Genomic DNA, 72,089 nt, shown 5'->3' on the forward strand with positions numbered 1-72,089 from the left:
TAGTAGCTACACATCTCTACGTTACTATATTCTGTATTTCAAACAGCAACATAACTACCTACCCCACACCCACCCCTGCCCTTGGTTAACAATGGGAAATCCAACAGAAACCTCCACCATTCCTAGTAGTGCCACTATACCCATACACAGGCATCATTTTAACTGGTGTCTACTGGAACAATTATCAGTAAAAACGTTTCAAACATGCAAATTGGCGGGTAAAACATAAACCATCCCCCAGCACCGATTAAAAATTGGCCCATTGAAACTACATTACCTTACTAACTACACATGCCCACGTTACAAATATCCGTCTTATAATCAGCAACATACCCCCACCCATACCCTTCCTTAACCTCATGAAATCAAACAACGCGCCCCAGCACTCCTGTTACCGCCACTATAGCCATACATAGACTTAATGTCAAAAGGTGTCTTCCGGAACGCTCATCAGCAAAAGCTATTCAAACTTGCAATTTTGCAACTCACGCATACACCATACCATAAGACGGTTTGTAAATAGTGTCTGCACTAAGGTGGCGAAAGTTCCTCTGAAGAAAAGAAAGAGGTAAACCAAGAACTCTTGGTCCGAGATGAAGAGAGGTAGTAAAGAAAGAGAACTTGCTTGTTAGTCACACTCTTAGATGGTTGGTGTGAGGTGTAATGGGGAAATTCCTCCTTTGGACTCTAGTGCCCTCAGACACCCTTGCGAGAGTCATATATCATCATAGGGCGTTGCTCCTTGTGTGGGTGGCGCTGCAGTCCCTCCCGGCCCCGCAAGAGGGCTCTTTGGTGGAGATCTTTTTAGGAAATGCCACAATTGTGCTTGTGGGTGTGAGGGCCTAAGGAAATGAAGTGAGTTAAAATGACCATACGGTACCCAGAACCTATTTATTCAAGGGTCCAGATGATCAATTAAAAGGGTGTGGGTCCTGGAGATTCCCTATGAAAACAATTAAAAGGGGCAGTTGTGAAACTAGCCGCTACTCACAGGACGGCTGCTCTAGTGAACATAAGTGTAAATAGTACTAGATCAACATGTTTTGCGCTCTGTAGTGATTCCTACCGGATCTGTAGGCACTTTGTCAGGACCAGAATAAACGTGAGTATCACTAAAATAGTGAAGGATTAAAAAGTGGCAGGTGCCAGGCCTGGAGCCTGTGAACCTGTGGTACCTTATTCTTCAAGGTGTAGAGCGTCTTAGCGCTGATGGGAAGCCAATAGCCAATATTCTTGGTACTCATCCCCAACCTAGTAATACAAAACACATAATGAGGGAAAAACAAGCATATAAAAACATTCATCATCTGTATAGATTCTTCCTCTTATCAAAGTTATCTATGGTAATGTGCCCTTTTAATAATATGTGAACAATCAGGTATCTTGTAGTGAACACATGTACAAGGGCGTAGTAAATCACAGGAAGGTCTTGTGAGGTAAAGGGTGGTGCTCTGTTTATATACATAACAGAGCAACAGGAGTCGAGTGCCTCCAGGCATTCAAATGCAAGTTCACTGTCTGTGGTGAGAGCAGTCACAGTCTGTATCGCCAAAGGATGACCTGGTTTAAGTGCTTAGAAAAACTCACTGGGCAGTACCAACCCACCAGGAGAGGGGCACCTACACATGAGTCAGGAGCCACATCACAAGCGGTGATCGCAGCCCGAGCTTACCCTACGCAAAATGACAGGTAGCCCTGCTGGTATACAGTGGGAGGTGTGCCCTTGTAAAGCAGCCGCGTCGCAAATATGCAAACCAACGAACACCCCCTAGAAATAATAAAGATGACAACAGTTGTGGAGCCTACCCCTTGAATGGGAAGACGGGGCTCCTTCGACACCTGCTCGGTCAGAGGCTGGAAACTGAAATGGCAACGTAGTAAGTATAAATGCTTGTATTGTCAACCCAGGGCGAAACAAGGAAATGGGGCAAAAACAAGAATCAGGAGCCCGACAAGTGTCGCCTCCTGGTGCCGCAAATGTACTCACAAGTGTCCACCTCTCTGGTGCAGTACGACCTACCCTTCCGTGTCAGTGTCGGGATGGTGAAGGAAAGCTCTCTCATGTCTCCATTTAACCGGTCTTGCTTGGTGGTACAAAGCGGAGCAGCCGGGTGAATCCCCGCGGGATGACGCATCACTCTGGTGTCAGAAGGAAAAGCGCCGTGAGGGTGGTATGAAAGACTAGGCAGGAACGGTGGCCATCTTAGAATGACTGAGGTAACAAGTGATAGTGATCGGTCTGCTGGGTAGTCTGATGGTGTACGCTCATTATACAGGGCGAAACAATGTACAAATGATAGAAGTCCACCAAAGTAGTGAGTCCGGTGTGTATCCGTTGTATGCACTTGCACACAAAGGCGGTTCATGGCCGGATTAATATGATATTAGTAAGTGGGTGATGGTGTGCATGGCTGTGGCTATGGGAACAGAGCGACACTTGTAACAAGGGTGTGAAATGCCACACAAACAAACGGTGCCCTCTAAGGTGGGGGGTCCGGCGTGTAGGCAATTAAAAGGCAATGCATGTCCTGTAAAACCTGAAGGAGATGCTCATAGCGGAAACAACAGTACATCAGAGGGCCTATCAAGTGAGCCCGGGCAGCGCGGGCCAAGGACACCACAGGTATGGCCGTGACCCTGTCTGGAACTCCGGGACTCTAGGTGGGTCCTGGTCAGTGAGTTTAGCTGGTGTAGTATGTTCGAGGCCACAGCCCAGTGTAAATGGACCTGGCATGTACACTTAATACTTATTACCACTTAATTCAGACGATATCCTTTATGTGGTGAAAGGTGGATGGCGGTGGGAAAAGGGGGTAATAAAAACCTAACTCAGTAGGATCCTCATGTCCCTAGGTCGGATCTGTGATATTGAGATAGTATGGTGAGAGCATTGTTAAGTGTTCTATGCATAGAGGTTGGATCTGTGGTGTTGGGATAGTATAATGATAGCATTGTAAAATGTTCTTTGCATAGAGGTCAGGACAATGAAAGGAGAGTCTCTCAGGAGCTCAGTTCACCCCAAGGTATCTCATCATTCAGTCCTACAACGTCATAACTGAGTCTATGGACCCATCTCTGTTCATGTCTGAACAGGGTCTTTATGGTCCAGCTCTGGTTGGAGTCAATTACTGTCCATCTCATGCTGGTAGCGGGGTGTTTCTCTTCTGAGAAATGGGCAAGCATTTTGATGTGGGTTTTGCCTCTCCAAATTGCGCTTTTATGCTCGCCAATCCTGATTTTAACCTGTCGTGTCGTCATACTGATGTACCTCTTGCCACACGGACAGAGAATGGTGTATACGCAGTTCTTAGTGTTACAGTTTGTGTGTCTTGTCTGGTGCCATGGTGTTTTGAGGCCAAGATCAATTTCTTTTTAGGCTGTTGTTTCGGCACAGGAGGTACATGACTCACAGGGGTAGTGCCCCACGATGGTTGGTAAGGCCCACAAGGTAGGTTGTTTCTCCTGAGTGGGTTTTGGTCGTGTGTGGACAAGGTGATCCCTTCGATTCTGCATCCTGCGTGGCCTGCAGGGACATGTAGTACTTGGATATTCCTACAGTGAGTCGCCTAGTTTCGCCTCCATATTTCATCAAATATTTCCCAAGTGGGTTGGCAAGAGCAGTTCTGTACCCCGGAATGCCGCTTACTTCTTTCAATCGCACTCAACCGCCCCAGCGCTAGCACATCATGTGCCGTCCCAGCAGGGCTGCGCTAAGCACAGCGGGGTTCCTCTCGCAGCTCAGGCGGGCCGCAAACAATTCCAACATCAAGTTGCCTGTCAAAGAGAGGACCACTCACGGGTTAGTTTCCTTGTTGCATCTCTTTAATGGAAAGAAGGCACTCGCAGCGTCATTTTACTTTTGCTCAAATTCATGTCCATTTCTCCCGATGCGTTTCGTGGCAAAGCACTTCTTCTAGGGGCTTTGAAATGACAGACGATGGATCCATGGTCCCCGCTTCACAAGTTGGCCCGGTCCCCACTGGCAGCTGCATCGGCAGGTCTTTGTTGTCTTCCAAAGGATTGTATCAGTCTGGGCCCATCCTCGAGTTTGGGGCTACATACGGTGGTTGCAGTGAAGTTACTAACTTCAAGCTGGGCGGGGTGCACTGTCATACCTGCCCCCGCCTTACTGAATCCTGAGCTTGGAGGCTGAAGTTGTCCTGGGGACCAGAGGAGGCTTTTACATTTCATTCTACGGGATAATGGCTGCACGAACATAATGGAAAAATCCTTGCATTGCGCATATTCACTGTGAATACATTGGATTATCGCCATGCACCACCTACCTTGGAATGAGATATATCCTGGGAATTGCAGTCCACTACAAATTCGTCAACTGAGATTGGTGAGAAAGCACATGAGGGGCGAAGCGGACGTTCACCAATTGTGACGTGGCAGGATGTACTTAATGTAGAGTGTGAAGCCTCCTGAACATTTAGGCGCTGAAGACGGCCGGACTGGCCGAAATGCATTCGCCATTTAACAAATAAAAGATGCCTCCAAGTTTTCCCCTACGTGGCCTCTGCTCGTTCTTTTGAAGGAGCTTTGTGGTTATATATATATATATACATATATATATATATATATATATATATATATATATATATATATATATATATATATATATATATATATATATATATTACCTACTGGCGGTCGCCAGTAGGTATATATAGTTAGGATTTTTTCTCTATGGGATTTTTGAAAATTCTATGTCGAATAACTTTGGCGTTTGAGGACGGAATTGGCTGAACTTTTCAGGAAAATGGAACATTTTGTTTCTGAGCAGCCCCATAAAATTTGGGGGGGTTTCGTCAAGGGGGGGCCGAGAAAAAAGGGGGGTCCAAAAACACGTTTTTCCCATGCAATTTTCCATAGGGCGGTTGGCCTCACTTTTAGCTCGAACGGCTGAATGGATTTCCACGAAACTTGGCAAAATTGTAGGGACTGGTAGCCCGATGTGCCTTTGCTAGGTCTCAATATATGTGTTCCAGTGGATTTTGAGAAATTAACGTTCAAAAAAATATATAATCTGTAAGCGCGCTCCGGGCAGCGCCCCGGTTCGCGTACCTGACGCGTAACGGAACTTCACGAAGCGAAGCTGATTGGCTCTCCTATGTCTGTCAACATTCTAAACAGTCCGGAGCGGCCGCCATCTTGTCTCTCGGTAGGATCGAGAGACAAGAGGAGGCCAAAACAAAGGGGTAAATGACCATAAGGGGGCATAGCAGATCCTCCCTGACCCCCTAGGTTTGATGTGGAGGCTTTAAAAGGGCCCCGCGGGGGGGAAAAAAAAATGTTTTTTTTTTTTTTGCGTGGGGAGCGCCCGGTACGCGCACCGGGAAGCGGTCCGGGGAGCGTACTATAAGGAAAAAAGAATGATAGACTTTTTAAATATTATATGTTTATTGATTGTTCATTTTGTTGTTGTTTTTTTTTTTTTTTTTTTTATTAAATATAAATTTATTTTTGTGATTCTTTTTCCAAATTTAACAGAACATTTAACAACACATTGTCGGAAATGTCCTCATTTTCAATCAGCGAATCTACTGCATCTACACATTGAACTAATTCATGGTCCCGTGATTCATCCATGAAATCTGAGTCATCATTGTCCTCAATATCTTTTTCTGTGTTGTTCTTCTATCAGTAGAGATAGGGCACTGTTGGGTTTAAGTTCAGACAGGTACTTGTGAGTTTATAACAGAGAAGTAATCTATGGGCACTGTATGGTTTCAGGCGTGAAGTAGTACTATTAAAAAGTGCCTGTGAAGAAGTCTAAGTAAATTCATAATTATATCACAGAAACCTAAATCAATCCATAATTTTTATAACAAGCCTTTGTCAATGTCTAACTCTTACAGAGGGACAGTATATAACTATCTAAAGATGTGTTCCCAAATTAATTTAAAGTGGATGACATAGTTCTCCTTTCAAATTTACAAAATAACATCTTACCTTTTAAAAACAAGTTTAAGTTGTCAGTGAAAATGCTCTTGCAATGTACTTCAGGAAGTAGTAGTCAAAATGGCTGTGTTTCTCTCTCTTTCTTTATATATATACAGGTACATAACCAATCAAATGTCAGGTAAAAAAAGTAGAAAATGAAAGTAACATTTTAATTGGTTGTCAATTCCAACACTTCAGATGTGTTTTGTGAAGTAATTTACCTCAGGGTATTTAGAGAGGTCTACAGGCTAAATGGCTAAATGGAATTCCAATCAAATTTGTGAAAATGGTAGGGATTGGTATGTAGTATGAGCTAATCTATATTTGGTGAAAGTGTCTCCAGTGGTTTTTCTGTGAATTACTTTCCCACCTTTTTTAAGCGAGCGCTTCCCAGTGCGCGCCCCGGTACGCGAACCGGCAGCGTTACGGGAGTCCTCCATTTTGTGTTTCGGTAGAATTGAGATACAAGATGGAGGGCAAATAATGTTCAGAATGGGTAGAAGGGGGCACGGTAGACGTATCCTGACCCCCTAGGTTTTCTGAGGGTGGCTGAGGAGGCCCATATGTGCGAAAACCCCCCCATTTTTTTGAAATTTTTGCACGGTTAGAGTCCGGTGCGCGTACCGGGTAGCGCTCCGGTGAGCGTACTTGGTGAAAATTAGTGAAAAAAGTTAGAGTAAAATAATAATTGTGAGTGATCAGATGTAGGGTAGCTCTGAAAAGAGCTTTTGGGTCCTGTGGGTGATTTAGGTACCTACAAGTAGGTACCAATGCACAGTCTTAAATTCAGGATGAAAATTCTGTTCCCCTCATCTGAGAAGTGAACTCCATCTCTTCTGTAGATATCTTGCATGTAGTAACGCAAGTTATTGTTGTAGATGGAGCCCATTCCATAGTCTCTCATGTAAGCTGAAACAGACTTATTTACATGCTTCCTCGATTTCTCAATTTGTGAGCAAAATTGGTTCGACCACCTCCATTTCTGTCTTTGGCATATATTTGAATATACCAAGGCAGTTTGAGGAAAAAGTGCCATCAATTGCTCAAAGGTGTCTTTTAAAAGCATTTCCAGACCTACCCCAGTCAAAGTGCCCAAGTCATTTCCTCCACAGTGCACAATTAACAGGTCAGGTTTTGGCAAATGCAAAAAGGTTTTCACCAATGGTATCAATTGGTGACATCTTAATCCTCTGTGGCCAATCCAGTTGATTTCCACATTTTGTAAATTGAGGTTGTGTAAATTTCTGTTATCAGCATACCTTTGAGCCCAGTGGATATAACTATGTCCAACAATCCAGACAGAAAACATGATGAGAGGAGGTTCTGCTGCAGTCAGATGAAGCGTGGGAATGAAATGGCAGTTGGAACAGTAGGAGTATGTAATGAAAGAAAATGTGGAGTTTCTGTGGTAATTAATCAGTAGCAGTGATTGGTGGATTTTGATTGCTGAAAACAGAAAGTTAGGGTGCATGGATGAGTTCTTTGAAAGATGTAATTTGAATGGTCAAGAAAAAAATATTTTATGAAAGATTGCACTGGATACGCAGGTGTACTGAGAGTTCAGAGTTCAATTGAAACATTGTTGTGTGAACTTGCAAACATGAGAGGTCTTTCAGGAGGTGGTTGCTATGGAAAAAAGGCAGAAAGGGCAGAAGGGGGAAGGGTGTTGATTTGAAAAAAGTGAGGGAAGAGTTTTGATTGGGTGACATGAGAGATATGTGTGATGAATTACAGCATTTCTGTGCCATTGTTGGTTGCAGCCTCTGGAGTGCATACCTTTTGCTCTGCTGAAGACAAATTGGTGTGTGTCTGAGACTGTTTTGAAACTCAAAAAGTATTTGCTAAGGTGGGAAAAGATTCATTTAATTTAGATAGAGAATAGTATGCTTTAGGGAGAAAATTATGAAGAAAGTTGTGTATTTAAAATGTTGCTTTGTTTCATAGGTTGCTTGGGGCAGATTTACAAGGCCTTTGAGTCCCTTTTTTTATATTATTTTTCCCATTTTAATTTAAGAAATTTCCCCGTGGTGCAAGGTCCTTGTAAATACGCCCCCATGTGTGCTTGGCAAAATTAGATTTTGTTTCTTTGAGTTACATAGCCATGTTAAAAGTGATGCAAAAATGGTTTAAGGGCCTTCAAAATACGCTTTCATGTGTGTTAGGGCATTTTAAGTCACTTCCCCATGAATGTAGTTGAATAACTGCTTTACTTGATGTGTTTAAAAACGTTTATTGAAGTCATTTAAGTTTCTTGATATGTACTGCTAGAGTTTCATAAGCTGCTTGGGGCATATTTACAAGGCCTTTGAGTCCCTTTGATGTTATTTTCCCCATTTTAATTTAAGTCATTTCCCCGTGGTGCAAGGTCCTTGTAAATACGCCCCCATGTGTGCTTGGCAAATTTAGATTTTGTTTCTTTGAGTTACATAGCCATGTTAAAAGTGATGCAAAAATGATTTAAGGGCCTTCAAAATACGCTTTCATGTGTGTTAGGGCATTTTAAGTCACTTCCCCATGAATGTAGTTGAATAACTGCTTTACTTGATGTGTTTAAAAACGTTTATTGAAGTCATTTAAGTTTCTTGCTATGTACTGCTAGAGTTTCATAGGCTGCTTGGGGCATATTTAAAAGGCCTTTGAGTCCCTTTGATATTATTTTTCCCATTTTAATTTAAGACAATTCCCCGTGGTGCAAGGTCCTTGTAAATACGCCCCCATGTGTGCTTGGCAACATTTGATTTTGTTTCTTTGAGTTACATAGCCATGTTAAAAGTGATGGAAAAATGGTGCAAGGGCCTTCAAAATACGCTTTCATGTGTGTTAGGGCATTTTAAGTCACTTCCCCTTGAATGCAGTTGAATAACTGCTTTACTTTATGTGTTTAAAAACGTTTATTGAAGTCATTTAAGTTTCTTGATATGTACTGCTAGAGTTTCATAGGCTGCTTTGGGCATATTTACAAGGCCTTTGAGTCCCTTTGTTATTTTCCCCATTTTAATTTAAGTCATTTCCCCGTGGTGCAAGGTCCTTGTAAATACGCCCCCATATGTGCTTGGCAAATTTAGATTTTGTTTCTTTGAGTTACATAGCATTGTTAAAAGTGATGGAAAAATGGTGCAAGGGCCTTCAAAATACGCTTTCATGTGTGTTAGGGCATTTTAAGTCACTTCCCCTTGAATGTAGTTGAATAACCGCTTTACTTGATGTGTTTAAAAACGTTTATTGAAGTCATTTAAGTTTCTTGATATGTACTGCTAGAGTTTCATAGGCTGCTTGGGGCATATTTAAAAGGCCTTTGAGTCCCTTTGATGTTATTTTCCCCACTTTAATTTAAGTTATTTCCCCATGGTGTAAGGTCCTTGTAAATACGCCCCCATGTATGCTTGGCTAATTTAAGTACTGATAGGATGTGCTTCTACATAGGACCTGTGTTGTGTTTTCAAATTATGACCAGAAAATCGTTTTTGTTTTTTTTTTAAAACGCTTTTCACATTTATGAGAAGGTCATATTGGTGTCTGCTTCTTTAAATAAATATTGAACTGAGAAATATTAAACTGAGGCTTCTGTAAGTGTCAAAGGAGGTGAGTAATGTACATTACTCTGTTGGATACAGTCCTCATCCTGTGCGTACTCTTGGATATGCTAGACTAAATCTGCTCAATGAGATAACTAAGCTGAGGAAACACAGGTTATGTGATTCTGAAATGAGGAAAATAAATTCCACATTTTTCAATTACATCACCTGTGTTTCCTAACATTATGAATCACATTGTGCAGTTGAGGTTTAGGCCTGTCCAGGGACACAGAAGAGGTCTGGCCTTTGTTCAAGAGTGAAGTGGACATGACTCACTTCATTTGTAGGCCTACACATGTATTATCTCCTCTGTACTCTTCAACAAGCCTAAATTTCATCTGCAACCCTGAGTAGGCCTCACCTCAAACAAACCTCTGGATAGGCCACACCTTATCGTCATCCTGAATCAATCATTTAAAATGTCAGGGGAAGATTTATGATGGCCGTGCGCCTCTTTTGTGCCGCTGTTGCGTCACTTTTGTGATGCAGCAGTGATGCAAAAGATGCACCATGTTGCAAGACAGGCCTCACTTCATCTCCAACAAGATACCGTCAGTTTAAACTGTAAACATTTAGGACTGTGTAGGGGGCATGGAGAAGCTGAATCTTCTGTAAATGTCAAAATTGTTGCATACAGTGCTCAACTTCTGCGTAGTCTTTGATATGTTAGTTTCCATCTGCACAATGAGATACCTAAGCAAAGGAAACACTGGTTATGAGATTCTGAAATGAGGAAAATAAATTCAACATTTTTCAATTACATCACCTGTGTTTCCTAACATTATGAATCACATTGTGCAGTTGAGGTTTAGGCCTGTCCAGGGACACAGAAGAGGTCTGGCCTTTGTTCAAGAGTGAAGTGGACATGACTCACTTCATTGGTAGGCCTGCACATGTATTATCTCCTCTGTACTCTTCAACAAGCCTACATTTCATGTGCAACCCTGAGTAGGCCTCACCTCAAACAAACCTCTGGATAGGCCACACCTTATCGTCATCCTGAATCAATCATTTAAAATGTTAGGGGCAGATTTATGATGGCCGTGTGCCTCTTTTGAGCCGCTGTTGCGTCACTTTTGTGATGCAGCAGTGATGCAAAAGATGCACCATGTTGCAAGATAGGCCTCACTTCATCTCCAACAAGATACCGTCAGTTTAAACTGTAAACATTTAGAACTGTGTAGGGGCATGGAGAAGCTGAATCTTCTGTAAATGTAAAAATTGTTGAATACAGTGCTCAACTTCTGCGTACTCTTTCATATGCTAGACTCCATCTGCACAATGAGATACCTAAGCAAAGGAAACACAGGTGATGTGATTGTGAAATGAGGAAAAGAAATTCCACATTTTTCAATTACATCACCTGTGTTTCCTAACATTACGAATCACATTGTGCAGATGAGGTTTAGGCCTGTTCACGGACACAGAAGAGGTCTGACCTTTGTTCAAGAGTGCAGTGGACATGATTCACTTCATTGGTAGGCCTGCACATGTATTATCTCCTCTGTACTCTTCAACAAGCCTACATTTCATCTGCAACCCTGAGTAGGCCTCACCTCAAACAAACCTCTGGATAGGCCACACCTTATTGTCATCCTGAATCAATCATTTAGATTTGTTAGGGACAGATTTATGATAGCCGTGTGCCTCTTTTGCGCCGCTGTGCGTCACTTTTGTGACACAGCAGCGGTGCAAAAGATTTGCTATGTTGCGACATATTTACAACTTGATGCATCTAGGCAGATGTGTCATGCTGTAAAGTCCTGTGCCACATGAAACCGATGCAGCAGTGATGCAAAAGATGCACCATGTTGCAAGACAGGCCTCACTTCATCTCCAACAAGATACCGTCAGTTTAAACTGTAAAAATTTAGGACTGTGTAGGGGGCATGGAGAAGCTGAATCTTCTGTAAATGTCAAAATTGTTGAATACAGTGCTCAACTTCTGCGTACTCTTTCATATGCTAGACTCCATCTGCACAATGAGATACCTAAGCAAAGGAAACACAGGTGATGTGATTGTGAAATGAGGAAAAGAAATTCCACATTTTTCAATTACATCACCTGTGTTTCCTAACATTACGAATCACATTGTGCAGATGAGGTTTAGGCCTGTTCACGGACACAGAAGAGGTCTGACCTTTGTTCAAGGGTGAAGTGGACATGACTCACTTCATTGGTAGGCCTGCACATGTATTATCTCCTCTGTACTCTTCAACAAGCCTAAATTTCATCTGCAACCCTGAGTAGGCCTCACCTCAAACAAACCTCTGGATAGGCCACACCTTATCGTCATCCTGAATCAATCATTTAAAATGTTAGGGACAGATTTATGATAGCCGTGTGCCTCTTTTGCGCCGTTGTGCGTCACTTTTGTGATGCAGCGGCGGTGCAAAAGATTTGCTATGTTGCGACATATTTACAACTTGATGCATCTAGGCAGATGTGTCATGCTGTAAAGTCCTGTGCCACATGAAACCTGTGTCCGATTTCATGTGAGCGTTTTGTTGTAGGATGGCCAGTCATTTGCATGAAAGCCCTGTAAAACTAACACAGTAAAATTAAGAAGATTTCACTGAGTCACATTTATGGCATTGCTGAATCAAATCCTTACGCCTGTTTGAAACAGGCATAAGGAGTGATGCACCATGCAATGTGTGGCTTGCCCCTGTGCATTGCAGTAGACATGTCGCGCTTATGACGTGATTCGTGCAATGCGCCGTTTTTGTGGAACAGATGCGTGACGCATCTGTGCTGTTTTTGCTCAATGGTGCTCTGCATTGTAAATGTGGCACATCATGGGTGGCAGAGCAGTGGCGCACGTTAACTGGTGCATCCCTGGGGATGCGCCAGTTAACATAAATCTGCTCCTTTAAATTTAAGTATTGGCAGGGGACACAGTGTTGGTGAGGCTTATCCAAGGTTAAGAAGAGATGAGTCCTGTTTACTGAAAAATTGGACATAGGCCTCACCTCCTCAGCATCGCTGGACATGGTTAAATAATATCTGCAAAATGTTACTCTTGTTAAACAATTTTACAATTATAGTCTCTGAGATTTGTCTCTTACTCTGCAACATCTCATTGTTGTTCTCTTTCTTTAAAGATAACGACAACATCAAGCATGAGTGATAATGAGCAATCTGTTGATCTCGATATTATCATTGAAATTGTGATTGAAACATCAGTGGAAGTAGATCCCTTGGATGATTTAAATCCTGAGGATGATGAAGAACATGATGAGGATGCCGATTTGTCAGAATTGTATGACATAGGGTGGGAATCTGACCTGCTTGAGCCTATGGAACTATAAACATTTATTTTTAAAAGTTACTGGAAATGAAAAGTAAACATGTTAACCGTTTCATTTAAAATTAAACACATCTTCAAAAAGAGCTTGTGTTAAGTGTCTTTAATAAAATAGGGAAATATGCTGATAAAAATTAGTTCAGATTCACATATAAAAGAGCAAAGGTCAAATGTAGAAGCATTCTATTTCTTTGCTACTATTTGTGAGTACTAAATTTGCCAATGCACTAAAAAGTATTGTATGTAAAATTGACAAGTAGTGTGTTAATTTTTTGACAACTGTTATTGATTTACTGTTTGGTAATAGTGGTTATTAAAATTTTTTATTATATTTTACCACAGATTCAACTGCAGATCATTTCAAAACTACATTATGCCATCTAAAGAAAGAACCCGAAAGGCTACAAAACGTCAAAGACAGCAGATTACTAAATGCTTGCAGCAGTCCTCTACAATAAAAACTCGTCAAGTCACCAAGAAAGCTCCGGGTAAGACAACGAAATCATTCCTAAGAAACATTTGTAGAAATAAAAGTAGTACTGCAGAACATGTTTTAGTCCAGAAAAAGAGAGCCAATTTAAACGGAAAGGAAAGGCCAATCAAAAATTTTACTGCTAGAGCAGGAGATAACTCTGTGCATGGTAGTAGAAGGAAAAATCAGTTTAGGGACATTCGTAGACGAATGTTCCGCAACAGGATAATTGGCAATTTGTTAAAAAATATTAAGAAAGGTCAACAGAAAGTGGTTTTTTATAAGAGAAAAAAAAAGTTGAGAAAATTATTGATCAGGCATTTGAAATTAAGCGAAAGTTATTTATTTTGATAATCAATAGAATTAGGAAACTAAACAAGGCAATTTATGATTTCAAAAGAAATAGTAGATGGAAGAGAACAGTTAATCGTAGTAATTTTTGTGAAGTTTTTTCAGGAGAATGGATGCATAGTTCAAGTTGTGAGGTATTTTTTAATGAGGAGAGTTATTTCCAGGATAATGATTTGGTGCATGCAGTTGACACCAGTGGTCGAGCTTATGAGGTGAAAGATGGTTGTCCAGTTGAAAAAGAAAAACTTGTGACAACAGAGGCAGAAGAGGTGTTAGGTAATGAGGTTTTAGGAAGACGTCATAAGGGACCAGTGTATACCTGGAAGTGTAGTAGTATTTGCAGTGTGCGACAGGATTCCATCAATTTGCTTTGTGATTTTGTACGGACATTTAATAAGAAAACTTTAAAACAGAAAATGAAATTGTTGCAAGAATTATATCCTTGCAGAGTGAGAGAAGTGACAGGTTTGCATGGTCATTCACTGGCTTGTCTTTCCAGGAGAGTATGCCAGAGTGTTTTTCATCATTTCAGGATGCTAGCAGTGCATCATAATAAAGTGAGGAAATTAGTTAGAATGTTGTATTATGCTAAGAGTCCAGCAACTATGCTTAAACAATTATGCACTGCTCTTTTGCATGGTTCTGAAGTAGATGTGAAGAATATTTGTGAAGAAATTGAGTTTTGTTACTTTGCAAGTAAACAGGAGAATGTTGAAATTGACCCAGAAGAAGAAGGTAATGTGGAAGATAGTGTACAGGTTTCCAGCACAGATAATTTTCAGAAAGAAATTGCCACGTTTCAGGTGAAATCAAGTGAGAGGCCTAATTTCACTTGTGTGTGTTGTCGACGCACTTATTATAAGAATCAGACTACGTTAGTGGATTTATATGCGAAAAGTGAAAGGGAAAATAATAGTGAATGTAAGGATTTTGCATCATACTTGATGGTAGAAAATTGTTTTGATTTGGGATCGGATCAACGTGTGTGTACTTATTGTTGTAACAAATTAAATCAAAACCGGATGCCTGCTAGAGCGGTTCATAATAATCTGGAATTGGTTGAGATTCCTTCTGAATTTAAGGATTTAAATACTTATGAATCTATTTTGATTCAAAGTATCCATCCCTTTCAGGCTATTGTACGAATGGAGCCAAAGACAGGGAAATTGCTTCCATCAGATTTACAGAGAGGATTAAAGGGAAGAGTTGTTTATTTGCCTCTAGATTTGAAGAAAAACATTAATACAATTGGAGTACAGAAAGTGGAAGAGGAACCTCTGGTTATCTTAGTTAACGGGGTTCCGACAAAGAGTAAGAAAATCTGGCAAGATTTAGTGGATGTTAGGAAAGTCAAAAAGGCAACATTGTATTTGAAGAAAAACAATAAGTACTACAAGAATGTATATGTTGCAGAAGAGGAAGTAAGTGAAGAAGAGGATAGCGATTTGTGTGCTGGTCAAATTGAGAAAGTAGAAGCCTCTAAAAATGAAGAAATATATGAACATTATAGTGTTCATCCTTTGCATTCCAAGGAAGTCATGGGGAATGCTATTGAGTTGTTTCAAATGAAACAAGCCAAAGGAGGTCCCATTAGTGTTTGGGAGGAAAGTTTGGAAGCTCGGTTTTTCCCACAGCTATTTCCAACAGGTCAAGGAGGAAGATATGATGAGCGACCTGATCAAATTCCTGCTTCTGAATACCGGACTTTACGATTGTATGCAGAAGATCCTAGGTTTCGTCAATGCATTCCCTATTTGTTTCATCTACTGTTTGAAAGCGATCTGTCTGGACTGTCATATGCAGTGAACCACATCTTGAAAAGTGGTGTACACATGCAAAATATCTCGGCAAGGGACTTTATGGATAAAGTCAATGTGCAAGACAGTATTTTGGATTCTCACCTGATTAATCTCATGGTGTGTCAGCGTGGTACTAATGAGTACTGGTACCGTCGTCATGGTGATTTAAAATGTATGCTGAGGAACTTAGGAACTCCCACATGGTTCCTCACTCTCAGCTGTGCCGAGTATGGCTGGGAAGACTTACTTGAATTTCTACGAGAGGCAAATGGAAACATTGAAAATATCGAATTCAAGACACCCGGAGAACTGTGCTCCTTGGATCTAGTGAATGTATGCAGGTACTTCAATCATAGATTTGAAGCTATGATGTCTTTCATCATGAACAAGAAAAATCCACCTCTTGGAGAGGTGTTGGATTTCTTCTGGAGAAAGGAGTACCAAGCAAGAGGTGCTCCTCATATACATATGCTGCTGTGGATCATAGATGCACCCAAATTTGGAACAGATCCGGATGACTTAGTGATGAGTTTCATAGAACAGTATTCTACATGTGCTGTTCCAAAGGCAAAGGAAGACAAAAGCCTAAGAGAACAAGTTTTACGCTTCCAAAGCCATCGTTGTGGAAAGTACTGTCGTCGTAAATTCAGAAACAAGGACAAGTTCTACACAAAATGTCGTTTCGCCTTTCCACGACCGGTGATTTCTAAAGGAAGAGTGAACAGTTTGATGTCTTCGCTGCGACATAATGTGATGAAGAAATCACCCAAAAATACGCACAATTTGAAAAGGAACGAAGAGTCCAAGTACATCAACGACTACAACCCAGTGATTTTATCCATGTGGAATGCTAACATGGATATACAGTTTGTGGCTGATAACTGTATGGCTGTGGCTCGGTATGTGACATCTTACATCACCAAAAAAGAAAAGACAGAATTGAAGGATATGTGGGAGAACATTTCACATGAAAAGAGCCTCAATAAGAAGTTGTACAGTTTCAGTCTGAAGATGTTGTCGCATCGAGAAATCGGAGCTTACGAATGTTCTGACCGGTTGTTTTCAGCAAGTCTCTATGCCAAATCCAGGAGTATCATTTGGGCGAGTCTTGGTCTTGCTGCAACGCGTAATCGAGTTCTGAAACCTGTACGGGAAATTGAGTATTTGGCGGAAAAGGAGCCAAACAGTACAGATATTTTGAAGACCAACATGTTGGATACATATTATCCAAATAGAAGTAGTCACCTCGAGAATGTTTGTCTGTATGAGGTTCTACAAAATTACATATTCAAGAGGAACATCAAAGAAGATATTGATAAAGGAGTGTATGCTGTAATTGGAAGTGAAGGATGTCTGGTCAAGCAAAGAAAATGCCACTTGGTAAACCATCGAAAATTGAGTGGCGAATCTCCTGAAAGAAAAGAGTTTTTCTATTTAGCACTTTTGCAACTTTTCAAGCCTTGGCGTGCAGAAGAAGAACTGCTTGGAGATTTCCTCTGTTACGAAGGCTCTTTGAATGCCGCCAAGGAGACCATAGAATGTCCTGTTTTTCCCAAATATCTAGAAATGTTGAATGCGGAAATCGAGCAGGAAGCAACGATTGCAGTCGAGATTGCTAGAGACAGTTCTCAGGACAGTCAGAGTTCTGTTTCATTGAGTCAGGATCCACTAGGAGGACCAGTTATCGAAAATGAAGCTGCCACTGCCATGATTGAAGTGGAAAGAGCTATGGCACATGCTCAGGAGGATGCGGTTAACTTAGAAGACTTGGAAAGACAACTCAACGTTGAGCAGAGGAAAATATATGACGAAGTTACCAACCAAATAGATCATGGATTAAGTCATGAGAAGAAAGAGTGCTCATGTACGTCGTTGAAGCCTGTCCGACTGTACGTGAGTGGAGAAGCGGGAACTGAAAAAAGTTTCCTCATTAAAGCAATTTCATGTTATTTGCAGAAAAGGACTGAGTCATCGCTGTCTTGTGTTGTCACCGCTCTACTGGACTGGCAGCACATAACATTAAAGGTATTACTTTGCATCGTCTACTGATGCTGCCAGTGGAGCATGATAAAAAATTACAATACCACAAGTTATCTGGAGATGCTTGTTGTGAAGTTTCAAGAGTCTTGAGGAAAATGAAACTTCTTATCATTGACGAAGTAAGCATGGTTTCCAATGTCATGCTTGCCTTTGTGCATTTGAGAATGCAAGAAGTTCTGAAAACAGAGTATGATGTGTTATTTGGTGGCAAACACATCATTGTTTTCGGTGATCTTCTGCAGCTGACACCAGTGAAAGGACAACCTGTGTTCAAAATGCTCACGCATGAAGATACCAGGAAGTGCCTAGGGAGCATTGGCAACGTCAATATATGGTTAAACTTCAATTATGCTGAACTGCGTGAAAATATGCGTCAAGCAAAGGATGAAGATTATAAGAATATTCTACAAGATGTTAGAATCGGAAAAGTGACCGAGCATGGGAAAGAAGCTTTTCATGCACGATTACTGTCAAATTTGTATCCAGAAGAAGACGTTGTGCTGTGATGTATTCCTATAGGTACTGTATCGATTCCCCTATTCCTGACCCTGGTCTGGTTAATAATTAACTAGCAGCCATCTAACGGTGCATAAACCGTTATCTGATTAAGCCACACCACGGCACAGAAGCGCGTTATCTGATTAGGTCATAACGCATGCCATCTAATTAGACAAGCGATATTCCTCCAGCCCCTGATAAGGCATACGGAGTTCTCAAAACAAATCAAACCTACAGCGACCTGGGAAATTCCCATAACCATTGTTTTGATTTCACCGAGAACTTCAGCAAAAGAATGTGCGAACGAGCCCGTTCATATGACATCCTTATTGACGTATATATGTCCATCCTTACGTCAATCTCGGCACCTTTCAGGTATAAATATTACCGACATTGCCTTAAGCAAACACATGCGGTGGTGACGAGATCGGAGCAGTGAGACGTGCTGAGGAGCCCAGCAGAGAGCGAAGCCCATAGGCGCTGCCCGCCTTCCTGACGCGCTGAGAACGAGACGCTGCCTTTCTCCTGCTGAGAAATCCAGCTCCGGCGCTTCCAAGCAGCCCTCGCAGGCAGCTGGAATATCAAGACCCGGGATAAGAGATACCAGCCCTCCATCATTCTAGATCTCAGGTACAGAACTGAATAACCCCTTGCAGAGAATTCTCGAATCAGTCCCTTGGCAAACAAACTTAACTTAAACTGCTACTTATCTACTCCCGCCCACGTATTAGGCTTAGGTCAGGTACACTGGGGTAGGCGTGGTTAGAAGCACCAGTTGAGTACGATTAGTCAAATGTATATATGTATGTATATATTTTATCCATTTTAAAGTATCATATGGCTCAGAAACCATATCAATGCTTTTACAGTATTATTTTATAATTCTGTCTTTACTGTATGCACTTTACTTAACTACAAGTATTGCAATAATAGCGATTCATTTCTCTTGTATGAGAAAAGAGACTGATCAATAAATAACATCTTTTATTGAACACGCCCGTCTCTTCCTTTTCTCTACAATCTGGTGAAACTAAGAATGCACTGAACTGACTGAGTAAAATAAGTTGTCTTTTGTTTTCACACGACTCTAGAGATACACTCTTGATTAGGGGAGAGCAAAGTTGTCATGTTCTATGGTTGTCAGAAACTAAATCCCTTCTTGTCTATCCAGGGAGGTTAAAATCCTCCTTGCCTATTCGAGAAAGTTTCTAGTGAACTCTGAGCTAGCTGGCACAAACACAAAACTTTAAGTCTAATATCGTCGGTAGAAGACCTAGTTAACCTTTGCCCTAGGTCTATACTATTGAAGATATTATTCCAATGCGCAGAGCCTATTGGGATAATAGGAACTACACTACATGGCGCCCAAATGTTTGGATAGGCGATAAAACTAACGCAAGACATTAGAGTAACTCAGTCGTGCTTTTTCACACAGACCCCTTTTTTCCCATAATACTCCAAAGACGTCTAGAGTGGGTGAAAGGTCATATCCGCCAAACCTCGCAGGAGGAGACTCCTATGTATGGTTCTTGGTTAATTCAATGTTGAAGGATACACTGTTCCAAAATATTGTGCATCTAATCTTTGTTTCCATTGAAACCTGATCTGCAAATAATAAAATAATCTTCTTGACAATAGTATGTCAGAAACTGAAGAAGAAAGGGAGACAGCTAGAATAGCAGCTGAACTCCTAGTAGCAGACAATACTCTGCTGGAAAATGACCCAGATGCAATACTCATCCCGGTCAACATAAGGAAATCTATAACCCTAAAACTTATAGAAAATGGACTGACACCAAGAGGTGGTACAGTCATATTCGTAATTGAGGCACACGAATATCGGCAGACAGAGGTATTCTATTCATGGATAAACTTTCCAGCAGCAAACGCTGTAACAAAGGATTTTCACTATTACAAAATAGAGGAACCTCCTAGTGAGTACACTCCTTTCGAGGAGGTGGAAATACCACTCAAATTCCAAGAGCACCTGCTCTTGTTTAATGGCGCCCTAAAACATAATAATCACATCACCAGGCTCGGTCCGCTAGGTAGACCAGGAGCAACGTGGCCGGTCCTAGCCGGATATACACCACATCCAGACATTAAAGAAATGCCTGCACCAGAGCTTTTAGCACAGCTAAAACAATTAATAAAAATACATAGACAATTAGTCCAATATGTAATGCGGACTCCAACAATCCAACCAGCTATTAAAATTCCACAGCTGACCAATCATCAGGGGAACACAAATAAAATTACACCTCAGAACATACAGTCCTGTCTAGGTAAAGTACCCGCAAAACGGGAACAAATTCCTTTCTGGCTAGCACAAAAAATCACTCAAAGAGAGGCGGTGTTTCCAGATACCACCCCTGTTGAGAAACATAGGATTCTGACTATCTGTCTCCCAATGGGAATCGCACCACATGTGGAGGACTGTGACACTTGGGGAACAGTCTTTGCCTCCATTTACACAAAAACACATGGTGTACCATGCATGTCAATAATACCAGATGTGCTAAAACAGATTCAAGATGAATACGGTCCAGAACCCGCTTTAACTCTCGGTATGAAACTACTGAAAGATTTCAAGCAGGTCTCTGCAATATTATTAGCCAACATAAAGGGAGAAGCAGCAAATGTGGCGATTCGCCAGAGGTTAAAAGAGACAAATATAGCAGACCAACCATCTGAAATTGCCAGAATCATAGAAAAATCCTATGAAGAACTAGGAAGAGATAGTTTGGGTGGAATACCAGTGAAACCCCAACTAGTTGAAAGTCCTGAAAAGGTATTTATAAAAAATAATTTAAACACTCAAAAAAAGAGCTGGGATGGAAATAAACAATCCAATCCTAAAGAAAAAAGATTCCAGTCCAGAGGAAGGTCTCCTCGGCGGAGAGAAAGATCTCCTGATCAAGGATGCAAGTCTCCCCAAAGGGAGCCCTCTGTGAAAAAATACAACCTTAGAAATAGGGAAAATATAAAAAAACCTGATAGATATCAAGATATTGATACACGTCCCTCTCAATCTTTTCAGACTTCCTCGCAGAAATCGGAAAGAAGAGGACGATCAGAACACAGGGAAGAGCACGTCAAGTCCAAAGACAAAGAACCTGCTCATCAGAATAAAAAATTACAATTTCCAAAAAAGAAGGTAGCCAGTATTAAAGTAATCAACAATGCCGAGAATACTGAGGACACAGCTGAAAAACGGAGAATGGGCTCAGACAATGCTAGACAGCGCAGCAGAAGTGAGCATAGCTCGCAAAGTCCTTATGAATCATCTGGAGACAGTGGACACGAATGAATACATTCAGGTGGAAACTGCAGATACCAGAGTTAGCAAACCTCATAAAATATATGAAATAACATTGCGTATAGAAGGGGATAAGACTAGAAAAATAAGGGGTCTATTTTGGGATAATCTCTCCAAGGGCTATGACATCCTTCTAGCTGAACGAGACTGGCCTCCAGAGTTTGTCAGGGAGTGCCCACATGGCGAAGAAATAATTATGCCTGCCTTCTCAAACCATATTCCAATTCATAAAAAATATACACTTGCAAGAAAGTGGGCAGTAGCTCAAGCCCCTGCATTATATAAAAATCATGTGGGATGGGATGAGGACTCTCCTCCTCACAAAATCCAGTTAAAATCACAACCTACTGCACAGAGGCAGTACCCGATTAGGCAAGAAGCTAAAAAACAGGTAAAAGAGATCCTAGATCAACTTGAATACCAGGGGGTGATTGAAACTTGCACCTCTCAAATGAACAACCCTTTGTTTCCTGTCTCCAAGCCAGACAATTCATATCGTCTTGTTTTGGACTACAGACACCTTAACTCATGTTGCAAAACATTTGCGGTACAAAACTCGCATAGTGCTGCACTAATGAATAACATAGTGTGCAAAAAATACAAAACAACCTTAGACATTTCTAATGGATTCTTTTGTCAAAATATAGCACCAGAGAGCAGATATTTGACGGCGTTCTCAATAAATGGCACGCAAAAAAAATTCTGTCGTTTGCCCCAGGGGTTCAAAAACAGCCCAGGATTATTCTCAGCGAGAGTAACAGAATTACTACAAACATATGATGACGAGGCATTATCTTATGTCGACGACATCTATCTAACAGATGATGACTTGTATACTCACTTGAAGAGAGTGAACACCATAATACTTGGGTTCGCAGCAGAGGGTTACAAATTCAACATTAAAAAGTCAAGAATTGCCCATCTAACAGTCCTGTTTTTAGGATATGAACTGTCAAGTGAAGGCAAAAGCCTGGCCGACAATTTCCTAGAGAAATGTGCTGTAATCCAAGCACCTAGAACACTGAAAAACTTACAATCAATTCTAGGCTTCCTAAACTTCGGAAGAACTTACATTATAAATTATGCAGAGAGAATTAAACCTCTCTATGATCTAATAAAACCAGATTTTAAAAGAATCAATTGGACTCAAAAACACACAGAAATTTTGAGATCTTTACAAACAGATATGTTAGTTAAAACAAAACTACAAACACGTGACAACACACGCAACCTTGTGATTCGAGTCATCCCAGGAAGATGCGGATTCACATACCTGACCTCTAATGAGGGAGAGAAGGTACCAATAGCATACAAATCACATTTGTACACAAAAGCTGAAATGAAATTTAGCCCAACGGAAAAAATTCTGACCGCGGTACAGACTGCTGTAGCAAAGGAGCGGGCCCTAGCACAGGGTAAACGAATAATAATCGTGACACCTATACCAGCCCTAGAGGCGGTAACAAAGGCAAGCATTCCGAATGCTAAAGCACTCCATCCAAGGTGGATACAGTGGGCTAACTCTCTTGCTGCAACAGACGTGGTATACGAATTTGATCCCAATTTAAAAACACAAGAATTTCTCCAATATGAATTCGAATGTCCTCCGCCGACCGAAATTCTGCCTCTAGAACACTACGGCTGTATAATATATACAGACGGATCAGCACAACCCGCAGTGGGGGGTAAGCAAGCCTACAGTGCTGCGTGCGCGATTGTTAAAGGTCGCTGGCACGAAGGAAAATTTAAACCTGTGGTCACTAAAACGCAATCTCTAGGAGACTGTACAGCTCAAAGAGCAGAACTACTGGCATTCAAGATGGCGCTTGAAAATACCGATCGAGAATTCCCCACACTTATTGTGTGCGATTCGTATTACTGCGTCCAATCTTACAATGAATACTTGCAGATCTGGGTTCAGAATGGTTTTAAAGATGCAAAAGGTGGCACAATCAAACATAAAATGCTTTGGGAACAAGTAGTTCTTTTGCAAAAGGAACTACAAAAGACTAACGTGATACATACACTGAGTCATCAACGTGATGGCGTTCACGTTGCAGGGAATTCATTGGCTGACGAAGCAGCAAAGGCAGCAGTGCAAACGGCTTCTGTAGCTGCCATCACTCGGTCAAAAACAAAAATAGACAGCGAAATATTACAGGCTGTCAGCGCTACAGTAAAAGATGCGATAGAAACACTCCCGAAAGGCTTTCCAGTAAAGTACTCATACATAACTGATGCAAATAATGTTCCGTTTGCTCGAATCCCTGGAGTGGGGTATAGGGCAATTCCAAACATGGAACATAGGTTAGGACTCATCATAGCGGCACACGAAGGGCTTGCTTCTGTACATGCTGGCGTTTCAGCCACAGTATCATTATTAAAACAGAGATACTGGTGGCCACAAATGAGAAGACAAACAAGGAACTATGTTCTAGAATGTGAAACATGTCAAAGAATGAAAGTATCAACAGTGAAACGACCAGCACAGACGCCCCTTCTAATCTCAGATAAACCATTAGCCTGTGTTTACCTGGACCACTGTGGTCCCTTACAAAGGGATGGTAACTATAAATATATCTTGGTCGCAGTGGATTCATGCACAAGATTCATATGGATGTGGCCCCAGCGATCGGCTGACGCCCGAACTGTTATAAAAGATTTGCGAGTCTTTATCGGCACATACGCAATTGGCATGCTACATTCTGACCAGGGTCCTGCTTTTAGCTCCCGGGCTTATAAGGAGGCCATGACCAGCATGGGCATTGCATTGCGGTACTCTTGTCCATTTCATCCCGAGGGAAACGGAATCGTAGAAAGAAAAAACCGTGACATAAAGCAATCTATAACAGCAAAGGTATTAGGTTCGGGTGCTGGGTGGGTCAAACATTTAATAAGTGTCCAACGTAGTCTAAATAACCTGCCAAGGAATTCTCTGAAAGGGTTCAGTCCGTACGAACTATTATTCGGGACTAGAATGATGATCCAAGATCTTGATAGTCAGACTTCAGTGGTTAAAGACAAAAGCTTTGATATCAAAGATCGTTTGGCTATTTTACAGGACTTAAATGAAACAAGAAAAGACCTGAGCAACATAAAGTTAAAACAACAGCCAACAACCACTGAAGAGAAACCACCAGTCCCAGCAAGGCCTGTCTGGATTCCAAAAGTCGGGGATCTAGTCAGAGAGAAGATCGCGGTAAAGAAGGAATTTGGGCCTTCTTACAGAAAAGCAGTTCCTGTCTTGTCTGTCAACGGGACAAGATCAGTAGTACTACCGCCCCTTGCTGGTAAAAAGTAGAACCGAGTTGTATCGATCGACCTGGTTAAACCACAATCATGTGGCCGATAACAAACAGTAGGCCAAGTGGACTCCCAAGAAGTAGCAGAACACCAATGTTTGCTACGAATACAGAGGCTCAAACTGGAAGACTGATCACATTTGGAAAATCTACAGTGAATCAACAAGGACTATGCAACAAAGCAATGGAACTTGAACCTCTTAAAACCCAAATTAAAACTTTTCATCAAGAAACAACAACCTATGATGATGTAACTGCAGACTTTGCTAATGAAACAAAGCAAAATCCAAAAACAATTGGAACAATTGACAGAACAGCATCCGGCTACTTCATCAACTTCGATGATTCATCTGAAGACCTGAGTGAAGCAAAGAAACAGCCATCAACAAAAACTTTTAAAGACAAAGGTAAGGAACTTTTTCAACAGCTGAAAGAAACCTATCTGATTTCTCCATGGATTGAATTTTGGGTGGCCTTCGGTGCATTTATCCTCATTCTTTGGCTCATCATGGTACTATGCTTGGGACATTTCATTGAAGGAAAATATGCTAAAATGGACACAGCAAGCCAGAAAATCAACTTGGTCCTTAAACCACACACATCTTCACACATCGAGAAAAGAGAACTTTCTTCAGTGAACTTCACAGCCAATCCTATACCAGGCGGTGTAGCATGGGACAAAACTGATTATGAAATCTATGGTCCGGTTGAAATCCTGAAGTATCCACACCAATTCAAGATCTCATTGAGTGACTTTGTAAAACCGAGCTCATTTGCTGATGATTGGGACTTTGAAAGTATTAATGATATGATGTCTGATCTTGTGATGTCTGCTAAATTTACAGAACATGATTATTTGCAGGGTTCGTCTAATTATGATCAGATGTTCTGCTATAACCACTATGGTAACCATTATCTACATAAATCTGCTCAACCTAGAAATGTTTTAAATTATAACCAATGGGAACATTGTGCTACTCCTCCATAAGACAGCTCAAAAACATTTTATGATAAATATTCATACTTTTCAGGGTTTAACACAAGTAATCCAGAAACATTTTATTTCAAATTGACAAATAAGACTGGTATGAAGACCATGCTTACAAACACAAAATTGATATATTCCGATTCATTCTTTGAACAAATGAATACATTTGGGTTTGATTTCTGGAACAATAATATTGAAGCAAAAACTGTTTGGGGTACAAGAGATTGGCAAGTACAAGGTATAGAATCATTGTTTAGAGCCTGCATGATCCCAGAACAAATTATATTCTTGAATGACACTATTCAACAAACTACCTGTCTTGGCTTAGCAAAAATCAAAGATTTGAACAAACCGTCTATTCCAAAGCCAACAGTGAACAGTAATAGCTCTATAGATGATGAGATAGACGTAAGCCATATAATAAACCAAAACAGAACACATCCTGAATGGAAAAAATGGTTGATCTGGCCCACAGATACAAATAACTGTCAAGACAGATTCCTGAACAAAAAACAGGGGTTCACATTGACTAGGCCAGACCGTAGATATTCCCAAAGACAACATCCAGGGATAATAACCACCTACAGCGTGGGCAAGCTCTGCCTTCAATGGCTACAAACGTCCACACTGGCTGAAATTAAGCAACACCTATCTTTACTTACAGAAGGTGCTGACTTGCGTGATTTCATATTGGGACCACGCAAACAGCGTCAAAAACGTTTCATAGTGACCTCTATATATGCAGCTTATAACGAAGTCTGGAAAGTAACTCAAATTTTAGACAGCAGAAAAAACACGGGAAATTGACCGTATTAATTTGGAAAAATCACTTTCTGTGGTGGACAATGGGTTAATGACTCTGTCCTCCAGAATATATTCTCTGGACAGCATTGTGTCTTCAGCAATCGATATAATATCGCAAGACTTACTGATGTTACAACATGGTCAGTCCCAATTGCGTTCTATTGTACAGCTTGGCTGGACGTTACAAAATCTGCGTTCTGGCTATGTGCCTTGGCATTTAATCAACACAACGTCATTATTTAATATCTTTAACCTTACTGATAAACAAATCAGTTTGGCACCGAAGGGTGCTGACTATACAATTCTGAGCATTGAAAAACTTTAGAGATTACCATTGACAATGTCAGAACGACCTGTCATTGAATGGATAGTACATGGAATAATAAATATTCCGATAACTACTTTCCAGTTTCAATTCTGCCAAAAATATATACAGGCAGGCCAGTATGAAAGGTTGGGTAAAGGATACATTAAGTCAATATGGAACTTGCCCTATACACACAAATGTGTAAGTAATAAAGGCCAGAAAGTGTTTCTCAGTGGCGATAATTGTGCAAGATCACTAAGTGGTACACTTCTGTGTCACGGTATTAGTTTCATGTTACCAGCTAGGCACACCTGCAACACGAATAGAACCATTCTTTAGGAGACTCTCGAACGGGAGTTACATTCTAATAGTAGATCGCAGATGTTGTAGTTTGCTGCCGGAAAACCTTATCTCATAACCGTGACTAGGAAGGTCATGTGCTGTGAACGAGTTTTGTTCCCGAACGATTCTCCAGACAGGGAGGCAAGGTTATGGCCTGATTTGAAAATTGCTTCTATTCGAATAGATACTTTAAGCAGAATGAAGACTGTGCTCCTACAGACGCCGACCAGGCTCACGTCATCAAAAGAAACGTATGATCTCCAAGTTGCAAGGACAACAGAAGAGATTCATTCATTATTATCAACTAATTCCCCCATACATTTCGCAGAAATACTGAACGAAATCTTAAATATTTCTGATACCACTGGTGTCTCCAGTGTATTTAAAGCAGTGTTTTTGGGTGCTTTAACTCCATTCAAAGCCATCCTGGGTATTTTTCCAGACTTTGTCCTTTCCATTTTTGGCGGACTTCCACTCCTTTTGGGACTAGTAGCGGGTATTCTATTTTTGATCCTGTTATTTCGCTATGGCAAACCATGTCACAGACAAAACACCTGCGACAAGGGAAGAAATGATCCTAGCCATTGGCTACCGGGACCGGGTAACTAAAATCCTTGGACTATCCCGGCTTAGAGACCTGAACATGACTTGGTCTCTTTCATTTAGACCAATGTGGCAAAGTTGTGTTATGCCTGTATTAAGGTGCTTGCTATGCGGCGAAGAATGCGTGTTGGACACCTGTCTGGCACTACAATCGGATGTGCCAATGGACGCAGATACCTTGTTGGGTCCGGTAACGGCTCATGCATTGTGCTGTCCCCAGCGGCTACCAATCCTGATGACGGCATTCGTGGAGACTTCACCACTACGATTGAGGGGTAGTGAAGTACAAGATGAAAGCAGCATCGATCAGGTACGACCTTCAGTCAGCTATGCTGATCAAAACATCAATGGAGGCAATCATGCTCAGGCTCATGAATGCATGGTAACAACCTTTTCCGAATTAGTGGAACTTACGCAAGAAGCTGTTGACAGTTTTTTCAACAGTCTAAATGATATGATGTTTTCACCAGAGCAGCAAGAATAACTTTGAGCAAAGTAGAACTCGGAGTTCCCTACATCCTGAATTTGGCCTTCGACATTTAAAAAGCGATATGAAAAATTTTCTCATCATTTGTTCAGACTGCAAGAACTTTTTCCCCAATTCCAAAATATTTACGATTTTTGGGACACTTATCTTCTGCTTAAAGTAGACATTGTTCTTAGAGAACTAAATTTCTATTTTAGGTAGTCACGAGACATTCGCTATCCTCTAGCACTATTATACATAACTTTATGATTGTGATGAAATGGTCTGGCATTCTTTTTTCTGTATTAAGAGCCATTTCATGTGTGGTTTTCGCATTTATTCATGCTGAATTTAGAAATATGCGTTATATATTTAGCATTATTAGACTGCTTGTGCATATAGTATACGTGATAGTACATGCGATTGTGTTTTGTATATTTTATATTTAATATTTTTGGGTGGTACGGTATACACAAACGCTACTGGTTTCACTATGCCTAGATTTGTAAATATGGACATAGTCTACGTGGAGTGGGTGTGATGTATTCCTATAGGTACTGTATCGATTCCCCTATTCCTGACCCTGGTCTGGTTAATAATTAACTAGCAGCCATCTAACGGTGCATAAACCGTTATCTGATTAAGCCACACCACGGCACAGAAGCGCGTTATCTGATTAGGTCATAACGCATGCCATCTAATTAGACAAGCGATATTCCTCCAGCCCCTGATAAGGCATACGGAGTTCTCAAAACAAATCAAACCTACAGCGACCTGGGAAATTCCCATAACCATTGTTTTGATTTCACCGAGAACTTCAGCAAAAGAATGTGCGAACGAGCCCGTTCATATGACATCCTTATTGACGTATATATGTCCATCCTTACGTCAATCTCGGCACCTTTCAGGTATAAATATTACCGACATTGCCTTAAGCAAACACATGCGGTGGTGACGAGATCGGAGCAGCGAGACGTGCTGAGGAGCCCAGCAGAGAGCGAAGCCCACAGGCGCTGCCCCGCCTTCCTGACGCGCTGAGAACGAGACGCTGCCTTTCTACTGCTGAGAAATCCAGCTCCGGCGCTTCCAAGCAGCCCTCGCAGGCAGCTGGAATATCAAGACCCGGGATAAGAGATACCAGCCCTCCATCATTCTAGATCTCAGGTACAGAACTGAATAACCCCTTGCAGAGAATTCTCGAATCAGTCCCTTGGCAAACAAACTTAACTTAAACTGCTACTTATCTACTCCCGCCCACGTATTAGGCTTATGTCAGGTACACTGGGGTAGGCGTGGTTAGAAGCACCAGTTGAGTACGATTAGTCAAATGTATATATGTATGTATATATTTTATCCATTTTAAAGTATCATATGGCTCAGAAACCATATCAATGCTTTTACAGTATTATTTTATAATTCTGTCTTTACTGTATGCACTTTACTTAACTACAAGTATTGCAATAATAGCGATTCATTTCTCTTGTATGAGAAAAGAGACTGATCAATAAATAACATCTTTTATTGAACACGCCCGTCTCTTCCTTTTCTCTACAATCTGGTGAAACTAAGAATGCACTGAACTGACTGAGTAAAATAAGTTGTCTTTTGTTTTCACACGACTCTAGAGATACACTCTTGATTAGGGGAGAGCAAAGTTGTCATGTTCTATGGTTGTCAGAAACTAAATCCCTTCTTGTCTATCCAGGGAGGTTAAAATCCTCCTTACCTATTCGAGAAAGTTTCTAGTGAACTCTGAGCTAGCTGGCACAAACACAAAACTTTAAGTCTAATATCGTCGGTAGAAGACCTAGTTAACCTTTGCCCTAGGTCTATACTATTGAAGATATTATTCCAATGCGCAGAGCCTATTGGGATAATAGGAACTACACTACAGTGCCAGAGAATATTTTTCGGAAAATTACTGAGAAGAAATCCGGAATATGTTTGATGCCAACTCTTGCAGAATGTGCCATCTTCAACAACAAAATGTTGAATTTAGAAAACCAAGAGATTGTGAAACTGGAAGCTATTGACAGAATAGAGCATATGGGAGCAACAATTATTTTGTCTGAGAATTTGAAATCAAAATTGGATTCATTAGAGAAGACTATATCTAAAACTGCTGGTTTTGAAAAGACTCTGAATGTGTACTTAAATTGCCGTATAATTTTAAGAAGGAATTTACATGTTGAAAGAGGTCTGGTAAATGGATCAATGGGTAATGTTGTTGATTTTGAGAAATACAGAAATAGAGATGTAATTGAATTTTTAAAAATTAAATTTGATGGCATTGAAGAAGTACAGCTAATTGGTCGTTGCTCTGCTAGGTTTTTGCTTGTAAAAGACTTATATGTTCGCCGTAAGCAGTTTCCTGTTTGCTTGGCATATGCGGTGACAATCCATAAATCGCAAGGTTTAAGTGTAGACAGTGCATTGGTGAATATTGGCAGTTCTGTGTTCAAGGAGGGTATGGCATATGTGGCATTGTCACGAGTCAGAACTTTATCGGGATTGTACTTGATTGATTGTGATGTCACAAACATTTCTGCGGATCTAGATCGTGTTAAGGAATACAATAGGTTAAGAAGAGAGTATGCGCCACATTTGCCTCAATATCCTTTGTTTGAGAAACGTGTGGTAGGCCAGAAACGAAGAAATGTGACCAATAGTAGGGAGGTTGTAGCAAAAAGACGAAAAGTCGATGAACCCGAAATTATAAGCAGAAAAAAAATGGATTCTGTTGAAGATGTTGTTGGTTTTCAATTTGAAAATAGTTCTGGTGTCAACTGCTAAGCTAATGTTGTGGTTAATGTTGTCTTTTCTCTAGAAACTTTAAAAGAAGAGATTGTGGTCAATTCGGATCAAAGATTTTGCAGTTTGTTGAATTCTGTGTTAGAGAAATATAGCACTGATAGAACAAAAATAGAAAGTGTGTCTGAAATTCGAAATCTGTTAGACAAATGTTCAGGTCAAACGTAATTCTCTCAAAATATTCAGCAAGATTGTCAGGAGTTTTTAATGTATATGCTTGATGTATTGCAAGATGAAGGTGTAGATGTAGATCACCTGTTTGGCCTTTCTTATCAATGGCAGCATGACTGCGAGAACTGTAGGGTATCAAGTACTACTAGTGTAGACTCAGAAAAATGTATATATTTAACTTTGCCAGACAGTAAATCAGTGTCCTTTAATAAGCTAGTAAAAGCAGCCGATCACAACATGGAGTGTAGCCAATGTAAGTCTGAAATGTTGTCCACATTATTTATACGAACATATGGCCAGTATGTCATTTTAATGTTCCAACGATGTAGGCCTGATGGAACAAAATTGACAACTTTAATTAAAAATGTTGTGGCTTCGCAGTTGTCAATATCAGGAAGGACTTTTGTAACTGCAGCAATTATATATCATGACGGTCCTTCAACAACATCAGGACATTACACAGCTTATTTGAAGTCTAGAAACGGCTGGTCATTCTGCAATGATTCTGTTTTAACTTTAAAAAAAAAATTGCCTTTTGACCTTAAAAATTCTTACCTGGTGTTTTTACAACCAACATTTTAGGGAAAGAATCTCGGGATTTGCTCTGAGGAATTTCAAGAGGTTCTAATGGCTCCTACACTATTTGGCCTTGAGGATAAGTGTAGTACAGAGTCAAAAGTTATTTTTCAGTTTTCAGTAGTTCCTGAAAAAAAAGAAGGTTTTCTTACAGAAAGTGGTGGGCACGGATTAGTTAAAGGACAACAGAGTATTTCCCAAAGCAAACGGTGTTCTTACCATAACACTTGACGTCATGGAAAAATAACTGCACTTTGAATGAGTTCAGAAAAACTGTTTCTTTTAATAAGCTAATTCAAGCAGCCAATCAAAACATGGAGTAGAGGTAATGTAAGTCTGCAATGCTGTCGACATATTTTGAACAAACTTTTGGTTATAATGTCATTTAAAAATTCCAACTATATAAACCTGATGAAAATAAGTTTTCAACTTTAATTACAAATGTTATGGCTACACAGTCGTTGATTTTAGGAAGAACATTTCTAACTGCAGCTATTATATGACATGATGGTCCTTTGACAACATCCATTTATTACACATCTTATTCAAAATGTAAAAAAAGCTGATGTTCCGGAAATAATTCTTATTGCACTATGAAACAATGTTGCCTTTTTATTTAAAAATATTCTTACTTTCTGTTTTCAGAAGAAAGAATTTAGGGTAGGTAACTGGCCTATAATGATTTTAGGAGTTGATATAATTTTATGTACTGTTTTAAATTGCTTTGTGATTAAAAGTGATGTAGAGAATTAAATAATTGTAGTAGTCATAGAGGTAGTGTAAGTCTGCTTCATAGTAAGCAGTATCAGTGTCATAGGAAATGTGGAACATGAGTGAGCAAGAAGGGTGAGATATTACTAGTACAGGATTGTGAAAGTGATCTTGAACGTTTTCTTTCTGAAAGTTGCGGAAAAAGAAAATGACGGGATTTGCTTAGAAGAATTCCAAGACTTATAAATGGCTCTTACACGATTTGGCCTTGAGGAGAAGTGCGGTAGAGAGCGAGAAGTCATTTATTGTATGTAACATATTTGTCAAAACTATTGAGCTTTTCTTTCAGAAAGTGGCGGGCTGAAAATAATAACAGCACAACAGAGTATAAGCTGTTCATAGGACATCCTTCGACGTCATGGAAAGTAAGTTACTTTTGAGGAGTTCTGATTTCTGATTGGTTATGTTATATGTTTTTTTTTAAACACAATCATTTTGATTGTGGTTTTTTTTCCCCGCTGTTATATGATGAATACCTTCAAGTCACTGTTTTTAGTGAAATTTGATATATTCTGAGAACAGCAAAAATAAACCATTTAACATGTATAATTAATTTTGTACTTTTTATATTTATAATATACATTTAGAACTGTGTAGGAGGCATGGAGAAACTGAGGCTTCTGTAAGTGTCAAGGGAGGTGAGTAATGTACATTGCTCTGTTGCATACAGTCCTCACCTTCTGTGTACTCTTGGATATGCTAGACTACATCTGTACAATGAGATACCTAAGCTGAGGAAATACAGGTGATGTGATTGTTAAATGAGCAAAAATATTTGCACGTTTTTCAATTATATCACCTGTGTTTCCTAACATTACGAATCACATTGTGCAGATGAGGTTTAGGCCTGTCCAGGGAGACAGAGGAGGTCTGGCCTTTGTTCAAGAGTGCAGTGTAAATGACTCACTTTGTTGGTAGGCTTGCACATGTATTATCTCCTCTGTACTCTTCAACAAGCCTAAATTTAATCTGTAACTCTGAGTAGACCTCACCTCAAACAAATCTCTGGTTAGGCCACACCTTATCGGCATCCTGAAACAATCATTTAAAATGTTAGGGGCAGTTTTATGATGGCCGTGCACCTCTTTTGCACTGCCGTTGTGTCACTTTTGTGACACAGCAGCAGTGCAAAAGATGCACCATGTTGCAAGATAGGCCTCACTTCATCTGCAACAAGATGCTGTTAGTTTAAAATGTATATATTTAGGACTGTGTAGGGGGCATGGAGAAGCAGAGGCTTCTGTAAGTGTCAAAGTTGTTGCATACAGTGGTCACCTTCTGTGTAGTCTTTCATATGCTAGACTACATCTGCACAATGAGATACCTAAGCAAAGGAAACACAAGTGATGTGATTGTGGAATAAACAAAAAAAATTGAACGTTTTTCAATTACATTACCTGTGTTTCCTAACATTATGAATCACATTGTGTAGATGCCTCACTCAGTCTGTATCTGACACTCTTTCCTTCACTTCCTCTGTCTCCTCTCTCCCTCACTCTCTTTTCCTTATTCACCCTTTCCTTATATAGTTTACCTTACTCAGTTTCTTTTAGTAGCTTTCACAACTTCAATTTAGTTTTCTCTTCTATCCTTCTTTTCTGTCACTGAAAGTATCTTCTTTTTTTTCTCTTAGTAATTTACTCTATTTCAATTTTTTTTTGTCTCTGACTGTCTATCACCGTTTCTTTCTCTTTTTTTTCTGCATGTTTATCTCTAACTTTATTTCTTTGTAAAATTGGATGATTGTCAATCTTTTCCCTTGTGTTTTCAAATTTTTAAATACATGTTTTAATATTTTTCAAATTTTTGTTGTTTCTTTCACAGATTGAAAGTATAAAAATAACAAGTGACTAAGTTAACGACAATTATAAGGTAAGTGTTTTGTACTCTTTTCGTTACATTTCTATCACATTTAACTTCTATTAGTTCCACTGCTTCATTTCTTTAACCCTCAGTTTCCTGCCTTTGCTAATTCCCTCATTCCTTTCTCTATTACTTATTTACTCTACTCCTTCCACTCTTTTTCTCAGTCCCTCTGTTCTCATAGTTCCTCACTCCTGTTCACTCACTCCGTCTCTATTACTCTCACTGTCTCTGACTCATCACTCTTTCACTACTTGTTCATTATGCTTTCTCCCTGTAGTTCAAGCACACTAAGGGGCATATTATCAACACAGGCGATAAAATTATCGCTGCTTTTATCGGCAGAAAACTGCCGCAAAAGCGGCTTTAGTGGCAGTTTTCTGCTGCAAAAGCGGCTTTAGCGTCAGATTTCTGCCGATAAAAGCAGCGATAATTTTATCGCTTGTGTTGATAATATGCCCCTATGTTATTTACATTTCTTTGCTGTTTCAATCATTCCTTTTCTGTCACTTCTTCTTTTCTGCTTTCTGTTTTTTCTCTCTGTTATTCCACATGTTTTAACCTTAGTCACTATCATACATCTTGTTTTATTCCTATTTACTTTTGCTCACTGTTTTCTTAACACTTTCCCTCATGATTGTTCTTTTAGTCCGGTTCTATCCCTACCTCTCATTCCACATCCTTTACTATTTTTCTTCTTATTTTGAACATTCACTCACATTCTCTAAGAAACTCTTGTTTATTATTCTTCTACTCTCCTTTTTTTCTTTCACTTCCTTATCTATTTTGCTTTTCACAATTATACCCTCTTCCATCTTTTCTTCGGTAAATAGATCTATTAAACAGTATCTCTGTGTTACTCCCTCTAGCTGTCTTTCTTTTAACATTACTCTTTGTTTCCTTCCCTTATACTTACTCTTCTTTTTTTTTTCTTTTTTTTTTTTTGGTTCGCATCCGGTTCGCGTACCGGCGCGCGAACCGGGAAGCGAACCAAAAGAAATAGAGGTTGCCAGAGTGCTAAAAAGAACTTTTTTTAAAATTATTTTTGTTGTTTTATATTTTTTTTAATATTTTTCTGAACATTTTTTAACTTTTTTTGTATTTTTTGAACGATTTTATATATTTTTTTTTTTGGGGGGGGGGAGAAACGAAAATGATTCATTATAAAGGGCTCAACAGGAGCAACAAAAAAAAAAGATAATTTATTTTCTGGGGCGTTTTAGACAATCATGATTGTCGATAGCTCTGTTGATGAGAGTGATGCTACTTTCCCTGTAGCATATCAATTGGCCACAATAAACGCAGACTTGCTTGATACTCCCAAACTTCATTTGTATATTTGGGACCGTGTCCCTCGCCTCTGGTCCCGTCACTGCCTCTACATTTGATGTTCTGGGTAGAGGAGGGGGGTTATCCTGCAGGTCACGTAATTGTGCATTACTATAATTATTAGGGTGCCACCTCTGCATATGGCGATGCATGGTGTAATTGCCATAGCTATATTTTTTATCTGTCCCTCTGGACAGATCTTTCTTGCAGATAAGGCAAGTTACATAGCGGGCATTCACTTTCTTTTGGCCCTGGGGAAATGAATAAAATTGCCATATAAAATCTTCCTTTATATGAGAAATTCTTGGTTCCTCTGGCAAAAAATGCCTCTCCCCTTGCGTCTGTTCCTCTTCTTCATCTTCTTCCTCCTCTTGTTGAATGATAATCTGAGGAGGTGTTCCTCTCTTCCTAGGAGGTGGTGGTGGTGGAGGAGGTGCACCAGCTGAAGCTACAACACTTGCCATTGCTAAGTGATGAAAAAAGGTCTTCCTCTCACAAAGTTGAAAGTCAGAGTGAGGAAAGAAGGAGGGGTTTTCATCATTTGGGAAAAACAATAGTTCTAAACCAATGAAAAGTGTTATTTTTAGGTCACATGACCTAGCCTTACATCATTAGGAAACCAAAAGTGAAATTAACCAATGAAAACTTTTGATAACAAGTTATATGACCTGTTACGCTTACGTTACGCGCTGCGCGCCGCGCCCCGGATCACTTCCGGGGCGCTGCGCTTCGCGCCTCGGTTCGCGCTCCGGAGCACTTCCGGGTACGCTAACGCGGCGCGTCATGAGACGCATTACGCGACAACGCCATACGTCGCGATTACGCGATGCGTCACGATGTTGTTTTCTAACGCGGCAGTTGCGCAAATGGAACGTTTACCGGTTCGCGGACCGGGTCGCGGCACCAATTTGAGCTAACGGGAAGCGACCCGGTTCGCGGACCGGGAGCGAAACAAAAAAAAATAATTAAAAAAAATACATAAAAAATTTGTATTAAAAACATATAAAATATATTTTTCGAATTAAAGAAGAATACATTTTAAAGCTTTTGATATTTGCTATTAAAAAACCATTGAAATTCACTGAAAAAACCATAGGTTATTTACCATATATAGTTAGGAATTAGCATTTACAAAACCTTGAAAATTCACTGAAAAAACCATAGGTTATAGACCATATATAGTTAGGAATTAGCATTTACAAAACCTTATTTTACTCACACAAAACCATTGAAATTCGAATATATAGTTAGTTGTACTAACTATATATCGCGCACCCGCAATCCACTGCTGATCATGTCACATATTACATCATTCATGACATGGTCAGTGACATCACTGATGACATCTCAAATGACATCACTGATGACATCACTGATGACATCTCAAATGACATCACTGATGACATCACTGATGACAACATCCAGTGACTGTATGTTTCTGTAAAGTTAAAATATGTCTTACATATTGAAGAATGAGTGGATGTATACGTGTCTGGATGAAGGATTTAGTAGGTGCATGACTGACTGTATGAGTGAGTGATTAAATGTGTCTCACTGAGTGCATGGGTTAGTGACTAAACTGTCTTAATTTGTGCATCATTATGTCTGTTGTTCTGTAAACTGCTGCATGTGTTGATCAGTAGCTATATGAGTAACTATATGGGTTATTGATTGGTTGCCCAAGTATTTGTATGGGAGACTGAGTGTGTGTGTGTGTGGCTGGGAGGTGTATGACTCTGTGCATAGATGTGTGAGCAGTTGATTCACTAGATGTATGGGTTCAAAAGTGCATGTGGAAACAGCTGTATGGGCGGTTGACTGTGTGCATGAGTGTATTGGTGAGTGAATGGATATCTCAGTACTACATGTCAAAGTAAGTACATATGTAAAACACAGAACATGTGAGAGTTGACATATATAAATAACTGTGTATAAGAGCCAGTGAATGTGTGAGTGGCTGTATGGATCATTGTGAACTTGTATCAGGGATTGTATAAGAGAGTAAATATGTGTTAGTATCTGTTTGAATAAGTAAGGTGTGTATAACTGTATAGTTGAGAAAATGGAGGTGGGGTTGATTCTTTGCATGACTGAGTAGGTGTGTGAGTAACTCCATGGATGAGTGACAGTCTGTGAGTGTCTGTTTACACTGAGTGTATCTAAGGTTATATTAGAGTTTGAAGAGGTTCATCGTATTATCACATGAATAATGTCATCAGTGATGTGCTCAGTAATGTTATCAGTGATGTCATCAGTGATGTCATTTGAGATGTCATCAGTGATGTCATTTGAGATGTCATCAGTGATGTCATCAGTGATGTCACTGACCATGTCATGAATGATGTAATATGTGACATGATCAGCAGTGGATTGCGGGTGCGCGATATATAGTTAGTACAACTAACTATATATGCGAATTTCAATGGTTTTGTGTGAGTAAAATAAGGTTTTGTAAATGCTAATTCCTAACTATATATGGTCTATAACCTATGGTTTTTTCAGTGAATATATATATATATATATATATATATATTTTATGTATGATAAAGCAGTTTGGAAGCAGATCCGAGGTGTTGCGATGGGATCCTGCTTCTCCCCCAGCTACGCGTGTTTACACGTGGGCTGGTGGGAGGAGCGGGATCTCATCGCAGTCCCAGGTTTTAGCCATGTCATGCGCTGGATGCGTTTTATAGATGACATATTCTGTATATGAGAGGGTGACATCTCCAGAGCACACCAGTTTGTGAAAGCTCTCAATCTCAACAGCAGTAATTTATTTTTCACATCTAACATAAGCAGACAATCAGCAGATGTCCTAATTACAATCGATGGGGCAAAGATTACAACATCAATGTATCGCAAGCCTACGGCTGGCAATAGTATATTGCACGCCAGCAGTGGACACCCTAAGCATGTCATTGACAGTATACCCTTGGGGGATCTTCTGCGATTAAAAAGAATCTGCAGTAGTAGTGAAAAATTTGAAGAAGGAGCAATTCAGATGTTGGAGCGCTTGAGGGCTAGGGGTTAGAGCGAGTCTACCCTTTCTAGAGCAATAACTAAAACTAGAGAAAGAACACAGGAATCTCTTTTCATGCCCAAATCTGCTGAAGCAGTAAGCAGCGAAGAATCCCCTAGGCTGATAACAACTTTTAGTGAGCAACAGCGCCAAATGAAATCCATCATCAACAGACATTGGTCTATTTTAAAAACAGATGGTGTATTGTGCTCGAGAGTCCCTGACAGACCCATTGTCACCTTTAGAAGAGCCTACAGCATGCACAGTAAATTGGTCAAGACCAGTCCCGAGCAAGGCAGTGGCAGTGCCTGGCTCAACAGGAGAGGCTTTTTCAAATGCACCTCCTGTCGAGCGTGCAAGTTTGGGCAAAATACCACGCACTACGATACTCCATTCTCTAGCACTAAAATTGCAATCAGGGGTAATTTCAACTGCCGAACGGAGTTTGCTGTATATGTCCTGACGTGCACCTGTGGTCTGTGCTATGTTGGAAGCACGAGATCGCAGGTGCATGTCAGGATATTGCAGCATCTCCGGGCAGTTGTAAATAATGAATCAGCTTACCCTGTGGCACGGCATTTTCACTTGAAGCATAACAGGGACCTGTCTTGCTTGAGTTATTATGTCATTGATGCAGTGCCACCACTGAGAAGGGGTGGTGATAGGGACAAATTGCTGAGGAAGCTAGAAACAAAATATATTATTCAGCTTGACAGCAAACAGCCCCATGGTCTTAACCCAACTGAAGATCTTCATAACTTATTATAAAATGTCTCCAAACTGTCAACATTGATTCAGAGCTGGTTCATGAGGATATCTAATTGTCCTGGAAACTCTATGTGCACTTTTTAGTCAGGTTGTTAACCTGTGTCAATGATAGAAACCCATAGAGCCATACACATGCACATATCGAGGGCATATTATGAAATTAATGCACCTGATTATTATATAAAGTACCAACGTGTGTATGAGAATTCCTATCTTTTTTAAGCATTGTGTATAGTTCAATATTAATTATTTCATAGCAGTTTTCTTTTTTTCTTAGTGTTTTCATTCGTTTGTTACTCACCCATTTGCACATGTATAGATTAGCACTTATACTTTGGTTTTAAGTATAAATAAATGTAAATAGGTCTTAAAAATTTATGATGTACAAAATTTAATAATTTTAAATTTTGAATAAATACATAGGACTAAGAGCTCGTGGGTAAACAGGGTGTTGCTTCACCACAAATATTCAGATTTTCACATGTCTCATAAGATTCATGATCAGCATAATATTATTTCAATCGCCAGTTCGCAACAAATAATTCTAGTCATCTTATATACCTATTGGTATCTGCATTCATGCAGCTATGATAATTGTGGAGAGGGTTGATAAGCAATATATTGAATGTATTGTCATTTCGCACAATATAGCACTAGTCACTTTATATATTTGTTGGTATCTGTATTCATACAGTTATAATATTTGTGAAAGATGGACGTTATTGAAATTTGTGCAATTTTGCAAATAAGGAAAAAACAATTTGTTAATGTGATTTTATAACATTATAAATTTATGGGACAGTCATTTTAAGTGAATACAATGCAATTTGTTACGTGTAGAGATATGCATTTTTACAGGCAATGTTGTAAACTTAAACATAACCCATGAGGTTGTTCAGCAAATTCCATCTGCATTGAGCACTATTTCTATGTTCATGAATCTGATCATGTGATGCACTTTAGGAGGTGTGGCCCATAGAAGGGGTCAGGGAAACACAGCATTAAAAAAGCAAGCTGACCGTTAAATCAGGTGTGTGATCAAGAGTACTTGCTACTCGAAACACGTCGCTTGAAGGGTTCAAAATAAAAAAACATCTTGCCTGAAGCCGTAGGGTCCGTCTCCTTCTTTCGCCACGGTGTGTGGAGGTTTGAGGAATTGCTTGGATATATATATATATATTTATATATATATATATATATATATATATATATATATAAAATGTTACACAGTCACCACTGCCGCATCTCACTTCCCTGGTGTATAACGCCTGCGGTGGTGAGCCACAAAACATGAAGCCACACAGATGATCCATAATCTCCAGTCAAAAAAAGAATGCACTCGTGGGTAGAATGTAATTCAAAAACTTTACTGTGCAAGCCTCCTAGCACTGTCAGACGCATTTCGGCACGTCGCCTTCTTTAAAGTCAGTTACATCATTGTCAAGGTTGCCATTTTAAACAAAAAAGTAAACAGATTGGGATACAGATTGGATACGTAAATTCATCGACAGTAACGATGGTCAAACCGATATCTCATTTTCTTGTGGTGGCCATCTTGAAACATGTGAAAAGTGCATTTCATTCAACATTATAATTATTCCAATACAACAAGCCAGGAATTTCTTCTACAATCAATGGGTGTATGATAGTCTATTGTCACTGTGTTCAATAATCAATGTGGTTCAAGAAAGAATTATATATACATATGTGATCAAGTGAAATTGCGCATGTTATTCATAGGAAAATTCTTAAACATGGATGCTCAAAACCAGATTGTTCTTACACCCAATGGTTCGTTTGGACATACAGCCCTGAGTGTGAAAGAGGAAGCCAATAAAGAAAGGTTTCTGTTGTTTACAGTAGCACAGATCATTGGACATCAGGCCCTGAATGGGCAAACCAAAGAAGGGAGGCCAGTGGGAATTAAGTGCATGTAAAATTTATCACAAACATTTTTCCAGCTAGGGTTACTGGAAATAATGTATTCAAAATATTGCACAGCTACTGTTCCTAACCCACGTGTAGGGGTGACCACTTGGTGGTCACTCAATAAACCCCTTATCAAGTGCAATGCTCCATTGCTGGTTCACTCTAAATACACCCACATTTCTTTATCATTGTTCAGGCCTCCTGGGACCTTTGTCTGGAGGTTGATGATGTATTTGGATTCCAAGATCATTTATTTTCTCCCATCCTTGGGTACCTGATCCAGACAGAAACATTTCAAAAGATCATGATTGCTATTTTGTACAGCTTGAAAATGACGGCTACTGGATAAGTAGAATCATTTTTTCGTAATGGCCCGCATCTGCTCCAGGATTATTATTTTTTTTTAGCTCTCACAAGCCTCTTCAATAGGAAGAAAATACAACAATGTTCTAACTCTTTGCACATCTTGATGGGCCTTTAGACGCCTCTGCCCTCTTATGCTTTCCTGCAGTACAGGTAGGTGTAAGTAGTTTGACTGCTCTTTCCCTCTCACTTTCCAAACAGCAGAACAAAACCACAAGTACCAGAACCCGGCTGAAAAGGGAGGCTGATAAGGCATAATCATTGGGCCTTTAGAAAATTAACTATTATCGTTCAAATTGTCACACCATTCACTAAAAGGGAGCCAAAAAGTCACATCTCTAGAACTCTTTCCATCTAAGATGGCTATGTATTTAACTGAGTTCAACAAATCATCTGGCCAAAGAAAACGAGTAGAGTGCTTACCTTAACTTGCAGCTTTAATCATTTGAGACAGCGCTCTATCACTTTGCTCCAATAAGTTTGTAGTTTCACACAATCTAGAAACATGTGGACATCATCTGCCGTATTTCCACATTTCGGGCAGGGGACTTCACCTCTCCTCCCAAACTTTGACAGCTTCAAGGGTGACCAATATGCTCTATGAATAGAAAAGAGATGATTTCTCATCAGATGCGCAGGCTTAACCGATTTAAAAAGCATAGCCATAGATACTTGCCAATATTTTTCCAGCGATAATTCTGGCAAGCACTTTCCCCACAGTTTCACCGGAAGCGTGAAGTCTCCATCCTCGGTTTCAACCAATAACCAATAAATGGTCGCCAGCTCCTTCTTTTTGCTCGGTTGCTGTTTCAATCTAAACTTTAACTTGTTTTTTCCTCCTATTTTTGTTAGTAGATCGGCAAACCAGCTCTGCATTTGCGCATATTTAAACCTGGAAAGGCGGAAATTTGTAAGCTGACTGCAGCTCTACCAGGAAATGAGCTTGCCATCTTTTGTTATCTGGTCCCATTGTTTAAGACCCCTCCTCTAGTAGAGGTTTGGCCAGGCTGTCTTTTGTCCTTTCTGGAGAGCCGGGTCTGTCCCATATAGGGTCTAAATAGCTATCGTAGGGAGTTCTTCTCACTCTGTACCAAGTCTCTGCAAACCCCCTCAAGATCTTCAACCTAACTTTTTTGAAAAATTTGGGGTCAGAGTACTTACAAATAAACCCCTCCTTGCCTACCGGCTCTAAAATCACTATCCCAGACCACAGGCCTCCTGTCATAGTGGGATTTGGAGAGTTGAAGAGATATTTTCTGTTCTTTAAGAGAAAAGCCCATGAATAAAAAAGTAGATCTGGCAAGGCTATTTCTCCTTTCTCAACCCTTCTCCGCAACTTCTTCCAAGCTTTTATTGGACCTTTACTTGCCCATATGAACGAGCCTTGGTCCCCTTAATCCAGACTATATTAAAAGGTAGGCATATTGCATCAAACAGGAAAGTCAGCTTTGGGAGAATTGCCATTTTAACCAAATTGCTTCTTCTGAAGGGCGATAATTGAAGATGAGACCAGGATTTCAAATGATTTGTTACCTCTCTTCGAACTCTGTCGAAATTGAGTTTCTCTACTTTGCCGATGTCATGAGATATCGTAACCCCCAAGTACCTGATCTCATCCTTTCCTGATTCTCCTTCAGTGTTCCAGGACATAAATTCAGACTTATCTTCATTAATCGCGTAACCTGAGACTCGTCTGAAGTCCGTCTTTAAAGCCATCAAACGAGGCCAGCTTGTCGTTGTATTTGTGGAGAAAATCACTATATCGTCAGCATATAGCCCCAGTTTTTTCTCCCAATCAGCAAACTTGAAGGGCTGAATTGTCGGATCCTCTCTGATATTTCTTGCCAGTAGCTCTATGTATAGGTTGAAGAGCAGAGGTGATAGAGGGCATCCTTGCCTGGTTTCTCTGGATATTTTTTCTGGTGACAAAGAACCATTCACCAGAATCTGAGCTTGGTACAGACCGGCAAGAGCATAACAGAAGTTTGTACCCAGGTTCAGGGATATAGCGACTTCTTTCAGATATAACCAATTCACCTAATCGAAAGCCTTGGTAGCATCCAAGGCCATCAAGGCAAAAGGGAGATGGTAAGTGGACACTAAGTCAATTGTGGCATTCAATGAGAAGGTCAGATCTTACAAAAACTTCCCCGTAAATAACCTTTTTGATCGTCATGGATTAAATCAGCCATCAGCCCATTTAATCTATCCGCCAGTATCTTCGTGTAAATCTTGTACCCGCTGTTTAGCAAGAAAATAGGGCGATCTGAATCGCATTTTTCAGAACAATTTCCTGGCTTCAGAATCAGAGCTATTGTGGCTTCCTTCCAAGAGGCTGGCAAGACAATATGCTTGATGAATAGCTCATTAAAAAGCTTAACAATAGTAGGAGCTAGAGTGCCAGACAAAACTTTATAGACCTCTTGGGATTGCCGTCTGGCCCTGGGACCGTCCCCTTCTTTAAGTGCGCCAATATGTTACCCACTTCCTGAACCTTTATTTCTCCATTGAGAAGATCTGCTTTTTCCTTTGTCAGCGGCTAGCCCATACTCGGTCCTACCCACCTACGTAGAGTATATTTGGATGGCATAAGATCTTCCTGGTAGACTCTTCTAAAGTCGTTCTGGAAAACTCGCTCAATCCCTCCACTGTCCTCTACCAAGCTACCTGTTTAATCGCATATTATTTCCTCAACCCTATTTCTTAGTTGTTCTATTTTTTGCCTTCCACGCTAGAAGTTTACTGCAGCCCACGCTGTATTCAAAATGTGCAATTTGACTGGCTTCCTATCTCTTTTTCATCCGTTCCTGCATCACCGTAGATAAACTGGCCTTCTCCTGCAGCAACTCTCGGAGCCATCTTGTCTTCGCCTCCTCATCTAAGCTACGATCAATTAATCTATCTTCCATAGATTGGATCTTCTCCTCCTGAAGTGTCACTTCTTTATAGTAACTCCTCCTTTTCTCTGCCGCTAGTGCCCCTAGCCTACCCTTGAGATACGCCTTATAGGCTCCCATACAACCCCAGGGGCCACTAATCCCCCGTTGATCTCAAAAGAAATCTTCTGTTTCTTTTTTAAGGAGTTGTACCACCTCCTCTTCCAATACGATTGTGCGGTCAAGAGTCCATCTGGACTGAACACCAGTCTTCCTGATCTCCAATGTAAGCATTACCGCTGAGTGGTCTGCCAAATTGGCTTCTATATGCTCAATCTGTTGTACTTCATCATTTAATTTGCAGTCTTCCAAAAAATAATCTATTCTAGACTGGTGTCTATACTTTGTGTTAAAAAATTTAAAGCCTTTTTTTCCCTAAATTTACATTTCCAAATGTCCAACAACCCTAGTTGTTCCATCATTTATTTAATTAATCTAAACATGTTAGGGTTGATCTGAGCTCTACTATATATGGATCTATCTAATACACTATTCAGTACAACAATAAAATCACCAGCCAGAATAATTGGGTCAGGTGAGTTTAAATGCTCAGCCATCAGATCTTGCAAGGGAGACACTTTATCATGATTTGGCCCATAATACCCCGCTAACGCAAATGGCCTGGCTGAGATCTTAACTCTGACTACTACCCATCTGCCCGCTTTGTCGGATGAAAAAGAATCCAACTCACTGGTGGTCCTTGCTTGATTAAAATTGCCACCCATTTTGTCACTGCTGTTTGTGATGTACATGCAAAATGCGCTATATATTTTGTGGCTTTGAAGAGCTCTACTGCCTCCTTCTCAGTCAGATGGGTTTCCTGGACTATAATGATGTGGGCTGGAGAATCCTTCAAATACTGCAGTATTTTCCCCCTCCTACTTCTGACCCGTAGCCCATTTAAGTTCCAGGACAATATCTTTATACTTCCACCCTTCTTACTACCCATCAACTGATACCGCTAAAAATTTTTCCACTGCTCTCCACCCTGTGCACCCTCCCCCCGTAGAGAACCCCCCCACTTTCTTCATGATCAATAGGCCATTTGGATTACCCCCAGAGCACGTAAACATCAAAAGTGAGTTGACCATGTCATGAAAAAAAAAAAAAGAAAAAACCCCTAAGGAAAAAACAGAGAAGAGGAGAAGTTTACTTTATTTTCACCCAAAAAACTTCTATATTTATTTCTATCTTGTTATGCATCTTTTTCTTTTTTCTTTATTTTTTATATTTACTTTCCCTTACTCCTGTCTCAAGCATCTTATATTGCTTCCTTTTCTACTCTCAATTTGACCTAATCCGGCCAATTTTGGCTGAAGTGGACGGCGTTACAAAATTTGGAACATTACATTATTGTTTGTTCGCCTGAGTCTTTTAGGAACTCGTCAACCTTTTCACCGGAGTGAAAGATGAACATTTTATTATTTAACGTTACTTTCAAATATGCAGGAAATCTCAGCTGAACTACAGCTTCCAGGCTCCTTAGTTGGTCCATCCTTTTTCCGAGCTCCCATTGCCTGTTTGAAGTAGCAGCCGAGACATCTGATCAAAATTCATATTTGCCCGCTCCCCTTCTACTGATTTCAGGTTCAAGGACTTGGGAAGTATCTTGTCTTTTAAGTAGAAGGTTAGGAAGTTAATTAAAATTCTTCTAGGATTTGTTCTGTTTGTATTTAACCCGAATGGGTCAGTATACAACAATGCACTAATGTTTGGGTAGTGTAAGGGGTCATGCTGGGAGTAGTGTTTAAGGGTTTACTGCAGTACAGTGGTATTTGGGTAGTGTAAGGGGACATGTTGGGAGTAGTGTTTTAGGGTTTATGGCAGTGCAGTGGTGTTGGTGTAGTGTAGGGGGTTGTGCTGAGAGTAGTGTTTTAGGATTTAGGGTACTGCAGTGGTGTTTGGGTAGTGTAGGGGGTCCTGATAGGGGTAGTTTCTTAAAGTTTACGACAAAGCAGTGGTGTCTGGGTAGGAGGTTGTGCTCGCAGTAGTATTTTAGGGTTTAGGGTAGTGCAGTGTTGTTTGTGTAGTGTAGAGGGTCCTGCTGAGAGTAGTGTTTTAGAGTTTACGACAATGCAGTGGTGTTTGAGTAGTCTTTGGGTAGTGTAGGGGATCGTACTGACAGACTGACTCACAGAACTTCGAGCCAACGGATGGGCTTCTAAAGGCATACCCATGACCTGGTGATATGAGAAGAGGCAGCGTGAAAAGGATATCTCACACAGACACAGTTGCCAGTGTTGCCTCAGAGAGGTAAAACTGCAGACCCAATGGCTTCTAAACGGAGAGATGCGAGCTGATCGAGAAATTTAGAAAATATCTGACAACACTTTCTGGTTTCAACAGTTCGCAGCCAATGAGCCGCAAGCTGGTGTTTGTAACACCTCAGCCAATCACACATCAGAATTCTCAAATATCAATATCTGTAAATTTCGATATTTCTCAAAAACTACTGAACGGATTTACACCATTTAAGCAAAAGTATGCTTTCACTTGTAGTCTTCTGAAAAGTTTCGTATGGAAATTGCATGGAGAAAACACGTTTTAGGACCCTCTTTTTTCTAAACCCCTACTACACCATTCACCCCAAATTTAATATATGAGCTAATCAAAAAAAGAGAAACTTTTTCGATAATTTCATAAATATTCGTCAAACGACGCTAAAGTTACAAGCACATAGAAGTCTCCAGGTGGGGGGCAGCGCAACCCCCTCCCAACATGAGTGAAGCCCCTGGGCTGCACGGGCCCCGCAACTCTTGGGGGCCCCTGCTATTATTTTTTAAGAAATACCCCCGGAACCTAGCCCACCCAAGGGCCTCATTAAAATAAAACACGAGTACCAGCGACCCCCAGTGCAAATTTTTGCCGATCTTTATTTTTAAAAATATATATTTTTGGGGCCCTGGGGATCCTTCTGGAACCCTCTGAGCAGACCTAGTGGGTCAGGGTTTTTCTACCCTGGCCCCTTCTCTTGTTTTATACCTTTGTTTCTCCATTTTGGGTGACTCGCTTCTACCGAGCCACAAGATGGCTGCCAACAGTTCCTGGTTTGAAGTGCTAGCAGCCAATCACAGTGAAGCTCGTGCAAGTGACTTAGGCTCTGCCCAGATATTGTAACTTTTATTTTTCAAATTTCTCAGCAACTACTGAACGCATTTACACCATTTTTAAGAAGAGCGCTTTCTGACCCAAGCACTACCTTTAAAATTTGGAGTAATTCCGTTCCGCAGTTCGAGCTGTAGCTTGTCGCAAAAACGAGTTTTGGGACCCCCCTTTTTTCTCAGCCCCCCACTTGACGAATCACCCTCAGAATATGAGCTGCCCTGTATAGACTTTTTTTTTTAGCATTTCAGGAAGATTCGTCAAACAACGCCAAAGTTATTAGCAATTCGAAAAATGCTGTGCTATGGAAACTAGGTTCTAACTATAACTACCTACTGGCGACCGCCAGTAGGTAATATATATATATATATATAAATAACACAGTGGCGGTAGCTACTCAGTAGTTATATTTAGGGTCACCAGAGATAGGGTTTTTTAGATTTGTGTCCCTTAATAACTTTTCACTCGTTTGACAAATGTCAGCGAGTCTTTGAAGAACTGTTGCAACCGTTTCATTGTCAGAGGACTGAAAGTTTTGCAGCATTAAGTCAAGAGGGTGCAAAGAAAGAAGGGGGTCTCAAAACCGGCTTCAAGTTCAAAACATTTTACATAGAGTTTTGTATTTCGCATAGCGCGAAAATGGGCAGTCGGATTTTACTGAAATTTGACAACATTTGACATTAGGGTGAGCAGAGGATTTCTTTGTGTTACAGCAGGTAAGTAGAGTAAGAATTTTTGAAGTTATAAAATTTTTTATCTTAGTGATAACTTGTAGCACAGTACTAAAAGTAGGCCTGGGCGGAGCTCGCAGAGTTTTTACTCCGTGGAATTCCATGGAGTTCCCAAAAACCTCCACAAGATTCCACAGAATTACGTGAGCGAGCGGAGTATGAGGTGTATGCTTTATTTGGTTGCTGTTTCTATACACTTCATGTGCAGTGAGTTGACAAGACATATAACATTCACTGTTTGCTGATATGTTCTAGCACTGCTCCTTTTGAAGAAATAATAAAAATGGTGCCTCCCATGGCAATGGCTGAAAGTTAAGTTAGGAGAGATAGCTGCTACCTGAAGAAGGCAGTCAGAAGCTGCACGCTACCATGTTGTAGCCCAAAGGACTGATAATTACAAATGTCCCACAATAGTGGACACACAGCCTCTCACCCATTTACTTCACCTCATTGAGGGCGAGCTCTCTATGCTAAGGGGCATTTACGTGTCGTGCAACAGAAATGCTATGACGCAATGGCAGTGTACAAATGGGTGGGCGACTACAACATGTGGCTGCCATTTGCAACAATATGCACATAAAAAAGTCATTTTGAGACAGCCTGTGGGAGAAGACACCAGTGACAGCTGGAAACACTTCACCAACTCACCGGAAGTGAGCTGTCAAAGAAATTTGGGGGTGCTTCACTGTGAACCAGAAAGTGCCTTGCGCCCACCCAACTGCACCAGTATCTGCAAATGGTCTCCTCAGTGTTGCACACTGCCTAACCCTCACCTCCTTGTGTCACTCACAATCTGCCTCACAGCTACATCTTGTATCCTTCCATGCTGTGGCTACAGGTGTGCACTTTACTCTCCCATGGAGAGGTATCACAGAATGGTGACCTTTCGAGATTTGGGCTGTGGCATCTCACCAGCTGCTCTCCCCCTCTCACATCTAGCCTGGACCATGCAGCCCCAGTACATGTCCATGAGGGGATCCAAATATTTTCATTGCAAGCTTTATTCAATTTAAAAGACTTGCGCTTGCCCGTAAGTAACAACAGTGATGGAAAAAAACCGACATGTGAATACTAGTCTGAAACAAGAACAAACACATCATTAACTCCCTAGGTATCACCCTAGGCAAAGTACCTCTCTATGCATAAACACATCAGCGCCATCAGCAGAGGTGCCTGCCATCAGTAGCATATCCTTAGAAAACTTAAACCTTTCCTCCTCGCAGCTAACCTCATGACTGCAATTCAGGCACTTGTACCTCCGAAACTGGACTATTGTAGCGCTACCCTGGTGGACCTCCCGAAAACCTCACTTGCTCTTCCTAAGGCCACCCTTAATTATGCATACAGGCTCATCAGGGGATCTAAAAAAAGTGATCACATCAACTCTGACCTACGTGCTCTGAATAGGCTGCCACTTGAAGCCAGGGTGCATCTCAAAATTGCCTGCATGACCCATAAAGAGTTGCACCACAATACCCCTTCCTACCGGTCCCAAAAACTGAGCCTTTTGGGTGGGAACAGATCCTCCAGCAGTACGAGATGCTTACTGCTCAAACCACAAAAATTCAAGAACAAAACCTGCTACCATTCTTTCTCTGGAATGACCCCTATGATCTGGAATTCTCTCCTCACTGAGAACAGATGTAACCAATCCTTATCCCTCTTCAAGAAAGAAGGAAAAAATGCTATCTAAAAAATTACTCTCTCACTGAAGACTTAGCCACTCCACCACTCCCTACTGGTTCGCTCCCCATTCAGTCCGCTGCCATAACTTGTCCAAGTCGTGGACCTTTGTTTCACTTTACCCCCGCACCCCCTAGTTATACTGGGCATTGCTAGCAATGCCTCTGAGGTAAAGTATAGCAAGATGATTGTGAAAATTCAGCACGCCTTTGGGCCCGGTGCTGGGTGACCATTTTCTGTAAAAAAAAGTGATTCAGCTGCTGCACTATTTTTCAATTCAAACTGTAAAAATGTATACCTTTGGTTCTACTGTTCAGGTGTCATTCTATTTATGAAAAACTACACTTCTTGTCTGAATTGGTTTGGTATTTTTCTTGTGTCAAGTTTTCACTTAATTAAAGTTTGTGTGCTGAGTAAATACTTTACCCATTGCATTTGAGTTAAGCCTGACTGTTTTTGTGCAAAGCTACTAGATGGTTATGAACAAGTTAGTTTAGTGACTTTTGTGGTTCACCCTGACAAGGATTGTGGTTTTTACCTGAGGGGGCTTCCACCCCTCTCAACAAGTACTTCAATTTCTAACAATCTTTTGTTCTTTGGGGCAGTTAACAAATATAAGCAACTCTCCATTTCAGAGTTTAGGAAAGTGCTGGACATCCAGCTCTGTATTACCGTGAGTGAGGCCCTGAGTCACTGAATGTTGTCGGCTGAGGAAGCTTTGAGGTATGCTCGGTATCATCATCATATTAATGGACCTTGATGTTGTCGCTGAAAAGTAGGGGGTCCAAGTGGTTCCATATCGAAGCTAAGACAGTCAGCGAGAGGAGGGACCCTGAGTAGTGTGCCAAATAGCATGTTTTACTTTGATTGAATTATGCAAACTGTGGGAAATGCGGTTTTGCCATTTCACGCATGAAATTTTCATGTTAAGGACGCGAGCGTTACTGCACCACCTAGTGTCAGTTCTAAATTGCTACAAAAGGTTCAAAAAATGTTGTTCAAAGAATAGGTGGTACTTCAATATGCAAAATACAATTTTGTCCAGAGTACAGAAAACACTTGCATCATTTTGGGGCCTCTTTGTGAATCCAAATCTTTGCGTTTTGCTTCAGTGAAACAGATATGAAACAGATATGATAAGAAAGCACACAAGCTTAAAGGGTCATATGTACAAGGAGTTAACGCCGCATTAGCAGCACTTTTCTGACAGTTTTGTAGCAAGATTAGTATCGCCTTATGTACAAGCTGCCACTAACCTCTGTTACCGGATGTTTTCCAGTGAAAACATCCATTATAAAGATCGCCACTTCTGTTTGCAATAATGACATGCAAGGGAGGTGTTCCCGTGCAAAAACGGCCGCTAACCCAACTTTGCGATATTTACGAGGGGATTCTTGAAGTTTGTAGGACCAAAATAAAATGCCGCTAACTGCAGTTGGAGGCAGTTTATTTAAGACCAGAAAATATCTTGTCTTTAAAATGGATATAACCCTTGGGGCCTCATTTCAGCAGGTTTTATTGCTGGACAGCACTGCAAGCAATGTTGCCTCACTGTCCTGCGACAAAACTACAGGGCAGGAATGTGCAACATCAATAAAATAGTGCATATTCCTGGGCCTCACTCATGTAAAGTGTTGCAGTGCTGCGACAAGACAGCGTTGCAACACTTTTCACTGCCCCCTTCTTGCAACACCACAGATGCGCTGTATTCACCAGACATCACTCCATGATGCAAGTAATGACAGATTTATCTGGAATCCTGATGTATCTGTCTGCACTAAATTCACGCATTGCTGCAAAGGGGTGTTGGCTGTCAGCGCAGTTGGAGATCCATTGGTTGTGCGCTGCAGTGTCATCATCAAAAGCGTTGGTGGAGTAGTGGTGCTGAGGGAGTTGATGAGACGTACTTCGGTGGCCTTGATCCAGCAGCAAGGGGGGCGTTGATGGCGGTGGTGTACGGTGGGCCTGGTGAAGACGTTATGTATACAATGATGGTCATTCCAGGAGATTCCAGTGTTGTGGGTGTAGTTGCAGGTCCCGCTGGCGGATGAGATGTGCTCGACTGTGTGTACTGCTATGTGGCTTGCTGCGGTAACTAGCTGCTCGAGTTTGATGTTGGGAAGCTTCCCCAGGAGGGGGTAGTGTTCTGGTCAATGGGTTTGTCCAGGTGGAACTTGAGTTCGCCGAGTAGGATGTCATTGGTAGATGGGAGAGCCTGGTGTGCAATGAGGTCTACAATGGTATCGGAAAATTGGTGTCCATCGCCCGGGGGAGTGCAGATGAGGGTGCCACAGAGGATGGGGTTGGTCTGGATCTGAAAGTTGAGGTGTTTCATGGTCACTGTTGGGTCATTAGAGTGCGTGGTCAGTCGGACTTTGCTTCTGTAGGTGAAGACAATGCTTCCTCCTGGATAGTCGGGGTGGTCCTTGCGGGTGATTTAGTAGCAGTCAGTGATGGCGATTGCAATGTTCGGTCCGGAGCAGATGGCTGACCTGGCAAGTGATATGGCATTCAGGGTGATGGCAAAGAGGGTGCTGGCACTGTAGGAGTGGAGTGTCCGAGAGGAAGGGTCCTTGGTGCTGAGCGCGGTCCAGGGGCAGACGGAAGCAGACGGGCTTGCCTATGGCTTGTCTTTGGCACAGGAGATGTCCATTACAAAGCAGGCATTCCATCGTAATGCCTTTACAACACAACTCCAACAATGCAGGTGCCTTTACATTGCATTCCATTACAATGCATTGTGAGGTCAGTAATGGGGTGTTTTTGGTTTTAAGTTTTAGGGTGGTATAGGTTTTGGGTGTCGAAGATGAAATGTGGGGTGTATTATGGGGTAAAATTTGGGGTGTGCTTTGGGGTCAATCAGAAAAATTGGGGTGTGCATTTGGGTCAAATATGAAAATTGGGTATGCATTTGGGTCAAATATGATTTTTAGGGTGTATTTTGTAGGGCTCAAAGATGCATTTTAGGGTTCAGAGTTTGCTTTGGGGTGCAAAGGTTAGTTTTAGGGTTGCACTCACTGAAGTGGGAATAGTAATGTTTACATCACCGCAATCCAACACCTTCCCTACTGTTGCAATATACCTAGTATTAGTATGCATTGTAATGGAATACGATGTAATGGTATGTCTCATAACTCCATATATACCTTTGGCAAACCAGTGGAACACCTGCTGCGCATTGCCGCACAACTGCCGCCATTGAGAAGTGCTGCAGGGGGACTGGACAGCTGGGAGGTGGAAAACGCCGGAAAGAACACTGGATGGGGCATGGACGCGGGTGTCTCTGTGAGTGGGTATTGTAAATATTTAAATGAGAGTAATCTTACCTCGAGGCTGGGTCCCGTGTCTTCGTTGCTCCTGCTCTCCTGAGTCTGCTTCTAGGAATAGGAAGTAGGCAGCCAGGCTCCCCCCCCTAAGCCAATCAAAATGCTGCAATACGGAGTTGGTGTTGGTCATTGGCGCCTGGACGAGGCGTTCAGCCATGGGCTGGAGGGGTGGGTATGTTCTGTAATGCAACCTGCATGGCAAACAGGACAGTGCACATGACTGCGTTGGGCACCCTGAGCGGGCTAACCTAACAGTCACTGCGCACTTGAATGGGCATGCCGCCCCGTCCCTGTCCTACTCCGTGAGTGGAGCAGCCCTACCCACCCTCCCGTCCGCAAAGGAAAAGTGGCGCAATTCCATCAGGATCTTATCATCATGTGATGATTGTTCCTCTTCCTGCACTGCTTGGGGGGGTGTCATTTACAGGTGCTAGGCCTGGGCGACTCGACCCCTGGGCCTCCTCTGCTACGTATCCCACCTTCTCCTTACCTGGACATTGACACCGTAGCGCAATCCACTAAACTTCCTCCAAATCTGTGACTCAGCCAGCAGAAGCTTCAGCCAGGTGGGATTTCACAAGCCTAGGTACAGCAGTCACCGCCAAGTCCGCTGGTGAAACTCCAGATGCAGTTGATACAGCAGGGCCCCCATAGGCGTGAAGTTGCAGTGCTCCTGCCACACAAGTTTAGCACAGCTCAGGGGCCTCACTCCCCACAGCATCCGGCCAGCACAACTTCATCCAGCTCTGATGCAGAGAGACGCCGCCCACCATTGGTAATCCTCTCCATGCACCCCGGTGCAGTGGTGGATCTTAGTATGCCATGCAGACATCCCTACATTGGTGCGCAGGAGCGCCTCTACCATTCACAGCTCCAAGGGACGCAAGGCAGTCTTTTCACACAGGTCAGCATCGTGTCTCCATGCAACCGGCCTAACGTCACCACCAGGTACGGGCGATCGCCGCACCTCAATTTCTACCACAACGGCTCATTCAATCCACAGCTCCTCTGCATCCCACTCCAGGCTCGAGACGTAGGTCCAGCATGGCATCCAGGCTCCAGACGCTTGTCCACTGAGGCATCCAGGCGCAGGTCCAATGAGGCATCCAGGCTCCACGCGCAGGCCCAGTAAGGAATCCAACCTCCAGGCACAGGTCCAGTGAGGCATCCAGGCTTCAGGCGCAGGTCCAGCGAGGCATCCAGGCTACAGGAACAGGTCCAGCAAGGCATCCAGGCTCTTATCCTGGTCATCCTGGATGTTGGGTGACTTGAGGGGGTTATTGTTGTGTGCTGCACTTGGCCCTGGATGCTCCATTCTGCATGTCATTGTTTTTTTTGCCTTTTTTCTATTGGTGGTCGACTGATATGCTTTTCTTTCCATTAGAGGCAAAAAAAACTCACGTTGGGCTGCCCAACGTGCGTTTTTTTGCCGCGAATGGGCCTTTCGTTGGTGTTCGCCCGCTAACGCTGGAAATCCTATAGCAATCAAGCTACTGTTAGCTTAAGTTTTCGCCGCCGATCCCTAAAACTATTGCCATGTAGCAACGGCTTGTAAATACATAGCTAACATGGCGATAATTTCTAGCAGTACGCGGCGGTAAGAAAAATGCAGGTAACTAACATTAGCGATAGTTTTCGCCAGTCCTTGTACATAGTCCCCAAATTGCCTTTTGTGATGTGATGCGTAGGCATTATATGAAGCAGTGCTCGAGCAGCATTGAATTCACCATTTGCAAAAATTAGTGGTCGCCATTAGAGCAGCTGCAGTATAAAAACAATTAAAGTCAGATGACGAAATGTAACACAGATTGACAAACATTTAAGCATGTATAAGTAATTATTTAATGAAGGAGCTAGAAAATTCCAGGATTCAAAGCAATATAAGTTAGGAAACAATTTGTAATGCGGCTATCATGTTTTTTACCACAACACCTTATAACTTATTTTCCTAATAAAGCTATTGCTAATAAACAATAAAACCAACAGATTTCCACAGGTTTGAATCTTTTAAAAATGCAACTCACTTCTGAGATTGGATTTGGAAATTTGATATGCTTCCCTTTCACAATTATTCTGAACTGACGTTGTTTTTGATGATTCATTTTACTTAGTGGCAATTAAATTTAAGAGGATTCTTTGATGTTAGAAATCAAAGGAATACAGTAGAGTAAATTAGCCAAACATACCTTGTATGGATTTTAGAGTTAAATATTTAGACCTGAAAAAATTCATAACTAATGAAATCACGGCCATTGGCACTCCAGTACAGCCAGGCAAATTATCGATGGTTTTCCAACTTCTAAGCACTGCTGAAGCACGCAAGACTGAATCACTTGAGAAGCGTGAACCACTCGAAGTACTCCACTAATTTTAAATCACTCTGCAATATGCATGCGCGCACCTTGCATCAGGGTTTCGCCAGGGCACTTAGGCAGCCCAGCTGCCTGATCGTTTTACATGCTCCCAAGCGGCATATGATATTTCCAATATGCAACCACTCACAGTCTGAAGAGTTTTTGTTTTTAAAGAAAAGCAGATACAAACCAATAATAATTTGAAATTACTTTGAAAAATGCCGGTTAAAAACCATAATCATTTCCATTTGTAGGAGCTTATAAAAATGGTGCTCGTGTTTCTGAATTGTTGTGTACTTGTGATTTCTTTGGGTTTCATACTGTGCTTCACTTCTATACGAATTGAAGCAGATTTTCTGCAAAATTGCCTTTGAACAATGCCTGCACTATTTAATAATACGTTACCAGTAAAAAAACAGTGTAACACGCCTTATGTTATTAATGGGGTTCTTTATCTCACAATACCTGTAAGATGTATAGTTGAATTGAATTGGGTTTCAGTACAATAGAACAGGTGCCTTCCCTTTCCACTCAGCATCTAAACAAGCAGCTATGCAACAGGTGGATTTAATCTTATTGAACACTACAACTGCATAAAGACTGTAGTGAAGCAAATTACTAATTGGCACCAAGTTTGCATCACTTACCTTATGCGACTGGGGTAATTCTGCCAGAGACATAGCAAAGTTTCAGCAACTCTAATGCAAGACAAAAAAATGGCACTATTAACTAAATTATTAAGTAAACTGAAGAAGGAGGTTCCACAACTTTCTCCACATGCTCTATGTTGCTTGCCCATCTGAGCACCTTCCCTAAAAAGTTGTCCCTAGTTCACAATCCAAAGTGCATCCCTTTCCCCAGAAGCACCACTTGACTGGAAATTGTGTGGTTCTGGAAAAATAACTTTATCTTCCCATGCCTATAAATATTAGGAAAAATGAATTCCATTTGTAAACATGGGAACTTATTGTTATTTTGTTCTTCTAAACATGCAAATCTCACTTAATTTACATGATTTGTATCATGCCCCAATACCCGCCCATAACATGCTCCATTGTTCTCCGGTCAAGGTCCTGCAATATAAAACTCGATTAAACCAATCATTGAGATTCATGGACCTGACGTGATAGACCATCTACCTTCTGACTAATCAACAATGTACTGTTCCTGGGCAAACTCTTTGAAAGATTGGCCTTTCAGCAAGATCTCTGCCCTCCTTAAAGACGTTTTCTGTCAGACCAGGAAACAGGATTCTCTACTCAGGCACAAAGGAGGAATCGGTCTTCATGGCTACCTGGAAAGGACTTGGAGAATCAGAATAAGACTGTCCACAAAATGTCAGCTGCTGGACCTCTCTTCTGTTTGTGATAGGGCGCCTCTCTCAACTGTACTGAAAGGTCTGCGGCTCCACGGTACCCATCGTATTGTCCTAGACTGGATTTGCTTCTTCCTCGCCAAACGATGCATCATCATATTTCCGCACTTTTCCTTGGCTCCTTTCAATTCCTAAACGGCCATTGTGAAACATTACATCATTTCTTCCTATTATCCAATGCATACTAGGGCCCTTTACTGAAATTAAACTTCGACCTATACAACTGTGTAGATTCCAACCAGATCCTCATAAAACTTGAACAAATAGCTCAGACCTCAACTCCTGTTAGCATCGATGGTTGCTGCTAAGCCAGTTTAAGTTAGACAGAGATATTCTATATCAACAGGACAATGTATCTACCTACATCTGCCTGGCCTTGGTAACCTAACAAAACACTCCCACAGAAGTAGGGAAGCTTGGAATAATCATGGACTACAACTCCTCCGTAGCAGCCCAACCACACAAAGTGACAAAAAATTGCATGCAATTTACACAATGAAAACACAATTTCATGTTGTCCTACATTTAAGATTTATTCACAGGGCGCAGACATCCATTGCCTCGGTCATGTTATTCCTAGATTACACCAAAGTCCTGTAACTTGGTGGCCCTGTTACTGATCATACACTGCATCCATAATTTAGCAACCAGACGACTCCTACATCAAAAACATGCACAACGAGGTTTCTCATGCTTTGAAAGCGCATCCACAATGGATCTACCGTCTTCCATAAACCTCCAACCATGTGCCTAAGGAAGGATGGTCCAAACTATACCAACTCTCCTGCAGACCATCTCTAGCATCACAAAAACACGTTTGTTGTGCTTCTTTCTCCATCCAGACTGCTAAGCTATGATGCTGAGTCCCAGAAAGAATAAGGATAATCAAGGACACGTTTGAATTTCTGTGGATAGTAAAGGCCTGGTAGTTTCCAAACAGGTGACCTGATCACACACAGGCTAGATGAAAGGGTGATGGTACACTCCACAATCCTGAATCTATCTATTTAACAATTCTTTGCTCAGCACGATAAATAGACTCAGCTGCAAGACAACGGTGACAGAATTATAGCACTCCACCCAACCTCAACCATCACACACAGGCCAAACTACAAACTCACACTCTACAAAACAAACAAAATAATAGCGGTAAGCTTTTTACCCACACTCTGAAGGTGGAACATAGCTGAAACTATGGCGCTCTTTATTTCTCTCTGTTTCACTCTATGTGTTTTCACAAGTATGCTAAAACACTATTGGTTCACCCTATTCTTTCCTAACAGGCCATACTGTAAAATCCCTCTCTTACAACCATATGCAACAAGTGGAGTAGCTTCTAACCCGAGCACCTGAAGCACATCAGGTTATATGCATGCTTCAGTGTCAGTTCCATCTCCCATATGAACATTTCTCTTAGGGCGTGAGTAAAATGTGTCCTATATGAAATTCAGAAAAGCACTGCAAACAGCAAAATATTTCTTTAAAAATGTAGTTATCTAACCAAAAAAATAGTGATATATTGTTATCCATTGTAGAGTAGAACAAGCTTTCGCTGTTTTCACCTGAAACATTGGTTAAAACGTGTATAGACAAATAATGTAAGCCTAGTTGTTGGGCTTCAGGGTACAGGGAGCCTCTCAGGCAAACTCTCGGCCTCCATCTGAGAATCTTAGAATACTTGACTTGCATACGTTTTGTCTCCTTTGAAGTTGTGTTTTGAAGCCTGTAGAAGTAAGCTTTGGTTGGATATATGCAGGCATTGCACACTGATGTAGGACTGTAGTGTATGAGGTATTTTATGGTTAACTCATAGATAATGTTCAGTTTTCAGCATTCACAAAGATCATGTAACATTGAGAGTCCATTTTCATATTATTTCTGAGGCTTTTGCTTCACCAACTCTTCCATCCCCTCTATTACCAACTCAGGTTTTGTTCGAAGAAAATTGCTTCTGTGTTACTAAATCAAAACTGTGTCTTCTTTCTTTTCTGACTTTGAGAAAAAAACTCTGAAATATTTTTTGTTCTGTGAACGGTAAACACCCTTTTTGGTAGCCAGAGACGATTTAGTTCCTGGTGTTATAGTTTCATAAATAATGAAAATATTTAAGTAAATATCTACTAATCACAGGAGTAAATCAAGACTGTGTACATTTTGAAATTGTTGCTTGATTCTTTCTTAATCAAACACATTTCCATCAACTGTTAATTAAATATTGAATGAAGGAGATAAATTAAACTGAATAGTTCTTCTCATTGTTTTAACAAATATGACTGTTCATAAGTTTCTTGAGCATCATTCATCAACAGGTGTAAAAAAATAAAATTGGTGTTAATTGTTGAACAAATGATATTTTTCCAAGTTGACAATCAAAAATGGGAAAAAAGCAGAGCGCAAACATTTTATTTAAAGATCCAATGGATGAATTAAGTTGAAATAGCTTTTCTACATCACCATTCTTATATATAGTTTTGGTCTGCAAGTAAGTCATCTATTTCTATGGTCGGTCAATTACTGCTATATCAAAGTGGTAACTTTTCAACTTCAAGAAATTAACCACAGCTGTCCATACTGAACACATTTTCTGCATACAGAAAGAATGCAAGGTTCACACGCAATGGATGTTCAATGTACTAATAGAAAACTATCAAAAGTATTTGTTTGGTAGTCTATTTTAATATTCATTACAGTTTGGAAGTTTTCACATTGTCAATTATGTTTTTGTACTCAACAGGTTTTCTGAAGAGTAAACGAAGACTTAATGAGCATAGTTTTAATAGGTGTTCAGTATTGCTTTTTTTTAATCAAAGGGTTTTCATCAGATTTCAGTAACAGTCATGCACTAGGGTGTATCATTAAATAACCACGGATGGAAACATGGTGGCCGACTAGCGAAGGTCCGGTCGGAAGCTCCCAAGCCGCTTTAGCCGAGCAATGCTGTAGTGGCTGACTGAGAATGGAAACTCCTTTCACGATGTGCTCTAAGCATCTGGAAATAGTGGGGGGAAGCGAATCATTATTGTTCTTTTGTGCAGTTTCACATGTTAGGAGTCCAGGAGGCGCGGCAGCAGTTGAAGAGGGTGGCGGGCAGCTGGAGTCCACAAAGATCACTGCTGTGGGCGTAGGCAGCCACCAGCAAGAGGGCTGAGGGCAGGGGTAGTGAGCGCTGCAGGAGCAGGGTCAGAGTTGTGCCGACAAGAGGAGGAAGTCGGAGCTGGAGAATTTCTTCTTCCCCGAGAGAGGCAGATGACTGGAGTAGACACACGCATGAGAGAAGGGGAGGCAAACCAAGCACTCTGCCCCACCGTTAACTGTGTCATCTAGAGAAAGGGGTCTGGGCTCCAAATGTAAAATGACCCCCTCACTACGATCTTTCTTTAAAGTTCAAACCAAATTACCATAATAAGTTTGTGCTGCGAGTGAAGCAACCACACCAGAAAAAAAACCCTGGCATGTTAACAGAGGAGGAGGGTGAGATAGCAGTAGGGGAAGGCATTACACTCAGCAACAAATTTCAAGTGCTGGCAATGAGGGATCATGAGGAGGCTCCGAGGTGCGAACCAGGGGGGGGGGGGCAAAATCCCATTCAGAATCAGAATCAGACCGACCCTGGTGATGGTGTAGGGGCTTTTGCGGAGCCACACATTTCTAAGGAAACACCACCGCAGCCCAGGGTGGAAAGATTGATGGAATCCATAATTCTAGAGATGAGAGCGAATTTTGCCACCTCCGAGAAGAATCAGGGTAAGACCCAGGAGACATGTGAGGCCTTAGAGAAAAAAAATTAACATCCTGATGAATCGTGTGACAGTAGTAGAAGCCTCATTGGTGGAGCTAGGCAAAGAAGTTGAAGTGGAATGGGTGAGAAATTTAGGTATTAAAGGAGAATGAGAAAGATCTTAGGGACAAAATGGAATCCTTAGAGAACAATGCCTGTAGGAATAATGTAAGACTACTAAATATTCCAGAGAAGAAAGAGGGAGAAGACGTCAAGCGTTTTGTAGTGAAACTATTAAATTAATGTATTCCTGGCCTGGAGATAGCATTGCTGGAGAGAGACATCCAGAGGGTTCATAGGGATCCATTTGAGAAAGCGGGGGCAAAAAAACCTATGAAGAATCGTAATTAACTTCCAGGCATATTCATCAAAAGAGTAGCACTCAAGGCTTATACATACAAAAAGGGGGACTGGACATTTAAGATTCGTTCGGACATCTCCAGAGCTACTCAAGATCGCCAATGATAACTATGTAAGCACATTCCAGAGTTAAAATCACTGGGGACAACGGCACAAATGTGCTTCCTGGCATCTTTAAAGATTATGTGGAGAAACCAGATGCACAACATTAGAGATCCAAAAGAAGTGGAGTTACTTATAAGTCAGGTCAAATCACAACAGAATGTGTGAGGTGACCGCTAAAGTTGGCGGGGTCTCGAAGGGTGAATATGTTTCGCCCAGAGAAGGAAGGGAGGGTTCTCCTGTGAGGTTTCAAGGGAGGAGCGGCATAATTCTTTTGACATACGTACATGCACATGGGTTACGGGAGCATAAAGGGAAAAAAATGATTAAATATGTCCCAGTTTATGGAATAAAAAAATTATTGGCGAGAGGGAGAACAAGGAGCTGAGTTGTTTTAACAATCCTGGATTCGATGTCGATTAATATCTTATCGTGGAATGTAAACGGGCTGAGGGTCTGGGGTAGGAGGCAGAGGATACTGGAATATTTAAGAATGGCAGATAGCGAGATTATCATTCTTCAAGAGACTCACCTATTAAAGCCAGAATGGGAGGAGGTAATGGGGAAGCTAAGACGGGTAGATATCTCTGTTTACACAAATCAAAATTGTTGTGTTAAAGGGGGTGCCATTATATTCAAGAAAGCGGCCAAAGCAATAATATTAGAGGCACACACTGACCCTAAGCGGAGATGGGTTGTGGTGAAAGTCACAATTTTGGTATGGGGGAAAACATACGTTATTGCAGGATACTATGGCCCGAATCTGGATGATCCTGCCCCACTGCAGTCTCTGTATAATCGGCTATTTGAGTTTTTAGCTCCCATAATTTTGGTAGGTAGCTTCAATCTATTATTGGACCCTAAGGAAGATAGATGGCCAAATATAAAAAGCTTCCATAGAGCTGAACTTATGTTGAAAATTAGTACGTTTTGGTGAACATTATCTGCGCCATCTTGCCTCTTCCCCTGATGCCACACTTTTGTCGTGCGCGCCCGCCATTTTAAGATGCCCCGATCAGAACAAACCCTTTTGCATGCCGCTGGCCCCTGACATAGCCCTTTGCCTTCGCTAAGCCTGCACGCTGACCACCCCCTGCTTGCACCTGCCTTGAGTCATAAACCCCTCTTCGGCGCTGCTCTGCCCCAGGCCCTCATCCTGTTCCCAGCGCGACACCTCCCTGCTTTCCTTTCATGATCTCCGGCCCTTAGATGCAAACCCCCTTTTTCCCCGTGTGCCCGTTTTGTCCTCCCCGTTCCCAAGCCGACACCCAGCTCTGCCGATACCATCCTTGCCCCTCCCCGTACAATAGAAAGCTTCCCCCATCAAAGAATCCCCGGGTTGATCAAAGCCCCCCACCCCATGAGACCCGATCAAACCCCCCACATTCCGTGAATCGGCGGATTATCCAGCTGCGCGATGCTCATCACCTGTTGTGACTAGGGTGGGGACTTCAACTGTAAATGTGTATGGGAACGGGCCCAAAGGGGAGTTCCGAGAATGTCTTTTCCGTACATCAAAGCTTTAACATGTATGTGTAATCTGCAATAAAGTCATAAATGTGCGTATAAGAGGCCAGGCCTCAGGAATACAGTTAGAGCACCTCAGAACGATACCTTCTGTCCATTTCGTTGTGTTCTCCTCCGGAGAGAATAAAGAAAACCTTGTTTCCTGCTTTCCAGTCTCCAGCGCCTGCCTCTTCATTTGATCTAATAACTAGAGGGTCACAGAGGCAATACCGCCGGGCAAATATCGATTGTCCCCGACCCGACTCAGGTTTTTACAATTGGCGTCCCAAGCGTGGGGCCCATCAGCGACTCGTGGATCCAGTGGGAGAGGTCCCGACGACAGAGTGAACGACTGCAACGATCGGGAGAGCTCTTGCCCAATAGACCCTCGTCTGGCAGCCGATCATCCGAACTTCACTAGTTCCGAACAGACCTCTCTCGAGTGATCTACGGTCCTGACTGGGAACCATCAGGAGTGCCGTGAGAAATACGAGAAAAAGAGGACGATCGGGCGCTGGATTCGGAAGACAAGAAACTGTCCACATGGTCCGGGTAAGGTCGTGTTGCCACGACAAGTTGCGAAAAAATTTGTTTGATTGCTTGATTGTTCAAAATACTAGTATTGCTCTGTTTATTTTTATTTGGAGATTCACTGTCTGCAAACGGAGAAACAACAGGCTCTCTCTCCCTTTGCAAGCAGTGGAGGACAGGTAGGGTAGCAGCCGTGCTTGTTCTTTTTCTCCCCCACTCAATAATTGCTTGAAACTGAACTGTTGTTCACAAAACTATTGTTTCCTGGAGATTCCCTGTCTGCAAGCAGGGAAGAGACCACCCTTTTTGCAGATAGTGAAAAGGGTAGGTAACGCAGATCTTTGCGGACCTACTCATTCTCCCCATTGTTATTTATTGGTCGTTTGGTTTTATATTTTTTTTTGATCCATGAGGTATTCACTACCTGCAAACAACGTAGAATAGAAATATTCTGTCTAGTCTTTGCACCTAGTGATAAGATAGGCAGTGCTGACTTTTTAGTCCCTCGTTACGAGCCGTCATGTCTGTCTTCTCCCCACTGATAAATAGCCTGTTTAGCCCGGACCGGGTGCTAGAGGTGGACCATATAGCTCCACTAGAAGGCACCCCTAATAAGGACATGTTCATAAACTATGGGTTAGTCACCATAGCTTATAATAAATTATGGCACAGGTATACCGAAGATAGCCAAGACAAACAGTGGCCACTGGCAGGATCCTTTGACCTTGATAAAATAGAAACGTTAGAAATAGCTCTTCGAAATAATAAGACAACGCCAATTATGCTCGACAGTCTCGGTATGTGGCGCAGAGAGGCTACGAAACGACAGAGAAAAGACGAGGACAAACCAAGTAGAGAAATATACCGACAGGACAACCCCAGGACACCGCTACCCACAACTTATCCCCCGACACTATGCAAAGGACGACCAGACTTAGGGTCAGACCAATGCGCTTTTTGTAGGTATGTCGGACACTGGAAAGCCCAATGCCCGACTCTACTGAGCGTGAGTAAAGGCAAAGGGCCGACAAGAACGACAGACCGACAGTACGAGAAAAGGCGCGAGACAAAGAAGAACCCGACTTACATAGACAGACCAGACAGAACTACCACGTTTGATTATGCCCGATGGCACAGATTTCGCCAGGAAAATCTCAGCGGCATGCTCAAGTTCTCCTAGGTCGGGCAATGTCAAGACGGGAACCCAGCCTCGTTTAAAATTCACAGACGGAAAGAGATAATTGTGACCAATAACCGTTTTTATATTTGTCTTGGGTCTTTGTATGTCGTGCTTGTACTGTCCCCCGTCTGAGTTTGTGTGTATGTAATGTACAAGTCTGCGTCATCCCTCTACACGTGTTTCCGTGTTACTCGACCTCTGTTAGCAGAAACTTAGCATAAAAGCAACCTGGAAAGAAAGAAATGGTAAAACAAAATCCGTAGACCATTAATGAACTTGAACTTTTAATTTAACACAACAAACAAGGAATAATAACGATAAACTGTAGAAAATGAAAGTCAAACAGAACATTCGCCCCCCCCCATTCTGGAACCTTCCAAAGTAGGGCAGGGTTACGGCTACGCCCAACCAACGGCAACCCATATAAGGCGAGCCCCGCCGCCAACTCTTGGTCAGGAAATCTTAACGTATGGGGGAGCCGGAGGAGAGGCAGGAGCCCGCAGCCTGGGCATTTGCAGGTAGCCCCGCCACATGTCTCCTTGGCCGGCCGCAACGGGCCTGGAAAGACTAAGGTAGTCCCGCCACATGTCAAGAGGAGAACGAGGCACCTCTTCCTTTTCTCTTCCGTCACAGCCGCAGCAGTCCTGGACGGCGGGATGTCCTGCACGTACCTCCACAACAATTTGTCCAAGTTGGGCTGGGAGGGAGAGGCGACGCGGACGAGCCTCTCCCACCTCCACCGATAGGAGGTTTCCCAGCCCCCGGCCCGACGCCGAACACCACCCCCAGTCAGGCGATGGTGCCAATACTTCCACAGCACCGAACGTACAACGGTGGCACCCCAGTACTTGCGCAGCACCGAACGTACAATGGTGGCCCTTGGGGAACACCGGATGTGGAGAGACCTTTATGCGGGGCGATGAAAAGGAGCGGCATGGAGTGCACCGGGAGAAGGAGACGATGTGAACGAGTCTCCCTCGCCCCCCCAGGTGGGGGCATCACAGCTGCACCCCAGCCGAACGTCCCGCTTACACAAAACAGGGACCTCTTCCTTTCACTCCGAAGGATCTCTTCCATTCTTGCAACCTCGACGAGAGTGGCCCCTGTAGGGCCTCAAAATGGCGTCTGGATCCGCTGGAAGGCGGGCCCCGGCCACTAGAGTAACTTTGGCCAGCCATATAACTCGAACATTTGTCCCATGGAGCACGAGCCCCCATCTCCGACAGCATCTCCGCAGCCTTGAAGATCATACAAAGGTCCCCGGCGGAACCTTCGGCCTCTGCAGGCTTCCGGTAAGGGACGGCTGCCTTGATCGCCAACGAAACAAACATGACATTGCCACACCTTCTGTTAGCGTGAATTCTAGAACTGCCGAAAAGGACTCTGGTCCAAACTGCCAGTAATGGAAACATTTCCCCCTGATGCTGCTTCCGGACTGAGCCGGCCCCGCCCAAAATGGCGCTGGTATCAATCGGAACTTACGAACACCTCGTGGTGTTCCTTCGCACTAATATAAACTTGATGTTCTGAGATTTTATACGATCCTTTGTACACTTGGCTAGAAAAGACAAAGAGAACTCACTCGACGAACAGTATGAAAAGATCCCCGTTACAAATGTTGATTACAAATGTACAATGTATTATATTTTTATAACTGATGTAAACCTCATTTACGACGCACACGTACGGTATGCATATAGGAAATCTGATTACAACTATTATGATTATGCTTCTAAATTATGAAATTAAAATGCCCTCGAACCCCCAGCCAATTAATAGACGTTTTAGTTTCTTGCAAATGAATGAGTAAAACTTTCCGATGTTTTTATTGCTGCAAACGACACCCCCACTGTACGCACTTTAGCCATTGCCACGACCGACCAAATACGACCGCACCCTCATAATCCATATGCTGAAATGATTTTGCAAAATAAAGTCTTTGAAACTATGGACGGGTATTGCATGCTTTATTTTAAAACAATATGGGATGGGTGGGAAAGTTCTTTTCTGTGCACCCTACTCTGCTCTCTCTTTAAGGTTAAAAGAAGATGGTTGCCCAGCCCTGGAGGACGGATCGGATCGACAACACGACACCCCGCCTTCAAAAGTACGCGACTGACTCATGAACTCTCGCGTAGAGGAAGACCTTGACTTCCAAGGATGGGTAAAACGAATGGTGTAAATGAGGGAATGTAAAAGGAGGGTGAAATGAAATAATGTGAATATTATAAAGTACAACGTTCCAAAGTAGCAGGGACCCAAGAACCGAAGAACTTTAGAACGCCACGGCGTTGAAAGAGGTTTAAGGATCCCGATAGTGAGATATATCCTTTGACTAGATACCTCGCACTAGGCACCTCTGGTTTCCTTTTTATGTTTCCCCGCACACGCCCTGCATGAACACACTACCCCCCCTCGACTCCGGAAACCATATCCCCGGGGACCCTGCCCCAAGGAGGAAAGACGAGTAAGAGGTAAGTAAAGGACTTATGAATCCATGTATTTGAATGCGCGCGAATGCTGTCTCCCCCACCCCCCCCCCTTTTTTCCTCCCTCTGCAGGTTACATCAGAGATTACGGCCGAGGTGAGGCGAAGATCCGAAACCTTGCCATGTCTAATGCACGAAACGGACTAGCGCCGCAAGGTGGCGTCTAAGCATGCCTGCAGACTACTCACGTACCGAACAAACCCGAAAAATTAGCACAACCTAGATACAAAGTGATCACCCTTAAACCAGACCGGACGAATGAACCCATGTCACGTATGATGCGAAACTATGAGGGAATGTGTGTGTGTGACTGAGGCGTCGACCCAACTGGTCGAAGGACCGAGAATGCGAGAAGTGCGACAAAATGGTACCTCCTTTCTTCTTTCCTTCTTCGCAAGGCGCGTCCCCTCTACCCTGTCTAATGCTCAAACTGCATGATTACAAGATCCTAACGCAAACCCGCGAATGCCCTTTACTGTGTAATGCACTAAATAGCCTTTCTTGAATACACTGCCACCCTCTCTGTTGCACGTGTACTATTTAGCCTGCCGTTGCACTCTCACTCTCTCTCTCTCTCTCTCTCTCTCTCTCTCTCTCTCTCTCTCTCTCTCTCTCTCTCTCTCTCTCTCTCTCTCTCTCTCTATTTCTGCACTCCCACTCTTCCGAGTGGTTAGCCCTGAAATTGGCAGACTGCCACCCCTAGCACCCCACCTAATTGGCTTCAAATACCGTCAGTATTTGCACAAAAACTTGTCTTTAATACAATCACCCTGAGACCGCGTCGTTACCTCTCCTTTTCCGCTAGAAGTCAATGAACCCAGGTGGGGCCGTAAGGGAAAGGACAGGTAAGACGACAGAGGTTCCCTAATCTGACCCGAAATAAGGGAACTACATGTCAACGGCTCCTATAGTATAAAACAAGGACCGCAGAATACGCGACCCTCCCCTCCCCAAATTGTCGCAATACCCAAGCCGAAAAAATGATCACCCCCGTTACCTCCCCTGTATATGTCCCTGGTTGTTTCCCATAAAACCCCTGTCCTTCCTGATTAAGTAATCGGGCTGTAAAAGGTTACGTAGGATCCAGAATGATGTTTTACAAGGTTAACAGATTAGCCCAAGGTAAAGAAATAACCAAAATGAACCCCGTAGTAGTTTAAAGGCAGGATGCATCTATAGAAAGGAGATGTTTTAGTCATGTTCGTCTCTCAGCAAAATACCTGTGTAGTACCATGTTGATGACTCACAGTACCCTTTGTAAATGTAAAACTCTGGAGAACAGCATATCTTCGCCAGGTTCGTCTCACGAAGGTGGGTCACCATCAGATGAACTGTCGTGAACTAATTATGAAGGAAAGTCATAAGTAAATCCAACAGGCCCGTCACCGGTCATTTCATGTGCCAGTTGTGAGAACGAGCATTTTCATTCTTTGCCTGGAGCTGGGAGAGAAATAGACTTTTTGATTATCTTCATTTGCAAATTTCCTAAAGACTGTCTTTTCAAACTTGTTTAAGGGTACTGCTGTTGGAGGAGAGAAGGACCGGATGTGGGAGCACGAGGCCTGACTGCAGACTGAGGAACACCTGCGACATTAGCCAAGGCGAGACCACGACAGAAAAGAGCTGCAGGACGAGGCACTGTTTTCGACAGCATGAAAAGAAAGGGTCGACCTGATGCCCCTGCTCGACGTCCAGTGCCTGTCGACAAGTCCCCGCTCTCTGAATTCTGTCACACGCCCGCCTATTTGAAGTCTCTCGTTCCCCTAGTTTGTTCCCACTTTGGCCTTGCTCCATCCCCCTTTTTTTCCTCTGACCTACCCTATGGACTGTTTTGAACGCTCTTCTTCCATCGGAACTTTCTGACAATCACCTCAAAGGACACAGGGCGAAAAGGACCTTACCGACCAGAAACGCGAGGAAAGGGTCGTGCCCTGCAACGCAGAACTTAGAACAGAGCTGGACTCGTAACTCCACCGCCGGTGCTCAACAGCGCCAACGAAAGACCACAAAGAACAATGAGAACTCGTAAAACTTCGAACATTTGACATCCACAATCACCGTTTTTGCTATGCCTCATTTCTCTCCCAGCCGCCATTGTATTGATCCTGCTCCAATCCGAATCTGAAATATGTAATAACCTGCCAGTTCACGTTATGATATGTACTTGCTGCTCGCTACAGAACCGTTTTTGTATTGCATTCCTATGACTTTCCTGCTGAACAAGTTTATCAAAGTTTATCAAATAGGCCCACCTCCTAAAAACTAGAAATCTCAAAATGTATTGTTTACAATTTTTCATCTAGGGTTCCTACCGTTTTCCTTCTCATGCCCACCACAATAGACCCGAGTAGAAAATGAACCAGCAAGATGTCTTGAATATGTTAAAGGGAGGACTGTTGAAAATTAGTACGTTTTGGTGAACATTATCTGCGCCATCTTGCCTCTTCCCCTGATGCCACACTTTTGTCGTGCGCGCCCGCCATTTTAAGATGCCCCGATCAGAACAAACCCTTTTGCATGCCGCTGGCCCCTGACATAGCCCTTTGCCTTCGCTAAGCCTGCACGCTGACCACCCCCTGCTTGCACCTGCCTTGAGTCATAAACCCCTCTTCGGCGCTGCTCTGCCCCAGGCCCTCATCCTGTTCCCAGCGCGACACCTCCCTGCTTTCCTTTCATGATCTCCGGCCCTTAGATGCAAACCCCCTTTTTCCCCGTGTGCCCGTTTTGTCCTCCCCGTTCCCAAGCCGACACCCAGCTCTGCCGATACCATCCTTGCCCCTCCCCGTACAATAGAAAGCTTCCCCCATCAAAGAATCCCCGGGTTGATCAAAGCCCCCCACCCCATGAGACCCGATCAAACCCCCCACATTCCGTGAATCGGCGGATTATCCAGCTGCGCGATGCTCATCACCTGTTGTGACTAGGGTGGGGACTTCAACTGTAAATGTGTATGGGAACGGGCCCAAAGGGGAGTTCCGAGAATGTCTTTTCCGTACATCAAAGCTTTAACATGTATGTGTAATCTGCAATAAAGTCATAAATGTGCGTATAAGAGGCCAGGCCTCAGGAATACAGTTAGAGCACCTCAGAACGATACCTTCTGTCCGTTTCGTTGTGTTCTCCTCCGGAGAGAATAAAGAAAACCTTGTTTCCTGCTTTCCAGTCTCCAGCGCCTGCCTCTTCATTTGATCTAATAACTAGAGGGTCACAGAGGCAATACCGCCGGGCAAATATCGATTGTCCCCGACCCGACTCAGGTTTTTACACTTACCCAAAATGAGAGCAGGATGTTGGAGGTTTGGCGAGAAAAGGGGGTAGTAGAGCAAAAGTTTACATTTAAGAATAGGAGGCATGGCCATGCCTCCAGGATTGACTTCTTCTTAGTTGAGAAAGGAGAAAGTAAAAAAGTTAGAATTGTGGAACATTTACCAGCTCACTTGTCTGACTACTCAGCAGTCTGCCTGAAACTGAGAAAGAGTGAGGCAGGTAGCCCTGTAAAGTGGACCTTGGATAGAACATTACTTTTAGACCAACAGTTGATGATAAAGTTGAACGAGATAACCATGGATTATTTTTGCCTAAACAATATGACTACATCAGTCCAAATAACTTGGGATGCATACAAGTCAGTTATCAGGGGAAGGTTGATCGGCATCACAGTATTTAAGAGCAAGTCTATTAGGAGTAAAATTAAGTCCTTAGAAAATACATTATAGCAGCTGGATAAGATGGATGAGATGGGAGATCAAGGACAGGGGACACAGGGTGTGAGCATGGTTGAGGTTGAAATAAGAGAAAAGAAAGGAGAGTTGTCTGGCCTTCAGGAGGGAATAGTCAGGAGGAAATGGGAGGTGAGTAAGCTCTCTCACTATGAGTACGGTGGGGGAGGTGGAAATCATCTGGCCTGGAAATAAAAAATGGAACAACATCAGAATAGGTTTCCAGCAATTACGGCAGCAGGGCAAAGCACACTCAGTTTTGAGGATAGGGTGAGAGATCGTGCCTTTGCAGAGTTTTTCTAGGCTCTGTATACAGAAGATGACAGCACTACAATGGAGCAAGTGGAGATGTACTTTAAATATGTGTTAACCCCAACAGTGTCAGAAGAACAAAAGAAGCTGTTTAACTCTGAAATGACGACCAAAGAGGTTGCGATGCAATAGAGAAACTGAAAAGAGGGAAGGCGGCTGGTCCAGAAGTCCTACTAAATAAGACCTTTAAGTCTCCTAAAGAGGCGGTTGTCCCATTTCCAACAAAACTATTTAAATTACATTTTTGTAAGGGGGTCTGTTATACTGAAATCTTGGGAGGAAGCAACTATTTGTCTTTCGCAAAAAGCAGGGAAGGATTCCAGTTGCTGTGAATCCTATAGACGTATATCACTGTTAAATAGTGAATATAAGATCTTCACGCAGATACTGGCCTAGAGATTAGGGAGGGTAGCGGACAAGTTGATAAACCCATATCAGAAAGGATTAATCAAAGGTAGGCAGATCAATGAGTTAACTTATGAGTTGCTTAGGGCAATAGACATGGCAATTCACAGAGGGCTTCCTTTGTCGATAATTACTTTCGACGCAGGAAAAGCATTTGACAGTGTGAACTGGCCCTTTTGACATAAAATTGCTGAGCAGTATGGCTTGGGAGAAGCATTTAGGAGGGTTTTAAAATTGATATATATGAATCCCACTGTCAGAATAGTGGTAAACAGTAACCTCACGCGGAAGATAGTTATTTCAAGGAGTACATGGCTGGGCTTCCCACTCTTCCCCCTTCTTTTTGATCTTTACATTGCACCACTAGTCAGTAAAATCAGGGCTAGTTAACAAATCGTGCCTTTTGAGTTTCCGGGTTGGGAGAAGAGGGTAGCTTTGTATAAAGTTAATTTGATGCTATTTACAACAAACTTGTCAC

The sequence above is a fragment of the Lissotriton helveticus genome, chromosome 4_1 (assembly GCF_964261635.1).
Source record: "Lissotriton helveticus chromosome 4_1, aLisHel1.1, whole genome shotgun sequence".
Taxonomy (NCBI): domain Eukaryota; kingdom Metazoa; phylum Chordata; class Amphibia; order Caudata; family Salamandridae; genus Lissotriton; species Lissotriton helveticus.